Source organism: Panthera pardus, unplaced genomic scaffold, assembly GCF_024362965.1.
Source record: "Panthera pardus isolate Hobbes unplaced genomic scaffold, ASM2436296v1 HiC_scaffold_6, whole genome shotgun sequence".
NCBI classification, from domain to species: Eukaryota; Metazoa; Chordata; class Mammalia; order Carnivora; family Felidae; genus Panthera; species Panthera pardus.
This window is the reverse complement of record NW_026526991.1, coordinates 114,267,456-114,339,544: the sequence shown is the minus strand read 5'-3', so window position 1 is coordinate 114,339,544 and position 72,089 is coordinate 114,267,456. Positions and strand designations below refer to the sequence as shown.

Here is a 72,089-nt window from a genome sequence, read left to right as displayed (position 1 = left end):
AAAATATAGGCCTCAGTTCTATAATTTTTTTTTTGAGAAAGAGAGACAGCACACACACATGTGCATGCAAGCAGGGTAGGGGCAGAGGGAGAGAGAGAATTTTAAGCAGGCTCCCCACTGTCAGTGAAGAGCCTGACATGGGGCTTGATCCTATGACTCTGGGATCTCATGAGCCAAAATCAAGAGTCAGATGCTCAACCCACTGAGCCACCAGACGCCTTAATTCTATAGTCTTGTTAGACTTATCTGACTGTATACGTTTTATCAGACACAGGCATTGGAGGAGGAGAAGGAGCAGGTGTTGACTCCGGCTCCTCTGTCCCCAGAGTCTTACTTTAGAGTCACTTGTTGCCAACTTAGTTAGTTAGTAGCAGTAGAGGGTAGTAGATACAATGAATTAGGAAAATTGCACGAAAGAAAATTTTGAAATGAGAAAATCTTATTCGTTAGCTTACTTTTTCCCCTGGGACTTGGAAAGGTCGGCCACCAATTGATTGCAATTTGGCCACAATAAACCAGGTTCCTAGGCTGAGAATCATATCCTAGACAATCTCCAAGGTCCCCTCCAGCTCTAAGTGTCTAAGATTCTACAGTGACAGCTTCCTTGTCCTCCACAGACAGACCTGCGCAAGGCCAGACACTGAAGCCACCTGAAATACTACAGCATTGTCCCCTGGGGCCAGGCTGCTTCTCCAGAAGCTGAATGGCTTTATTTTATTTTAGTTAATGAATTCAATAAGCTATCTGTGCAGGGGCTTCAGACACGTGGCATATTTAAAACTGCCAGCCATGGGGCTCCTGGGTAGCTCAGGGGGGTCAAGCGTCTTACTCTTTCAGCTCAGGTCGTGATCTCACCTTTGCTGAGTTCGAGCCCCGCATCAGGCTCCGCGCTGACAAGGTGAGCCCTGCGTGGGATTGTCTCCCTCCCTCTCTCTCCCCCTCCTCTCTTCACTCTCTGTCTCTCTGGTGCGCTCAAAATAAATTAGTTAAAAAAATTTTTTTTAATTGCCATCCATGCTCCACCGTGAAGGTAAGGCAAGCTAAAGGAGAGTGTAGACAAGGAAAGGTGAAGAGAGTACCTCTCTCCTGATCGCCCCTTTTTCTCCTGCGAGCGACTTAGAGAGCCTCATGCGTGTAATTACCCTGTAGGCCTCTAGGTGGCAGTCAACCTCACAGTTACAATGCCAGTATTTACGCCTCACTTTATGCAATAAATGCCATTGTGCTAGGCGGCTCCAAAAGTCCCTCTAAATTCTCAAATTCCCTGAATATACTCCTGAAAACTGTAAGCAATTCAGTGTTTGCAACTTGATTCACATTTTCCGATGGATTGTAACACAGTCTTCATGTTGATTGTTCTGCTCTGCCCAGCAGTCCCTAACACTTAGGAACTAACGTCTGACACAAGAGCCGTGACATTTCCTCAATCCATTCCTTTGCAGGAAAACCTGTTTGAGTCTGGCTCTGTCCCCGGGCTGTAGCTGCTATGAACACTTGTCAGGGCCTTGTCTGGGGCCTGACACAGACTGGGTGTTCAGCCGGTGTTGCCGTGAACCGCGTTCACTGCGGTGAGGGACCTGTGTGTCATGGGCCCTTAAATGAGGCCGCGGATGTGCATGGATGGGCCCCTGGAGGCTCCGGAGGCAGAGGGTGTGAGAGCATCCCCGCGGCCCGGCAGCACGCAGCCTGCACCACCTGCATCCGCTGCCCCCCCGCAGAGGCCTGGAGTGCAGAACCCGGTGACGAGGCGCTAAGGCCACATGGCCCTTGCAACCGACATCCAAAGACAAGAAGGCACACCTCACGACCGAGGACAGCCAAACCGGAGGCAAGCCAGCAACCCAACCGCGGCGATGGGATCTGGCAAACACCTGGCCAAGTATCCAAGCGACAAACTTCCGGCTGAGACGGATGGATTTCTCCCTGGCGGTTTGCCCACGTAAAACCTTACTGAGACGCAGTTCAGGAAGAAGAAGAAAAAAAGTGTGCTTCACAGTCCAAAGTGTTTATTATCGAAACATCTTTTCTGAAAATATTAGGGATCTAGGCTCACGGGGTTGGCATGGACCCCAAGAAATCACCTTGTCTACTCCACATCTCCAGGGGGGGCATCTCTTAGGCAGTGCCAAGACACGCGGCCCCCGGCCCTTTTCACCGGGTTCCCAGAGCAGATTTGACCAGAATCTCCTGCCTCTTTCCCTTCACTGCTAGCACGTTTTTATTAATGCTCAACTGTGAATTGAGACAGACCTGGATTCAAAGGTAGGCTCCTCCCCTCACTGGCGATGGGATTGTAACCTTGCCTCTCCGAGGTGTACCTTCTGCATCTGAGAAATGAGTATTAGAATACACACCCATTAGCTTAAATAAAATATATGTAAACAACTATGCTTGTTGCTTGGCCATTATAGCTAATCAATAAATATCTGGCTCCTTCTCTTCCCTCCTCCCGGTGGGGGAATGGCTGGGTTATCATAATAACTGGGGAAGCACTATTGAAATGTAATGAATGGTCTGGGCGTCACCAACACAGCATTCCGGTCTCAGTCCACAGTGCAGTGGCTCGTTCCGGTGATTCCAAGCAGAGGGCCGTGGAAATCACCCATCCGTTATGTCACAAAGGCAGCACTGCGTGCATTTAAAAATAAACTTCGTGTGAAGAGGGGTGTAGCATCCATTCATTCCGGGGTAGACCGAGGAGAGTTAAAATAAGGTAGTACATTTATTACCAAATGGGCATTGGGTCCAATAGGCAGTTGCAAACCTGGAAAACCACAGCAGCTATAAAAGCTGGGTGTTCCCAGCCCCTCAAGGGCTATTCTTGGCTGCCTCCCCTGTGCACGGATGTGCAGGACCGGCCCCTTGCTAGGAGGAGCCCAGGGCTCTGGGGACCCCTTTCAACACACCCATGGTGTCAGGCCTGGATTCTTTCTCAAAGCAGCAGCCTGCTTTGAGTGAGGTCTGGACGTGTGGTGTTCCCCACTGATACCCAGGGGAACCCCCTAAAGTACCCCACTCACCTGAATTTTCTTTCCCTCCAGCTGCAGGCCCTGAAGGAAACCAGTCCTCTGTCTCCTGCTGCCTGTAGTAGAGAAAGAGAAAGAGAGAGAGATCAGTGGGCAGCCCAGGGCAGAGTTCCATGCTGCCTGGGACAGCCCCAGCTGGGGTGCTCACTTCCCTTTCATTTCCCTTTCATTTCCCTCCCCACAAGAGCTGTCAGAGCTAGAAGATTAACTCTGCAATGCTGGGGACATGCTTACACTAAACCACACAGTATTTGGGACATACTTATACCAAACCACACAGTATTTGAGACATACTTATGCCAAACCACACAGTATTTGAGACATACTTAGGTGAAACCACAGTATTTGGGACATACTTACCCTAAACCACACAGCATTGGGGACATACTTATACTAAACCACACAGTATTTGGGATATACTTATACTGAAAAAATGATGGGCTATTTATTTCAAATTGCAATTTAGTTAGAACCTTGTGTTTCATCTGGCCACCCTACTCCTGAAGTCTCCCCCAACCCCAGGTGAGAGGTGAGAAGAAAGTCAGGGAGGCCATGGAGGGGTGGTGGGAGCTCTGGCAGAGAACAGATCACCTGGCTCAGAATGAGGCCAAGACAGGAAAGGGCTGTCTTGGGGGCTGGCTACTCTTTTCATCCCCAGGCCCAAGCTTTCCTGAGGCCCCTCCCTCTGAGAGTTACGAGCTGTTATATCTTGAGTTAAGAAAATGTAAATATGTCTTTCTGTGCTGATGGTCTCCAGGGTCTTCCCATTTTTAGAGTGACAGAAACATAGTCGGGTGGGGGACAACCCTTCTGACCCCAAGATAATGGTTACATTAGGCCTCTTGGGTCCCCAATAACAACAGTGTTATTATAGAACCAGAGTTAACACAGGAGCTTAGAGGTCACCTGTGGGACCATCTCATGTTTCAGGTGGGCAAACCCAGGCCAGAGAAGCTGCTATCTGGCTCTTGACCCCCAGAGTGTTATTCTCTCCAGGCTGCTATAAAATTAGACAGTAGCAGAGGGGGGTCTAGGTTATAGTCACAGTGAGTGGGATAGTTGGCCCCTAAATTCCATAAGAACTCAGAGTCGGTATGACTCTGAGAAGGTATGAGTCGATGTATCACTAAGAACACTGCCTTTTGAGCAAGAATAAGTTATTGGCAAATCTTGATCTCTTAGAGGTGGAACCTGAGGTTATGACAATAGATAAAAGTCTTTTAATGACAGGTTTTCTTGAAGCCAAGGGTCTCGTGACCTGAAGGTGTGAGGCTTGTGTGAGATATTTATAAAATGGCATGCATTCCCTCTTGCGAAGTAATAGAAAATGTCTATATTGGCCTCTGCCCCCAGTGCCTGGCACAGAGCTCCTAAAACCCTTGTAATCTCCTAAGTGGTAAGAACCCAGGAGCATCTCTATTTCTACTGTTTGGTCCTTGACCCCGATTCCTGACACAGGGTTTCTAAATCCCTTGTAATTCCCTGGGTGGTAGCAGTGACTTTTGTTCTAATGAAGTGGCTCTCGATGGGCCCCTGGATGGGAGCTGGTCACCAATGGACCAAGCCATGATTAGCAGCTTGGAACTTTCAGCACCGCCCCCCCGCCCCAACCATTTTCCAGAAAAGGGAGAGGGGCCGGAAATGGAACTAATGATCAATCAGACTTATGTGACGAAACCTCCATAAAGTCCCCAAAGTACGGGGTTCAGAGAGCTTCTGGGTTGCTGAGCATGGGGAGCACGCTGCCTGGCAAGGACCCAGAAGCTCCCCGGCCCTTCCCACACAGCTCTCCCTAGGCACCTCTTCCATCTGGATGGTCATCTGTATCCTTCACTATATCCTTTGCGAATAAACAGGTGAATAGTAAGCAAACTGTTTTTCCTGAGCTCTGTGAGCCATTCTAGGAAATGACTGAAACCCAAGGAAGGTCAGAAGCACAGGTAACCACTTGGGTTTGCCACTGGCCTCTGAAGAGGGGAAGATAGGAGAGTCTTGTAGGACTGAGCCATCCTGCTCTGGGATCGGACCCTGTCTCTGGGTAAGTAGTGTCAGAATTGCTTTAACTGTGGGATACTCAGTTCGTGTGGCTTGGCGTGGGGGTAAACACCCGTGTGTGGGGTCAGAAGTGTTGAGTGTAACAGCGGTGTGAGAGTCAAGGGAAAAAAATGCAGGAGGAAGAGGGAGTTTTTTCTTACTCCCTTCTGCTAGCAATGGTCAGGGTCCCTTCCACCTTGTACTAGTCCCTAGAGGAGCTGAGTCTCTCCTGGTGGGTCACTAATAACACTGCATTTTCTAGAACCTAAGCAGGATCTCAGCATTCTCTGTTGTACGGGGCTGCCCTGCGCATCTGAGGATGTTTAACAGCGTCTCTACCTATTCGAAGCCACTGGCACCACCCCCGACCCAAGTTGTGACAGTCAAAAAACTCTCCGGGTATTGCCAGATGTCCCCTGGGGACCCAGTTGCCTCCCCACACCATGGAGGACCCCACATCCGTAGCACTGGTCCCCATTTTCCTTGTGCTGGTGGCCGCACCATTCCTACCGCGTGTCCTTTGAGTCACCCACTGAACACACTTGGTTGGATCCCACCAGGGAATGTGACACTGAATTCTTCAGTCAACACTCGAGCCCAAATATTCCAGTTGTCAGGACCAACAGCCAGAAGAGCAATACGATCTCGGTGGGTATGTCCACATACACTCTGCGCCCCCAAAACCTTTAAATCTGGCACACCCACGCACTCCCCGTCCCTGGCCCTAGAAAGCAAGTGTGAGCAGCAGGTGCCGTTTGAAGCAGTCAGCTCTGACCTCCTGTGGCCTTTCCATTTCTGTGGCCCCGGGACACCCGGCTCTGCACCCCACCTGTGTAACAGAGGGGTTTTGGAATGGTGGGGGCTCAGAGCTGGCGGCCAAGAAAGAACTCTTCTTCTTTTTTTTTTAATGTTTATTTTTGAGACAGAGACCGAGTTCCAGCAGTGGAGGAGCAGAGAGAGAGGGAGACACAGAATCCGAAACCGGCTCCGGGTTCTGAGCTGTCAGCACAGAGCCCGACGCGGGGCTCGAACCCACAAACTGCGAAATCATGACCTGAGCCGAAGTCGGATGCTTAACCGACTGAGACACCCAGGTGCCCCAACAAGCCCCAGAAAGAATTCTTGAGATGTCTTTGGTGCAAAGGTGATTTTATTAAAGCACAGGGACAGGACCCAGGGGCATATATACTATGGAGTTGGGGAGGGAGAGGCAAAGGTGGGGGGGGGGGAGGGGGCTCCAGAAGGACTTTGATATGGTAAAGAGGACTCATAAGATGCCAGGGGCCTTGCTATTTTCAAGCTAAGGTTGTTTTCCCCCTAGTAAGGCATTAACATTAGGTCGGTAGGGGGTTCCCAGAGAAGTGTTACCCTCTGTATTTGCCTCAAGTATTTGCCAGTGGGCTGAAGTTATAAACAAACTTAATTTTATCCGCCATTTCCTTTTTGCCTTGGTTCCCCACATCATTATGGAGGGGAGGCTGATGTCCGGGCTCCAGGAAACTGAGCCCCCAGGTTTCTGGAGATCAGGCTATTGATAAGATTGCCTTTTTCTTGTAATTCACTAAGATATTTGCAAACTGAAAGAGACTCATGACCTGTATGACTTTGATCTCTATCAGTGTAACCATTTGTGTTTCCCTTTCCTTTGTTCTTGGGCGGCCAGGAGCTGAGGAATGCCACACGTGTCCCACCTGGGGGTGGGTGGCAGGGGGTCAGCTTGCCTCATGCTCCCCCATCACAACTGCTCCTGAACCCTCTGTTCTGGTAACTCTCTGAACAATCCTTTTAGCTTCTAGATTCTTGCCTTCCTCCGGCTTCTGTTCCCCCTTTAGCTCGGGTGACAGACTCATGCTCCAGTCCCAACCAGCCCCTCACAGTTCCCCAGGGAGGCGGGGGTCCATGGGAACCGGGATAGTTTCAGGAGCTATCACAAGTACACCGGTTCACCCAGAAGTTTCCACTCACGATCCCCAGGTGAATCACCAGAAGAACCCTGCGAGCCTCTCTCTCAGCCAGTTCTCCCTCAGAGCCAAGGGAACAGGAAAGCAGCTAGAAGAGGAAGAATGGGGGGGGGGGGTGGAGAATAAAAGGAACCCGTTTTGGGTTGTGTTCCACAAAGACCCATTCGGGTGAGCAGTAACCCACGCTAACAGGCCTTAGTCATGAAAGCAGTACTTGCCCGAGGACAGGGACACTAAAAGAAAAATAAGCAGAGGTTTCCCCGGAAAGTCCGGAAAGTCCGTTGGGGAGAATAGATTACGTGGATGTGGGGCAAACTGGGTCCCAGGCCCTGGTTCTTTTTTCTGGGGTGGCGGTGGGAAGGTATGTGTTTGCAGAGTCAAGCCTTGTCCCTGCCGCAGGGAGAACAGCCTCCTTTGAGGCCTCTGAAGCAGAGGGTTGGGAAGGGGAAGGGCAGCGGCCCCCAGCTGGGAGGGCGGGGCAAATTCTAACCTTGCACTTGGCGAGATGGAATCTCATCTCCGGGCCTGAAACATTCTGGAGCCGTTTTTTTTGCAAAGCTGGTGGCCTTAATTGGCTGGGAGGGACAAAGGGCCTTTCTGATTCACACAAATGATGCCGGGGTTGGGTAAACTGATTGCTGAAAGAGATCGCAGCTAAGACAAATGATAAGGTTCCAAGAGTTAATCACTCACCAGGGCCCCCCAAGTGCCAGGTGGCCCGATGAGAGCACACACTGTCTTGCCCCGATGGCATGATTTGTCATAAAGCTTTGGAGCAAGAGCCGCGACAATCTGACGCGAGCCGGGAACAGTGAAGGAGCTTCCCACGTCAGCTGCCACCATCTCAGGACTTCAGACACGTGGCTGGGCTGTGGCCCGAGGGGTGCAATCTGTCTTGGTCTGTTTGGGCTGTAACAAAAGCACTGTGATCTGGGCGGTTTAAACGACACACGTTCATTTCTCACAACTGTGGAGGCTAGGAATTCTGAGATCCGGGCACCGGCAGACCCCGCGTCTGGGGAGAACGACTCCCTGGTTCACAGACGCTGTCTTCTCACTGTGTCCTCACCTCGTGGACCAGGGAAGGAGTTCTCTGGGGTCTCTTTCATAAAGACACCAGGCCCATCCATGAGGGCTCCAACCCTCCTGACCCAGTCACCTCCCAAAGGTCCCACATCTAAGCATCACCACCTTGGGGGTTAGGATGTTAACACTGAATTTGAGGGGATCATACGTTTTCAGTCCACGGTATTCAGAATATTACCTTTATTCCTGCACAGTCTTTGGAGCAGGGTAGGTCATGCTTTCCCCAGATAGCCCCAGGCTCACGCCCATAAATCTCTCCCATTTTGTTCACTGAGACCTCTGGGCACTCTTTCATTAGTCTCTCTCCCCTTCTGGAACGCAAGTTCTAGAAGGGAAGCGATTTTTGTCTCTCACAGTCACTAAGTAGGATCATGCCTAGTACATAGTAAGTGTAGTAAACATTTGTCATAGGGATAAATGTCCTGCTTTCATTCAATCGTTGTTCCTTTAGATGACAGGGTTCTGATAAAATTTCCTCCACCTACCTTCCCAAGGACACTGCTGTTTCTCAAGAAAGGAAACGGAGTTTCTCAGATGCAGGGGGGAATTTTCCCTAATTTTCTGCATGGTTATGGAGCCTTTTCTGTTTTTCGTATTTCCTCATCAATTCATTGGAGAACCAGAAAGTCCGTGCTTGAGGATATCATTTCACTCAGAAAAAGGGTCTTATCTTTGACCAAAATTCCTCTCCTGACTGTTCACATCTACGTAGAACTCAAACATAGCCTTTATATGGTTCCTGATATGCCAAGTATATGAGCAATCTACTAGCTGATTGATTCTGAGTTTCAGCCATTGCTTGTTAGAAGAGTAAAATCTACCTCCTTCAATATCTGATATCAAACACAGTAGGAGGAAGAGAGTGTGTGTAAGGACCAAACCCTGAGTTAAAACTGAAACAAATCCACAGTTAAATGTTCATCACATGATCTCTGAAACCATAGCTTTCTTACTAGGAAACACGAAATGTAACCGGTCAAGGAAGTCTTAAAAGTGAGATAGTTCTATAACATCACATGTTAGTACAAGGGAATCTTTGAAAAATAATTATTGTGTCACATTGAATAGTTATTTTTTTTTTCTTTTTGTCATGAAAACCACCTACCCACCTTCTTTCTACCGGAACAAAAAGGAACATGCCAGAGGGACAGCTAAGAGGGGAGAGGTCTCTTGACTAGCTTCCCAGCGTCCTCGAGTAAAAGGATCTGCTACCCAGTAATGACCGTGTCCCTGTGGACATTTCGTTTCAAATCCGTGGGCCTCAGTTTCCTCATTTGTAAAATCTGGGGACTGGGTCTCTAAGGTGCTCTTGAGCCTACAAGTTTTTATTCTGAACTTCTCTCTATAAGTGATACTAGCAAAACCTCCTCCCACCTCAACACACACACGCACACACACACGCACACGCGCACACACGTGCAACTTGCAACAAACGCTCCTGGTCCTGCCCCCCCACCCCCCAGGATCCCGAGTCACCCTGCAGAATGTGAGGACATCGCTGGCTCTGACGTGTTTAATGCACATCGGCGTCCCAGGTACGAACACCACCAGGCGTCCAGCTCTGCCTCAGCGGAGTAAATTTGTCACTACCGTTTATATAGTTTAAGTCCTTCTTCATATCGCACTAACATTCTCGTCCCAATTTGGCCGCAATCCAAATAGCCGTCCCCACCTTGGTAGGTACGGAGGTGCGAGCAGTGAAACTTGTCCCAGGAGGAGGGCCGTCAGGTTGTCCTCTCTGAGGGCCCAGGTGAGCGTGGCGTATACAGTGGCCAGTCAACACCGCAGGACTCCAGCCCAACCAGCTTCCGGCACCTTGGCAGGGACTCTGCTGGAGCCTCCTTGAGGGTGGGTCTCAATGTTTTAGGAGAAGGTGCCGGACTAGGCTTCTAGGGAAGCCACCTTGGAGACATGGCCTAAGATCTGCACCCCAAAGTGTATTCTAATCACAGAAGCAGGTGTCGTATGGCCTAAGATGCAAAGAACACCCTGGTGTAGGCCAAACTGGTGAGGCAGATCAGAGACATCCAGAGGAGACTTCCACTCCAAGGCTCAATGGAAGCGCATCTGAGAACCACCCTTGTATTTCCAGTTTTGCTCATTCCCAAATCAAGGCCAAGGGCAGGCAGCCCCGAGCAGGGCCACATTGGCATGATCATTATTTGGAGCTAAAAGCAATCAAGATGCGGGCGCCTGGGTGGCTCAGTCGGTTGAGCTTCCCACTTCGGCTCAGGTCACGATCTCGAGGTTTGTGAGTTCAAGCCCCGCGTCGGGCTCGTGGCTGTCAGTGCAGAGTCAGCTTCAGATCCTCTACCTTCCCCTGCTCTCATTTTCCTCTTTCTCTCTCTCTTTCAAAACAAAAACAAAACAAAAACATTGAAAAACAATCAAGACCCAGAAGATTCAGGAATAGCTCTTTACCTCCCCAACTGCCTGCTTATACCAAGAAGAACTATTAACACAGATTTTTCTTTACCTAAGAGACCTATTGGCACCATACGTAGGGCAAACTTTGTTTCCCAAACATCTCTTCTCACCTTCCGGCTAACGGTCTGTTTCTCCTTTGTATCCTTAGACTCAACCCCTCTCCTTAGCTCATATCAGCATCACATCACCTCATTACCTCATTGTCTTTGCAATTTCCGTGTCTGTGTGGATTCCTCGTACATACGCATTAAACGTGATTTCCTCCTGTTAATCTGTCTCATGGCAATTCGATTCTTAGTCCAGCTAAAAGGACCTTGCAGGGTAGAGGAAATTCTTCCTCCCCGACAACCTTAAAAATGCTTGGAAACCTAAAGTCATTCCTGTACCAACATAGCAACACTCTGACTAAAACTCACATAACATAAGAAACATAAACACTCAGTTACATTTTCCAGAACCGCTTATAGTCACATAACATTGAGGCAATTTCAGGAAGGGATACATTTTTCTCCTGTGGCAGTTATATGAATCCTAATCCCACAGGCCTTCACGAACAAGATTTTATTTGGTTTTGTAGGGATGTATTTCAGGAAAACAAACTGCCCGGCACCTTGTATACGCCCAAGCCACATCCATTCCCCGTTTACATCTGCAGCACCAGGTTGGGCTATTACAACTGGGTTTCTCCAACTTTAACTAGGTATCACCCGTGATCATGTTAAAATGTGGATTCTTTTCTTTTTTTTTAGTATTTATTTTTGAGAGAGAGAGAAAGTGTGGGGGAGGGGTAGAGAGCGCGGAGGTAGAGAGGATCTGAAGCAGACTCTGTGCTGCCAGCAAAGAGCCCGTCATGGGGCTCGAACTCACAGGCTGTGAGATCATGTCCTGAGCTGAAGTCGGACGCTCAACCGGCCGAATCGCCCAGGCGCCCCTTAAAATGTGGACTCTGATTCCACAGGCGTGGGGTACGGCCCGAGATCCTGCATTTCTACCAAGCTCCCAGGCGATGCTGATGCTCTTGGTCTGTGCACTGCCTGTAGAGTAACAAGGAGTCAGGTTGTGCGTGTGCAATTTGATGTGATTTTAGGTGCGAAAAGGAAACCACAGGCCCAAAATGGAATCACGTAGGCCAAGTCACCAAGGGCTTCATATGTAACAAAAGTGCAGTTGCAGCCTGTCCGGGAGATGTAGTCTCAGTTTTCTGATCAGGCACCAGTGAGACGATCGGCCATGTGGTACCCCCAGTCCCCATAGGAAGATGGAGCATGGGCTGATCTGTCTGATGAGTCCCCCTGAAGGAAGTGACCTTGCTTGAAACAATCTTTTCTTGCTTCTGCTACCAACTCCCTTGCCCCATCCTCCTTCCGATAAAAGCCTTTCATTTTGTACAGTTCCTCAGAGCTTCTTGTCTTGCAAGACAGGCTGCTGCCCCATTCTGGAATTGCTTATAAAAGCCAATCAGATCTTCAAATGTACTCAGCTGCATTTTGTTTTCTACCATTGGCCCTGCCCAGCTCCTGGTGGTTTCGCTTAAGATCTCAGCACTCAGCTTTCTTGCTTTGAGGGCTCCCCACTAACATAGTCTACTTGGCCAATTAGCTAGACATTGCTAATAGAGTCCTGTCATGGAGGTCTATCTTTCTAGTCGTGTGACTTTGTCCAAAATCCCAAGAGGAGAATAGGTTCAGCTCCAGCTGGGTGGGGCCACTTTGTTCACAGAGACGTTCTGTGGTTGGAAGTGGTGACGGAGGCCCCATCAGGAAGTACAGGATGAGACACACTTGACTTTCCCCAAATTCGTCCCTGATCCCCTCTCCAGCCCCTGATTTTTCCTGAGATTCGCAGTCCCCAAGAAAACACAGCTCTTTTACCCCCAACCCACAGTAGCCAGAATTCAGAAATCCCTCGGGAGCCTGAGATGTGTGGGTTTATTTGATACATTACGGGTTTTGAAAGTTAAAATAATTCCGAGTTCATTTCCCAGACAAGATGGGAACCTGGGCACACTCTGTGCCAGGAAGTAAAGAAAACTCAAGGAATGATGGGAATATCATCCAGTTTGGGGGTCCCTGTAATAACCCCATTTTCTAGTTTCTAGTTTTAATGCTTTGACATCTGGGGCCTTGTTGACCCTGGAGGAACTGTCCCTCAGGGGTACCTAATTCCTAAACATAGTCAGTGACTCATGTTTTCATACGCAGGCCAATCATTGCAGAGCCCACACTCCAACCTCTTCCTCTATCAGGCTTTCGTGCTCAGGGTCACTGTTCCCCTGCCCTAATCACCCCAGGCCCCAGTACTAAGCAACTAAGGACAGCCCCTTTGACCCAGAGCCTGCTGAAATTATTCGAACTAGCCACTCTTACCCCTGCCTACCTTGCCTGGCCCATTCTTGCCCATGGAAACTACAGGAAAGGCCTCCCCCATTTCCCCTCACTTCGTCTGCCTCCTTTACTGACACTGGTGCCTCCCCATGTGGCCCCATGCTGTGTCTCCTGTTTCGAGGGATCTGTGCGTATAAAAAAAATGTCTTCCTGCAAAACAGTCATTCTTGTGTGTGATGTTTTCATATCCCGATTAAAACAATCCTGAGTATCCTTAAAACACTCCCACTGGCCAAAGTGGGGACAGTTGGAACATCAGAGTAAGGAATGCCAGCAATGGCTTAAAACCCACTGCATAGACTTCCACTAGTTACTATTGATAATAATGAATAAAGGAACAAAGAAGTTGATGGGGAAAGAGGAAAGCTCTTCCTTACAGTAGAGTGCCAACCAGTGAATGTGGAGGGGACAAGGGAATCAGAAATACGTTAATACTAAATGCTGAAGCCAGTGGGTAAAGGTCTTAGGAACAGGGTATTGACATGGTCTCAAAGTATCTCCCCGGAAATTACTTGTTCATTTGAAAATAAAACTCGGTCACTTTACCGAAGAGAAACTGACAGACACCACCCTCACTCAGAAGGGAGGCTGTTCAACATGGTAGAGCCTGATAAAGCAAGTACGAGGCCACGAGAAGCTTAGAAAAATCTGTAAGAAAGTTTGCCTCAAGAAGGACTTTTAACCACACTTCTGAAAATATCAGAAAATCAAATAATGCAGAGGATCTTTTCCCCTGAAACTCTCACTGGTTGAATATTGCTGCTCTAGTGATAGGAACTCAGATACCCTGTCATTGGGGGTAATTCTGCCATTTCCAAAGTACTTTGCCAAATATTATCTCACTCGACGCTATTTTTCACAGTAATTCCGTGACGCGAGATATTGTTACCTCCTGTTTTACGCAGGAGCAAACTAAAGCCAGAGGCGAAGAGACTTGCCCAAGGTCACACAACGGAGCCACGACCTGACCTGACCCCGTGCTTTTGGCTCAGCGCCGGCGTCCCTCCCAGGCTGCACTGTCACCTGTAGTCACTAGCACCCTCTGTATCCTTTGAAAAACTCTGGGTGACTCCGCCTTACAAAGGAAAGTGTTCTTGACGGGGTAAGAAAAGCATTTTAATATTTCTCTTGAGTCTCATTTCATAAGTACACTTAACCTGGATCGCTGTGCTCCTTTTAGTAAAATTCCTGAACACATCAGAAAAAAAAAAACAAATATCAGAGAAGTAAATTACATTAACAGAGTTGTGTGTGTGTGTGTGTGTGTGTTAATGTTGGTCAAGTGAAATGTGAAAAACCCCACGGGGATGAATTTCCATCCATCCGGAAAAGCCAAGGAGACAAATATCACCATCCCCCACCTCTCAGCACCACTTTTGTCCTGACAGGCACACAAACCTCCATCAGTGTTGTTTTCCGCATCTTCTGGTACCTTGTACGTGGGAAGAGTTGGTGGGAAATCAGTCCCCAGAATGCTATCTTACTCTCTCCGGATTGCTATCACAGAATACCATAAAACTGGGTGCTTTCCAAACAACAGAAATTTGTTTCTCACAGTTATGGTGGTTGGAAAGTCCAAGACGAAGGCACCAGCAGATTTGGAAGGAGAGTCATTTGCTCATAAATGGCCATCTGCTTTGTGTCCTCACGCGGCAGAAGGGGTGAGGGAGCTCACTAAGATCTTTTTCATAAAGGCACTAATCCCACTTGAGAGGGCTTCACCCTCGTAACTTGATCACCTCCCAGAGGCTCCCACCTCCAAATACTATCACCTTGGGGATTAGGTTTCAACATATGAATTTGGGTGGGACACGGCCGTTCAATCCGTAGCAGATACTTTTCCTGGTTGTCCTCATGGTTCATGCCAATCACAGAGCAATCACTTGTTTTCCAGAATTAATGCCTTGACTTCTTCTCTTTCTTTCTTTCTACTTGTAATTTTGAGAAATTTACCAAATACCAAAAAAGTCAAAATAATCCAAATGTTAAATAATATTTAACAAATATCCTTATGCCTACTTACCCAGAACTGACTACTGTTAAATTGTTGATATTTCTTTCCATCTTCTTTTTTATTAAAAAAAAAAAAAGTAAAATAAAATAACAATACTATAGATAAAACAGAAGTTCTTTTTGTTGTTCTCCACCTAAATATATTCCCCATCCTCTACAAAAAGCAAATATGAAGGGTGCCGGTGTGGCTCAGTTGGTTAAGCATCTGACTTCAGCTCAGGTCATGATCTCACGGTTCATGAGTTCTAGCCCCGCGTTGGGCTCTGTGCTGACAGCTCAGAGCCTGAAACCTGCTTTGGATTCTGTGTCTCCTTCTCGCTCTGCCCTTCACCCGCTCACGCTCTGTGTCTCTCTCTCAAAATAAATAAACATTTTTAAAAATCTTTAAAAAAAAAAAAGCACAAACATTACAGGAATTTATTTATAAAATATTGTACATACATATGCTCAAACAGCCTATACTATTCTGTTTATTATCCAATACTTTACCACAGATTTTTTTCTTCGCAAGAGAAGATAAAGATGACTACATCCTTGCAGTTTTGAAGGCTTTCTGGCTAAAATCGAATCATCTTATTTCTTCCCAACACAAATAAAACTTCATGAGGTGAGTAATGATGATAATCACACGCGTGTTTATAGAAATTGTACGTTTATGTATGATGTGTATACATTTATATTTATTCGTATATAATATGTTATATGTTACATATTATAATAATACATTGTATTATATATTGTATATTATGTATATAAATTCAATACCCTTATTGGCTACTCATGTTTCCTGCTCCTGGGAGCACCATTTTCTCTTGTTGTCTCCATAGATCTTTGCACTCCAGGACTCCATGGCTACCTTTTGGAACTTTCCGTCCATTAAAGCAACTAGACTCCACTGCTCCTGACAGTTCAGTGCTGCAGCTGGCCTCTGCTGGTCACGGATCCTTTTTCCCTCTTGCTCTTGGAGACTCTAATTCTGTGACCATATCTCCTACCAGCATCTCTGACCCACGTCTCCCTCTGAGCAGCTCAGCAGTGCTGGTGCTCCCGTAGAAGTCTTCATAAATCAGTCTCCTCGTCCTGCTGAGGGAGAGGTGGGACAGAATCGCAGACCCATCTAACGCACTCGGTTCTTCAGGGTCTGCCTTGGGAACTTCGTATATGTGTGCTTATTTCAAGAGGGTAATCACTTTTGGCAAGCTACCAAGAGTCATATTAGAATTGGACCCAAGGAACATAGAAAAGATCTTTAAAAGGTTTCAGAGAGAGGGGTGCCTGGGTGGCTCAATCGGTTAAATGTCCGACTTCAGCTCAGGTCATGGTCTCGCTGTGAGCTCGAGCCCAGCATTGGGCTCTCTGTTGTCAGCACAGAACCCGCTTTGGATCGTTTGTCTCTCTCTCTCTCTCCTCCCTCTCTCTCTCTCAAAAATAAATAAACACATTTTTTTAAAAAGGTTTTTCAGACAGAAAAAACAGGCTATGTGCAGAACAGGAATCTGAATGACATCAGATTTTTCAACAGCCAAACTCTGAAAGTTAGATTACAAGCAATGCCTTTAAACTTATGAGGAAAAAAAACACATATTTTTTCAATATAGAATTCTAAACTCAGCAAAACCACCAGTTAAATGTGAAGATGGTTTCAGACATGGAAAATCCCAAAATTTGCCCCTTTTGAAGAAGCTACTACTATGAATTGAGTGTTAGTGTTCAACACCCAAAATTTATACGCGAAGCCCTAACTCCCCGATGCACCAGTACTTACTTAGAGGAGAGACCTTTGGGAGGTGATTAGGTTTAGACGAGATTATGAGGGTGGACTCCCCACAATGGGATCAGTGGAAGAAGAAGAAGAAGAAGAAGGCCAGAGTGCCCTCTCTCGCTTTTTCTCTGCCTCCTATGGAAGACACGGCAAGAAGGCAGCCATAGGCAAACCAAGAAGAGGACCCTCACCAAGAACCAAATTTGCCAGCCCCTTGATCTTGGACTTCCAACCTCCAGAATTGTGAGAAACGAATGTTTGTTGTTTAAGTCGCTCGGTCTGTGGTATTTTGTTACAGCAGCCTGAACTAAAACACGACCCTGGTATGTGCTCTACCATGATGAGAGACTCCCAAGAAGGAGGAAGATGTGTCATTCGCGAAACAAGGAATCCGCCCCAGGAAATGAGGCAAGGAGCTCCCAAAGAGCTTTGGCATCCTCCAGGAGGGACGTGTGCACAGGATCTGACTATGTGAGAGGACTGACCATGTAGAAACTGTTTTTGAGAAGCATTTTGTTGAACTGCTCAAGCATACAGTAAGACTTAACCAAGGAGCCAAAGAAACACACGCAATTTTTTTTAATCGACTCAATTATTAACTCCAAGAAAAACAAACACTACATAAAAGGTTCGCTTGACTCATACAAAATTGCCATTTCCATAGGTCAGAATGAACAGATATTGAAAGGCTTAACCTGACCTACTCAGAGGAGAATACTCAGCTAATCAGTGAGCAGGATTTACTTATTTAAAACTTGGGGGGAAAAATCAACATGTTGATTTAAACAAAAGTTGTGATATAAATGTGAAGGGGATAGAAGGGAATAGAAAAGGACTAAAATCTTCAACTATCATGATAGGAAGTCAAAGCAATGCATAATGTCTAAAATGTATGAATCAGGAAGGAAAGAGCAGAAAATAAATTCAGAGGACTCAACGTTTAAATACTATTTGACTTTTTTTTTTTAAGTTGATTTACTTATTTTGAAAGAGACAAAGACAGCACAAATTAGGGAAGGACAGAGAGAGAGGGAGATAGAGAATCCCAAGCAGGCTTCATTCTGCCAGCACAGAGCCCAATGTAGGGCTTGAAACCACAGAGCCATGAGATTAGGACCTGAACTGAAACCAAGAGTCAGACGCTTAACCAACTGAGCCACCCAGGTGTCCCTAATACTATTCGACTTTTTAACTACGTGCAGGTATTGCTGTGATAAAAATAGACTTTCTGAAAAGACATAATCATCTCATAGTTGGGCTAAGATAAACACATCAGTTACCTCCCACCACAGGACAAAGAGCTCGCATCCCATGAACCATGGGGCTCGTGCTGGAAGTTCAGAGCCGGGAAAGCACCCTGCAGCACCCCCACCCCACCCCGGGGCTCAATTCCACAACAAGGTTCGAGGCTCAGCAGCTCTGCTCCCCACGGGAGCCTGGACCCAGCAAAGTGGCTTTCTCTTGAACCGGGAGGGTTCCTCGGACACATCGGAAGGTTCGCGCAAGAGCAGCATCTAACGGCAGAGGCCAAGTGATACTTAACTTTAATTCCATCTCTGAATGAAAGATGCTTCCAGCCTTTGGGGGAGACAGTTTGCTGCGGTTCTAAAGATGGAAGAAGTTGATTAACACAGTAGATCCCACCCCCTGCTTGTTCATGATTTCACTTTCCGCTGTTTCAGTTCCTGGTGGTCAACCACGGTCTGGAAGAGACGATCCTCCTTCTGGGGTGTGGTCAGAAGGTCAGTGGCAGCCTAACGGCTACCTCTCCGTGCCTACGTGACTCCCCTCCCTGCACCTCATCACGTGGGCATTTTATCCGCTCGCTCCGTGGTGAGAAGGGAGGGTGTCATACAATAAGATATTTTGAGAGAGAGGGAGATGACGTTCACATGACATTTATTTCAGGATGTATTATAATTGCTCTATTTTAGAATTAGTTATGGCTGTTGATATCTGACTGTGACAAATTCATAAATTAAACTTGATCACGGGATATACGTATAGGTAAAAAAACTATCTACGGGGCTTAGTATTATCTTCAGTTTCAGACATCCACTGCGGGGGTCTTGGGATGTATCCCCCATAGATAACGCGGGACTTTGGTAATGAATGATCTTCCTTTAAATAATTCATGCAACAGGGGCGCCTGGGTGGCGCAGTCGGTTAAGCGTCCGACTTCAGCCAGGTCACGATCTCGCGGTCTGTGAGTTCGAGCCCCCCGTCAGGCTCTGGGCTGATGGCTCGGAGCCTGGAGCCTGTTTCCGATTCTGTGTCTCCCTCTCTCTCTGCCCCTCCCCCGTTCATGCTCTGTCTCTCTCTGTCCCAAAAATAAATAAAATAAATAAATAAATAAAATAAATAAATAAATAAATAAATAATTCATGCAACAGCTGCCAGAGGCTTTTACCCTTGTATAGGAAGCAAAGTTTCTGCTATTTCCTTCTGCTTCTTCTCTGAGCGTTTCACTCTCCTCGGGAGAGTTTGTAACACCACGGCTTCAGGCTTTAGATTTTACCAGCCCTGAGTTTAGTTAGACCTACGAGAGCGAATCCCGTCATCTCCTGGAGCCTCAGTTTCCTCTTTGGTAAAAGAGGATAAAGAAGTCGAGCTTCATTTGGTTATTTCTGTTGAGCGATGTAAGTACTGTATCCAGGAAGTGCTCCATAAACAGCAGCTGCTTTTCGTTAAAGTTTCTTCGCTTATTTTGAGAGAAAGAGAGAGACCGTGCGAGTGGGAAAGGGGCAGAGAGAGAAGGAGAGAGAGAGAATCCCACACAGGTTCTGCACTGTCAGTGCAGAGCCCGACGCGGGGCTCAAACTCACAAACTGAGATCAGGACCTGAGCCGAAACCAAGAGTCAGCCGCTTAACTGGCTGAGCCACCCGGGAGCCCCACGGCAGCGGCTTTTAAACAAGTCGTACTTTATAGAATGTTGAGGGTGAGAACAAACCTTAGGGAGGCCAACCTTCCTTTTGTAGATGAAGAAATTGAGGCCCAGAGGTTTAAATGATTATGGGCCCAGCACAGCTGGCCCAATGGCACCCAGGGCAGCCTCTGCTTCTCACCAGGCTTGCAGTGCTGCTCCTTCTCCGTGAAGAAGGCTCTATTCCCTTCATGTCACAGGAGCATCCCTCCACTGAAATCCGAGGGTACCGACTACACCGTCCCGAGTGACTGAATTATTCTTCGTGTACACGTACGCGTCTTCCCAGATGGATCCAAGGTCCTTAAGACTATGATACGGCATCACGTGCTCGTCTGATGTACTTTAGCATCCTCGCACAGTGCCTAGGTAAGGCTGGCAGTTAAAAGGAAATCAGTAAGTTCTTCCTGCTTCTGAGAAAGCAACACTGTGAAGTCACTCTCAAGTTGGCCCGAGGTCAAGTCTAGGCCAAGTTCTCTGTAACGGCGTGTGCCGTTTTGAAAGGTCTCTGTTCCCTCGGCACATGGAAGCAACGTGGAGAGAGTGCCTTTCTTTGGAAACTAATCTTGGTGGCTCTCTTACACGCTTTGTATTTACATTTTATGGAAGATACCTCCGCCGCCATGATTCCTGTGTCTTTCTTCTGGCAATCGCAGTGCCGGTTCTGATATTAAATCTTGCAGAGCTCGGTTTTTAGAAACTTACTGAATTCTAGTGCTACTTGTATGAACCTTCTGCACGGTCTCCTTATACCCACATCTTAAATTAAAAGAAGGTTAGAAGCCTCAATAGGCATTTCCACATCTGTGCAGGAAGATAAAGCTTCAAAGGTAGGTTTATGCCAAACACGTGCGGGCCCCATGAACAGAAACACTGTCATGGGATGCTAGATAAGCTGTAGGTAATAAGCACATGTATGCATTAGCTCCAGGTTTTACGTACTCTGTTAAAAGACAATTTTTCGGGGCACCTGGGTGGCTTGGTCGGTTAAGCGTCCGACTTCGGCTCAGGTCATGATCTCACGGTCCGTGAGTTCGAGCCCCGCGTCGGGCTCTGTGCTGACAGCTCAGAGCCTGGAGCCTGTTTCAGATTCTGTGTCTCCCTCTCTCTCTGCCCCTCCCCTGTTCATTCTCTGTCTCTCTCTGTCTCAAAAATAAATAAACGTTAAAAGAAAAAAGACAATTTTTCAATAAAAATATTGAACCATACAAAATATCCGTTCCCTTGATCCACACCTATAAATTTAGTCTAAAGAGAGCATTACAAAGAAAATAGTTGAATGCATAAAACTATTTCCAGCCTGAACATTTATAATCATGAAGAATTTGTAAGCAACACATAAACCCAACAATTGAAGAAGATTCAGGAAATTACAGAATATTATCCAATGGAATTGTATACAACCATGAAAATGATAAATATGAAGACTGCATAAAGGGTCACCTGGGTGGCTCAGTTGGTTAAGCATCCAACTCTTGATTTCTGTTCAGGTCATGATCTTATGGTCATAGGTTTGAGCCCGACGTTGGGCTCTGCACTGACAGCATGGAGCCTGTTTAGGATTCTCTCTCTCTCTCTCTCTCTCTCTCTCTCTCTCAAAATAAATAAATAAACTTAAAAAAAAAAGACTCCATATAAAATGCAATAGTTAGGATACAAGATCAAGATACAGAAATCAATTGTATTTCTATACACTTGCAATGAACAATCCAAAAATGAAACTTAAAAAAAGTAACTCCATTAGCAACAAAGAAAAAATGTCCCTTCTCACCACTCCTTTTCAACATCATATTGGAAGTCTGAGCTAAAGCAGTAAGATAAAAAAGAGAAATACAAGGTATACAGGTTAAGCAGGAAGAAATAAAACTTCGTTTGTAAATGACATGACAGTGTATATAGAAAATCCAGAAGAATCAATAGCCAAAACTCCTGAAACTCATAAATAATTATAGCAAGGTCGTAAGATATAAAAGTCAATTGCTTTCCTTTATACCAGCAATGAACAAATGGAATTTGAAATTTAAAACAATACCATTTACATTAGCTTCCTAAAAATGAAATAATGAGATATAAATCTAACAACATATATAAGATCTACTTATATATGTAGAAAACATATATTCTTATATATTCTTATATATTCTTATATATATGTATATATATATATACATATATATATATATACATATTCTTATATATCTAGAAAAACTAGATAACTCTGATTAAGGATGTCAAAGAATAATTAAATAAATGGAGAGATGTTCCAAGTTCACGAACAAGACTCAATATTGTCAACACGTCTATTCTTTCCAACTTGATCTATCGAGTCAGTGCCATCTCAGTCAAAATCTCAGTGAGTTATGTTGTGGATATTGATGAGCTGATTCTCACCTTTATATGGACAGGCAAAAGATTCAGAATAGCCGACACACAATACTGAAAGAGAACAAAGTTGGGAGATTGTCACTACCTGATTTCAAGGCTCACTATAAAGCTACAATAATCAAGAGAGTCTAGTATTGGTGAAGGAATAGAAAAATAGATCAAGGGAACAGAAGAGAGAACCAAGAAATAGATCCATATAAACATAGTCGACTGTTCTTTGACAAAGGAGTAAAGGCAACGCAATGGGGCAAGGATAGTCTTTTCAACAAATGATGCTGGACATTCAATGCAAAAAAAAAAAAAAAAAAAAGAGTCTAGATCTGTGACACATCCTCACACCCTTCACAAAAACTACCTCAAAATGGATCGTAGACCTAAACATAAAATGCAAACGTGTCACACTAGGAAAAAAATCTTAGATATGGTGATGACTTTTTAGATACAACAACAAAGGCCCAGTCCACGAAAGAAATAATTCATAAGATAGACCTCATCAAAATTAAAAACCTCTTCTCTGGGAAAGACACTGTTGAGAGAATAAAAAGACAATCCACAGACTGGGAGAAAATATCTGCAAAAGACATATATGACAAAGTATATGAAAAGGTGCCCAACACCATAAGTCATCAACAAATTGGACGTTCTAATAACAGTGAAACACACCTCTTAGAACAGCCAAAATTGAGAACACTAACACAGGATATTGACAAGGATATGGAGCAACAAGCAACAGCAACTCTCATTCGTCGCTGATAGAAATGCAAAACGGTGCAGACACTTTGGGAGACAGCTAGGCAATTTCTTACAAAATTAAACATACTCTTACCATACGATACAGCAGTTGAACTTCTTGGTATTCATCTAAAGGAGCTGCAAACGTATGTCTACACCAAAACCTTCACATGGATATTTATACCACCTTTATTCATAATTTCCAAAACTTGCAAGAAATCAAGATGTCCTTCAGTTGCTGAATAAATAAACTGTGGTATATCCAAACAATAGAATATTATTTAGCAGTAAAAAGAAGTGAACTATCAAGCCCCGAAAAAGCATAGAGGAACCTTAAATGTACATTACTAAGTGAAAGAAGCTAATCTGTAACAGCTACATACTGTATGATCCTAACTCTCTGACATTCTGGAAAAGGAAAAACTATGAAGACAGTAGAAATATCTATGGTTGCCAAGAAAGAGGGCTGGGGTGGGGGTGGGGGAATGCATAAGCAGAAAGAGGGCTGGGGGGCAGTGAAAATGCTCTGCATGATACTATAATGATGAATACAGGTCAGTATGTATCTGTCCAAACCCATAGAATGTGTAAGAGTGAGTCCTAATGTACTGGGCTTTGGATAATTGTGATGCATCAGTGTAGGTTCATAGATTGTGACAAATATACCACTCTGATGTGAAATGTTGTTAGTGGGGGAGGTTGTGCATATGGCGGAGTGTGGGGGGTATATTAGAACTCTCTCTATTTGTTGCTCAATTTTGTTGTGAACCTAAAAGTACTCTAAAATACAAAATCTATTCAAAACAATTTCTATTCACAATAGCATCACAAAGAATAAAATATTTAGGAATAAATCTAACAAAAGAAGTTAAAAACTTACACTCTGAAAACTGCAAAATGCCAGTGAAAGAAATTAAAGACAACCTAAATAAGTAGAAACACGTTCCATGTTCGTGGATTGGGAGACAATATTGTTAAGACAGCAATACTGACCAAATTCACGTATACATTCAATGCAATTCCCAGATGCCCCCACCCCACTTTTTTTTCAGAAACTGACAAAATGATTGATACGGAAATGGAAGGAACTCAAAAGAGCCAAAACAATTTTGAAAGAAAAGAACAAACTTGGAAGACTCACACTGCCCAATTTCAAAATTTACCACAAAGTTACAGTAATCAAGACAGCACAGGGGCGCCTGGGTGGCTCAGTCGGTTGAACGTCTGACTTCGGCTCAGGTCATGATCTCACGGTCTGTGGGTTCGAGCCCCGCGTCGGGCTTTGTGCTGAGGCTCAGAGCCTGTGCTCAGAGCCTGGAGCCTCCTTCGGATTCTGTGTCTCCCTCTCTCTCTGACCCTCCTCTGTTCATGCTCTGTCTCTCTCTGTCTCAAAAATAAATAAACATTAAAAAAAAAAAAAAAAAGCACAGTACTGGAATAAGGACAGATATATAGATGACTGGAATAGAATTGAAAGTACAGGAATAAACCCAAACATCTGTGGTCAACTGCTTTTTGATAAAAGCTCCAACACAATTCAATGGGGGAAGAAACAGTCTTTTAAACAAATAGCGCTTCAAACAAAAGAATGAAATCAGACTACTTCCTTATACCGTACCCAAATTTAACTCCAATCAAATCATAAGCCTGGATATGAGAGCTAGAACTCTGAGACTCTAAGAGAAAACATAGCAGCAAATCTTCATGACCTTCTATCAAACAATGATTTCTAAAATAACAACACCAAAGAGGGGAGCCTGAGTGGCTCAACGGTTAAACATCCAACTCTTGATGTTAGCTCAGGTCATGTTTTCACAGTTGTGAGAATGAGTCCCGTGTGGGACTCACGTTGGGCTCAGGTAGGCTCAGGATGGGTTTGTGTTGGGCTCCATGATGAAGCCTGCTTAAGATCCTCTCCGTCTCTCTCCCTTTGCCTCTCCTCCACTTGCCTGTGCTTACTTATACATGCATGTGCACTTGCTTTCTTTCTCTCGTTCTCTCTCTCACTCTCTCTCTGTCTCTCAAAAAAAAAAAGAAACGATACAGCACCAAAGAAAAAAATAGATAGATTAGACTTCATCAAAATTGAAAAATTTTGTGTTTCAAGGGATACCATCAAGAAAGTGCTAGGATAACCCAGAGAATGGGAGAAAATATTTGCAAATCCTACATCTGCTAAGGGACTTGTATCCAGAGCACTGGAAGAACTCTTAGAGCTCAATTACAAAAAAAGATAAGCCTAATAAAAAATGAACATTGGGGCGCCTGGGTGGCTCAGCTGGTTAAGCATCCGACTTTGGCTCAGGTCATGATCTCACAGTTCCTGGGTTCGAGCCCCGCATCAGCTCTGTGCTGACAGCTTAGAGCCTGGAGCCTCCTTTGGATTCTGTGTCTCCCTCTCTCTCTCTGCCCCTCCCCCACTTGCACTCTGTCTCTCTCTCTCTCTCTCAAAAATAAATGAACATAAAAAAATTTTTTTAAATGAACAAAGACTCCAAACAGACATTTCTCCAAAGAAGATACACAAATGGCCAATAAGAACATAAAAAGAGACTCAACATCAGTAGCCATCAGGTAAATGCAAATCAAAACTACAGTGAAGTACCATTGCACACAGCTGGGCTGACTAGACTCAAAAAGATAAGTAGTGGGGCGCCTGGGTGGCTCAGTCGGTTGAGCGTCCAACTTCAGCTCAGGTCACGATCTCACGGTTCGTGAGTTCGAGCCCCACGTCAGGCTCTGGGCTGATGGCTCAGAGCCTGGAGCCTGCTTCCGATTCTGTGTCTCCCTCTCTCTCTGCCCCTCCCCTATTCATGCTCTGTCTCTCTCTGTCTCAAAAATAAATAAACATTAAAAAAAAAAAAAGATAAGTAGTAACATGTGTTGGCAAAGATGTGGAGAAAGTGGGCCCCTCATACACTGCTGGTAGGGATAAAAATGGTGCAGTGGCTTTGGAAAACAGATTAAAAAGAGTTACTACGTGGCCCAGCAATTACATCACTAGGTGCGTACCCAAGAGGAATGAAAACACACGTTCATATAAAAACGTGTGGGCCAATATTCAGAAAGACGTTATTCATATTAGCCAAAAAGCGTGACGAACCCAAATGTCCATCAACTGATGAATGGACAATAAATTGTGGTATATCCATGCAGTGGAATAGTATTCAACACTAACAAGAAATGAAGCACTGATACATGCTCCAACATGGATGAGGCTTACAAACTGATGCTAGGTGAAAGAAGCCAGGCACAAAAGGCCATGGCGTGTATGACTCCATTTGTATGAAATGTCCAGAAGAGGCAAATCTATAAGGACAGAAAGTAGATTCATCGTCACCTAGACCTGGAGGAACAGGGGAAAGTGGGAATGAATGCTAACGTAATGTGTACGGGGTTTCTTTTGGAGTGATGAAAATACTCTAAAATTGATTGTGGTGATGGCTGCACAACTCTGACGGTACAAAGAAACATTTAAAGTGTACATTTAAAACCACGTGAAATGGAAATGTACACCAGTAAAGCTGTTGTTAAACGAGCTGTATCACAAGTTCAAAAAATATATAAATTATACCAACAATACAACAATTATGTATAAATTCAGCCAAGCATGTAAGATAGATAAAGAATGGAACTCATGGTCAAATCTGACCATTTTATATTATTCAAGGGGAAGATTATGGGTGTAGTTACTTTCAAGACGTTGTAGGGTTTTTTGTGGGTTTTTTTAAGGTTTATTTATTTTTGAGAGAGAGACAGAGCGCAAGTGGGGGAGGAGCCGAGAGAGAGCGGGGACAGAGGATCCGAAGCAGACTCCACGCTGAAGTAGCGAGTCTGATGCGGGGCTCGAACTCACAAACCGAGAGATCATGACCTGAGCTGGTCAGAAGCTCAACAGACTGGGCCACCCAGGCGCCCCAAGATGTTGTAGTTTTTTTTAATAAATGCTATCTTCAGATGGTCAAGGGCTGGGGGGAGAAGGGATAATATTTCTTACTTTCTTTTTATTGGTCCAGTAAAAATGGGGAGCACCGGGGAGGCAGAAAAAGGGCCACCTGCTGACCCACTTTCTGATTACTCCTTCCCGGTCCTCATAACCCACCTGGGACATCTGTATACCAGACCTTGCCCAAGTGGGCCTTCCTTCTTCCTTCGCTCCTTCTTCACTCTTTTCTTTCTGGCTGCCTGCCTGCCCTCCTTCAAAAAGCAATTATTGAGCCTCTGCCACTAGGCGGGCCCGGTGGAGTTGGACATTCCCAGACCCACACCCTCTACATGAACCCACAGCCAAATGCTACAACTACGCAGAGTCATAACATGATCTCATTTGTGTGCTTTGGGTATGCCAGTGTCTTCGCTTGGGATACACTTTTTTTCCTTTCTCAGTCTACCAAAGTCTTTCAAGGCATGGCTTACAACTCACCTCTTCCATGAAGTCTGCCCTGATTTCCCCGATCAAAATTACATCTTCCTGTGTTTACATTCCTCAGTCATGTTGCTGGTATCATTTGCTCTATCATTTTATTTTATTTTTTTGATGAATATGTGTTCACAAAACTTTATTAAATCACATATATTTAGGTCCTAATTTTTCTGGTTTTGATTTTACCATGGTACGCGTACCAAATACCTTAAGCGATGTACAATGTTTTGAGACCTAGTTATCAGTTTGCTGTGACATATCCAAGTTTATTTTCTCAATTTGAGTGCAGAGTTTCTATGACCCAGAATATTGTCTATCTTGGTGAGTATTCCATATACACCTTCATCTGGTTTTTATCATTTATTTTATTCTGCTTGGTATCATAATTGGTCATTGTGCAAATGCCATTGACTCTCATTAAGTATTAAGTTCCTTGAGAGCAGTTACCTCATTTAATTCATTTATTTCCCAAAACCTAGCATAGGGCCAGACACACAGGAGCTGCCCAATAAATGTTTGTAGAATCGCCCTGCTGTTTAATCCTTAATACTTTTTGCGTGATTATTAAACATGCCTAGTGTCAGCATATTTATGCCTGTTAAAAGCTATATGAACTGTGCTCTTAGTTTTCAACTTTTCTAAAAAGTTGAGGGGTGTCTGGGTGTCTGGGTGGCTCAGTCGGTTGAGCATCTGACTCTTGATTTCAGCTGGGGTCATGATGCCAGGGCCATGGGATCAAGCCCCGTGTAGGGCTCCACACTCAGCACGGAGCCTGCTTCAGATCCTCTCTCTCTCTCTTCCCCTCAGCCCCCTCTGCCGCTAGCAATCTCTCTCTTTCTTTCTCTCTAAAAAAAAAAAACAAAAACAAAAAGAACTTGACAAATTAAAATGCCAAAAGGAAATTCTGATTTCTCAAAATTGTCTGCCACATGAAAAAGAGTTATTTTCTTTAGCTCGGTAAACAATTGACAAAGACGTGTGTTTGGGAATTAGGGGGAGGGGAAGATATTTGAATAATTACGATGAAGAAACAACCTAAGATAAATGAAAATACCCTCCAAGAATTTCTTGCAGGTAATTTCAGTGTATCCTTAGCCAGGTATCCTAGTCTATAGTGAAGCATTATTACCAATTGGTTCTGATTTCCCCAGGGGAAGGAAAAAGAGCCGGAACATAGCTTTCCGTTTGGTCTTTGGACAAGTCGTTCAGCACCAGAGTGACAGAATTCTCTCTCTCCCTAGCGGCGGGCAGTCCTGGGCTAGGTCACTGGTCCCATAGATCTCCTGGGTGGCTCAGTACCCCATCACAGGTCCTCAGGGTGAAATCAGGGAAGTCCAAAGCTCCCGCTGAGTGAGCACACCGCCACCTCCCGGTCGGAAGAGATAATGCAGCCATCTGGCCCTGACCAAGTTCGCCAGGAAGAAATGCCAGAGCCCCAGGTGACTGCCTGTGGGTTAGGCCTCTTTCCAGGGCACACAGCCAGCAACCAACCAGGAAGCCTGGGTATGCAGCTCTGAGGGGAGTCTTACTAGCCACCCTTTGTGTGCTCTGAGGCACCATTCGAGACCCCGAGACTTAGCAGGGAACCAACCAGACCAAGTTTCCTGCCCCCAAGGAGCTTAAAGTGTAATGGGAAGACGGACAGCAGACAAAATATATGCAAAATATTTATAGGGAAGAAGGTACTAGTGCTTAGGGCAAAACAAAACCCGAGAAGGGGTAACAGGGGACGCTGGAGGTGCAGCAAGGAGGGCTGCAATTTTAGCAAGAGGTCAAAGGCCTCCCTGCAGCCTGCAGGAAGGTGTCCCCATCAGAGGTGCTGTGAAGAAAAGACCCTGCAGAAGAGCAAGGCCCGTGGGTGGCGTCCTCAGAGAACAGCCAGGAGCTTGGGGGGGTGGGGGGCAGGGGGCTGGGGGTGGGGGGAGGGGCGGCACGGGGGAGACTTGGCTAGGTGAGATCCGCCTGGCATTACTGTAAGGATTTTTTACCTGGCTGAGTGAGTTGGGCCTCACTCAGTTGGAGGGTCTCCTCGAGAGGGGCACGGTCTGACCTGCATTCTAAAGATTCACTCTGTGCGCTGAAAATAAACTCTGGAGGGAATTAAGAGTGCAAGCGGGAGGCGACTCTGGTAACACAGAGAAGGCATCATGGCGGCTTGGGCCTGGGTGCAGCAGCGGGTCAGGAGGAGGCCTGGAGGGTCGGGGAGCTGGTCCTCCAAGGCAGCCCCGGCTGTCTCGCGGAGCTCCAGAAAGCCGTGAGCAGGGGAATCAGGACCCAGTTTAAGGCAGCAGTCCCCCAGACCGGGACAAGAGGCCCCGCTCGTGTTCTGACAAGCACATAATCTAGGCAAGTACGGGGCCTCTCTAAGCTTCATTTTCTTTATCCTCAAAAAGGGATCAGAGTTCCCATCACCATGGTGTTTTTAAGATAAGTAGGTTAAATAAAAACACATGGATCCGTGCTTAGTAAATCATAGCTTTCTTTCGAGTGAAATCTCTATTGACCAAGCATGCCCTCATCACGTTCTCTCTCCTTCTTCCAGGGAAGGCAGGTGAAGGCCACCTCTAGGATTCAAATCTTCAGATCGATGGGGACTCCAGAAACATCGGTTCACAGCCTTCCAGCTGCACAAGCTCGCAAGCCAGTTCCACCCGGGGAAACTTCTGTGAAGGAAAGAGCCTACTAAATCAAACATCCGTGCCAACCAGAAGCAGAAAGGATGCTGAGCTCTGGCTGGTGGGTGATCACACGAGATGTCGTGTGTGACTTGTGTTTGGGGCTCGGTCTTCCCGAGTCACACTCGGGGCCCACGCTTGTGGCCTGGCGGTCTGCTACACGTTCCCCACACTTACTTCAAATCGAGTTTCGCTAACTTGAGTCTACTTTCTATTACGCGTTCTACAGACACTGACATAATTTCCTACCTCAGAGACATCGATTTTACACAGCTGGTGGCAACATTGGACTTCTTCTGTTCTGTGCTCCCTCGCACGTACCGAGCGGTATTGTGACAAGCCACTGTGCCCAACCTCCTTCAGCAGACTACTCAAATCCAGTTCAAAAGGCTCCTCTCAAGCAAGGGGTACTCTAGGTCTCACGTTTGCATTGGTAAGACATTCTGATGTCTCTTTCCTAAACAAAAAGACTCCCGCGTGGGTTTTGCTACCGTCCTCTTCACAGAAAGTTACAATGAGTTCTCACACTGAAATCGGAACTGCTGTCTCCCTGTTCGGCTGCTCCGTTACAGGAACAGGAGGCTGCATTATCTGATAATTTGGGGGAGAAAGATCCACTCCAGGTGAATCTCCTTTAACACGAGATCAAAATGTCTCAGTGGCTCAGTCGGTTGAGCATCCAAGTCTTGACTTCAGCTCATGTCATGATCCCAGGGTTGTGGGATCAAGCCCCGCATCGGGCTCTACACTGATCGTGGAGCCTGCTTAAGATTCTCTCACTCTCTCCTGCTCCTCTCCCCAGATCATGCACTCTGTCTCTGTCTCTCTCTCTCCCTCAAAAAAAAAAAAAAAAAAAAAAAAAAAAGTCCTGATAAAAATGGAGTAAAGCACGACAAGAGATCACTAGATCACTTAAAAAGGAATAAAACCTCAGTAGTCATTTCTTGAGGCTTCTAGGGAACGAACTCACTTTTATTTAACTATGAATAAAGGGGAATAATTGAGTATTTATTTTGTAGTCATCTATACTGTCCCCCGAGGTGACCAAACTGTTGATGAGGGAAGTTTCTCTTTCTAGAAGTGTTGTGTCTATGTATGAATAAGCAATGACAACACACTGTCACATTGCAAACCCGTAATGACTCTAATGGATCTAAACACTCAGTATCCATGGCTCACGAGAGTCAACCAGGCAGACGTGCTCACGAGGGTCTCACTCCACCTATGAAGTGTTCTTGCCGAAATATCAAACCTGAGTCTGATCAGACTTCTGGATCTGTCAATTTACAGAATACACGGGAGACAAAAAGATGTGATAACCATGTCCCCAGCAAGCAGGGAGGAAAATCAGACTCTGAGGAGTTCTGCAGGACAAATCCGATTCCTTCATCCACGGCAAGATTGCAGTGAGGGAGAGAGGGGAGGAGGAGGAGGAGTAGAAGGAGGAGGAGGAGGGCGAGGAGGTTTCCGGGGGCAGGCCGGGGGACAGGCAAAGACAGAAAGGGAGAGAGGAGAGAACGTACAGATTAAAAGAAGTTTAAGGATTCCTGTTATTTAGATCATGATTCAAACAACCTGCAAAATTTTAAACTTGTAAAACAGAGAAAGGTATGCATCAAGATATTTGCTACACTCAGGCCCTATAGCTAATTTTTAAAGTGTGATTATGGCATTATTGTTATTTTTTTCATCTCTATCTTGTAGACTTACATTCTGAAATATTTTCAGATGCAATGATAGGCTATAGAGTTGAGGGAAGGGTGGGCATGGAGAAAACAGGCTGTGTGCGTCTAGTACGTGACGTTAAAAGCCAGGACGGTCACTACTTTGGGGAAAAATAGTGGCCGCAAGGGAGCTGGTGACACGGTATCTCTTGACCCCTATGCTGACTAAATTGAATGTTTTATTTTATTTTAGTTTATTTTTTTAGCTTATTTTTTTGAGAGAGAGAGAGAGAGAGAGAGAGAGAGCAGGGAGGAGCAGAGAGAGAGGGAGAGAGAGAATCCCAGGCAGGCTTCACACCGGCAGTGTAAAATCCAATGAGGGGCTCGAAATCCACAAACCTCGAGATCGTGACCTCAGCTGCAAACAGGAGTGGGACACTTAACCGACTGAGCCACCCAAGTGCCCCCAATTGATTTTTTAAATTTGAGAAAATTTACAGGCCGTACGTCTTATGACTTATGCACTCTCCTATATATGTTTCTGTGTTTATTCAAAAAAGCTTGGCCAAAGTTAAAAAAAAAAAAGTTGGCCAAAAACTGACCCCAAAAATTGGCCATGAGTTAAGAAATTGTTCAAGCCTGGTAACAGATACAGAGGCGTTGATCAAAGAATTACCTCTGTGTATGTTTTGGATTTCCCATCATAAACCAAAATCGTCATAGTCAAGAGTCCAAACATAAGATTCAACTCAAGCTTTGTCTTGCGAAACCACACTAAGCAAGCCAAAGACAAGTTTGTCCGAAGTTTGACAGGATGCAGGTTAAAACTGTATCCACGCGCCAATTCTTAGAAGGAACAAAGTGAATCCTGGGCAATGACATCTTTTGCAGCACTGAGTTTCACAATGAATCCATTAAAGTGGGTGGTGTTTTGCTCCATGACACTGCTTCTGCCATTTCCCCGGAGACCTCCCCTAGTCAGTCCTTCGATGGCAAAATCACACCCTGATCGAGCGTGTGGCATCATTCTCGACGAGTTTCTCTCCTCGCGTGGACTGCTTGAGTCCTGTCAGATCCTCACCCGTCCGTGACTCTGCAGATGTTCTGAGCCATTCTCAAGCACCTATTTCAACACTTGCATGAAATCCCAACTCTTTTGCAAGATCTGAAACTCACTGCTCAGTAATATGCAGTCTTGTTTGGGCTGTGGCTATTCAGAGGCCTACAGGTCAGTCAACACAGACAGGGTGACCGAGAAAACAATGGCCGGAGACCAATTCTGCTTCTTTGTGTCCCCCCCACCCCCCCGCCCCCTGCCCACGAAAGCGAGTGAGAGTGAGGGAGGGGCAGAGGTAGAGAGAGAATCTTAAGCAGACTCCACATCAGTGTGGCTTGATCTCATGACCTTGAGATCATGGCCTGAGCCGAAATCAGGAGTCGGACGCTCAACCGACTGAGATACCCCAAGGCACCCCTTCATTTTAGATAAAGAGAAAAAGTCTACTTAAAACACAATACATAATATACTATAATTTAGGAGGAGGAAATAGAGATGATTTAGCACTGGCTGAGTTTGCATGTGGTCGGTGCATTCATGAATGTTTTCCTGACAGTTGGCTTGGGCTTCCCTCAATTGGTTCCCTCAATAAATTCCTTCCTCAAATAAATAAATTCCCTCAATAAAACTGAAGGCAAGTGGGGGCTATCAGATAAGGAGTAGTCCGCCAGCAAGGACTTCTATGGCTAACGGGTGAGAATCTATCACTCCTGACATTAGTGAGTGTTGAAAAATGTCCTGACAGTTTCTGAAGCATGCCAGAAGACGCTTACCTCCATCACATACCCCCTCATTAAACAGAGTAAGAGGTCCTTCCCAGACCCTGCAGCCCCGAGAGTTATTATCACCACCCTGTCCCTCATGCCATGTCCGCCTCTCTTGATCCCCTCCCCCATCCCCGGTTTGGCATCTCACCTCTCCCCCAAATGAAACTCAAAACCCTCTCCCCTCTTTTATATAGGGGGGTTCAGCTTGGCCCCAGCCCTGGTCTTCAAACTGCCTTCCCATTTCTCACAACTCAAAGCACAAGAGGACTTCACAGCCACTGACGTGTCTCTCCTTCGAGGGTCATTCAGCAGACTAGACTTTTTATCTGAGTTTATCTTCTGGGGTCTCCACTGACCAAACATCCGTACATTCCTTCCAGACGCAGAGAGTGCTCTGCTCATGACAGACTCTGGCCAATACTGTTCTCTTCACCCTGGATGTAAGGAGAGAAAACGGAAAAGCTATTTTAACATGAGTTCTCTCAGAATGGCGTCATTGTGAGACCCTTGTACTTTATTCTCTTTTTGCTTATCTGTATTGTTAAGTGATCTGTAGTATAAACATCTATTTAAAACATTTCACCTTTTGTAAAAGATTGTATCGAGCATGAAAGGTTATCATGTGTGTAATGTCAGTGAAACTGACTTTTTACCTAAAAGTTATAGCTTATAGAGAAAGACGTATACTTTTTCTCTTTATCTCAAAGGGAAGAAGCATAAATGGTTTGATATTTATTTTGTTTTTCCCTATCAACTATTGTGGCTCCATTGTTTGATTTTCTCACGTCATTTATGGGAAAATGTGATTGAACAAGAATTCTGGTAAATGTAGCAGGATTGGCCAAGGGGCAGTTTGTAATCAGCCCATTGCTTATATAATCAGCAGGGTTTTAACCACTCAGGAAGGAACTTCCTGCCCTTTGTTTAATTAAAACAAGTTCTCTTGAAAAAAAAATTCCCTTTCCTGACTAGTATTTACATGAAGAATTGCCCACATTAAAAGCGGCCGCAGTCTATGAAGAGGCATCATTAAGCCAGCTATGAGTTTTCACAGTGCCAATGACCACTGTCAACAGGGGGCATGAGAGATATCTTAACCTTGAAAAAAATAGAAAAGCCTGTCTTGGCTACGATGATAAGGAAGTGAGGCTTAGATCTCCCCACAGTGTGATAACAGCTTCTGGGAAATTTACTCTGGGCTGTGTATCTATCGCTTGTTCCCGATCCACACATTTGCAAACAATCGTGTCACATTGCTGCTGTACCCAGCAAGGTTTGATTCTCTTCCTCATCCTCCAGCCCAAATCCTCACCTGGCACAAAGGGTTAAGAGGATAGGGCAAAGAAGGCAAGTTCTCATGAGATTAATTTCACCAGTCATAGGGGCACCTAGATGGCTCAGTGAGTTAAGCGTCCAGCTTCGGCTCAGGTCGTGATCTCGTGGTCCGTGAGTTCGAGCCCTGCACGGGGCTCTGTGCTGACAGCTCAGAGCCTGGTTCCTGTTTTGGATTCTGTGTCTCCCTCTCTCTCTGTCCCTCCCCCACCCACACTCAGTTTCTCTCTGTCTCTCAAAATGAATAAACATTAAAAAAAATTTTTTTTTAAGTTTAACCAGTCATCTGTCCAGCAAACCTAGCCAAGGACTAATGGTTCTACTAACGGAAGTCCCTTCTACTGCTGGTGGTTACCTGTGTCGCTTCCTGAGCCCCAGCGTCAGGGCTCCACCAACCACTCTCTCATCAAACCAGATGCCCAGAAGTTACCCTTAACTCTTTCTCCTTTACCTCCCACACCCAATTAATTTTAAGTCCTGCCAGCTTAGCCCTCTAAACTTTTCTTAGGTGGTCTCTTCCTCTTGTCCTTGCCCCTTGGACATTACAACGCTTCTCCTTTCTTTATTGCACACCTCCAAACACACTCACAGGCCTATGAATCCCTATATGGCCTATGTGTGTCTACTATTATACTTAGCATATTGAATTCATATTATTCTTCAGTCCTCATGCTTTTCCTTATGGGGTATTTAGTGATTAAGTTCACAAGGGTCGAAGAAGAGCCACAGTGGTGTTAAAGTTTTGGCCAACAGGTTCAAGATCTTTCAGGTAGAAAAGATGAATCAAGGAGACACTTCAAGACGGCAGCGTAGGGAGATCCTAAACTTACCTCCTCCCAAGACAAATCTACGGCCACATACGGAATAGTTTCCTCTGAAGCAGTCCTGAAAATTAGATGAACAGTGCCTCCACAACAAAGAATAAAGAGTCACACTGAGATGACTAAAAGGAGCAAAAATGGTCTCCTCTGTACGGTGACCCACAATTGGAGGTATCCTGAAACTATGAAGCTTTTCCCTAAGGAGCAAGGAGTTTGTGCCCCACATCAGGCACCCTAGCCTTGAGCCACCAAGATGGGCCCCCAAAATGTAAAACCAATGAGGATTAGGTCCAGAGGAACCGTAGAACTGTAGGGAACAGAGAACCCGTCCTGAAAGGGCTCGAGCACAGACTCAGAGCACTGCCCTGGGACCCAAGTTTGGAAAGCACGCAGACCATTTGTGAAGAAGGCTCACTTACTAATTACGGTGATTGCCAGAGAGGCAGGAACCTGCTAGGACTCCCTGCAGAGAAGGAAGTGTTACGAAGAGCCCCTTTTGCGATCTCACTCTACCCTGCTAATGTTGGGGATGGTAGGTGTCACTTGGAAATCTTCCTCTAACCTGCTAGTGCGGGTGGGCGTGCCTCCCTTCTCCCACAGCCTGTGGTCACAGCCACAGCCGCACCACAGCCAGCCAGGCACGCGCCTCCCCTCCAATGCACTACAGTCGCGCCACAGCCCGGCAATCGGCCTGTTCCTACACACACACACCACAGCTCTGGACCCACCACAGGCAGCAGGCATGTCCAGCCCACACGGGGGACACCTTTGCAGTGCCTGGTGGCCAGGGGATTGTGACTCTGAGCCCCATGGGTCATTTTCTATACAAGGCCACTCTTTCAATCCAGGGAGAGGTAGCTGTTTCACTTAACACAGAGACTCGGGCAAAATGAGGACACAGTGGAATATGTTCCTAACTAAAGATTAAGACAAAAACCTCAGAAAAAGACCTTAAGGGAATCGAGATAAGTAATCTACTTCATAGAGAGTTCAAAGTAATAATGCCGAGCTATGGAGAAGAGTGAAGGAAAACACAGTAAGAACTCCAAGAAAAGGATAGAAAACATAAGAAAGTGCCCGACAGAAGTCACAGAGCTGAAGAATACAATCACTGAACTAAAAAATACACTAGAGGCTTTCAACAGCAGAATGGACGAAGCAGAAGAACAGACCAATAAGCTGGAAAACAAAGCAAGGGAACTCATCCAAGGAGAGCAGAAAAAATAAAAAAATTTTAAAAAAAAGAAAGATTTTAAAGTGCAGCTATCTTAAGGGACTTGTAGGACAGCATCAAGCTGAATACCATCCGCATTGTGGGGGCTGCAGAAGAAGAGAGAAAGAAGAGGCCGGAAAACTTATTTGAAGAAATAATGGTTGAACACCTCCCTCATCTGGGCAAGGAAACAGACAAGCAGATCGAGGAATCCCAAAACACTCCAAACAAGATGAACCAAAAGGGACTCTCACCAACACACATTATAATTAAAATGTCAAAAGCTACAGACAGAATCTTAAAAGCAGCAAGAAAACAACCTGGTACGTACAAAGGAAGCCCCATAAGGCTATCAGCAGATTTTTTGGCAGAAACTTTGTAGGCCAGAGGGAGTGGCATGGTGCATTCAAAGTGCTGAAAGGAAAAAAAAAAAAAACAAAAAAAACTTCCAACCAAGAACATTCTCCCCAGCAACATGAGCACTCAAAATAGGAGAGATTAAAAAAATTTTTTTTTGGATAAGCCAAAGCTAACGGACTTTATCACAACACTGACCTTACAAAAAAATGTTAAAGGGGCTCCTTTAAGCTGAAAAGAAATGGCTGTAATTAATGATGAGAAAACAGGGGCGCCTGGTTGGCTCAGTCAGTTAAGCGTCTGACTCTTGGTTTCCACTCAGGTCATAATCTCAAGGTTCATGAGTTCAAGCCCCACATGGGACTCTGCACTGATAGTGCACAGCCTGCTTGGGATTCTGCCCCTCCCACACACTCTCTCTCAAAATAAATAAATAAACTTAAGAAAATGATGAGAACATATGCATTAGTAAAAAAAAATCTCACTGGGAAAGGTAAATATATGGTACAGTTCATGGATGAATCACTTATAAAGCTAGTATAAAGATTAAAAGACAAAAGTAATAAAATTAAAACTGCAATAATCTGTTAAAAGAGACATAAAATAAAAAGATGTAAAATGTGACATCAAAAACCTAAAACATGGCAGAGGATTAATTTTTTAAAAAAAAAGAAAAGTTGAATCTTCACTGAGGGATCCATTCTTATGATGACATTTAAAGGCTAATCAGGGGTTCCTGGGTCCTCAGTAGGTTAAGTGTCTGACTCTTGATTTCAGCTCAGGTCACGCTTTCACGGTTCATGGGATCGAGCCCCATGTCAGGCTGTATGTTGACAGCATGGAGGCTGCTTGGGATTCTCTCTCTCTCTCCCTCTACCCCTCCCCTACTTGTGCTCTCTCTCTGTCTCTCTCTCTGTCTCTCTCTCTCTATCAAAGAAAAGGCTAATCAATGAGCAAGTTATAGCTAGCAAATTTTCCTATCAGACACTTCTGTTTTTTTTTTTTTCATATTGCCAATTCCTGTTATACAGAAGACAGGGATCGATACAGAGATTTATATAAATGGTATTTATAATTTCAGACAATTATGATACATATTATATATTTAATTCTTGGGAGGAAATCGGGATAAATATTAAGAAATCTAGAGAAGGTTCTTTCCTAATTAAGGGATATCTTTAAGAAATTAAAAAGAAGAAGTCATAGAGATACATATGGAAGAACTACAAGAGTGTCCACAAAGCAAAGGAAATTTCAACATTCTGGTATTACCCCACGTGAAGAGAAGAAATTGTGCAGAGTTAAAATATCTAAGAAGTAGAAGTCACTGAAAGAGGAGCTAAAAAGAAGAGAAGGGACAAAATGGAAGGACAAGAAATGTTGGAAACCACACTGGAGGGACTAAAGTCCAAGCTCATCCAGTTTTATAAAAAAACAAATCCATGTGTTCAAACAGGATATTAGCATCTGCTCTGTTGAGTCTTTGAACGTTCTGAGTGGATGGGGGGTTGGTTCTGATTCTACTGCTGATTTCTTCCACACGGGCACCAACTGTGATCTTCTCAACAGCAAGTTGCCCCATTAGTCGTATCATGTATCTAGTGTCATGCAACAAAATACCCCAGAACTTAGTCGGTTATTGTCCGAGATTCTCTGGTTGTCAGTTTGGGCTGGGCTCAACGAGGCAGGTCTTCTGTTGGTCCCACATGGGGTCACGCGTGAGAGAGAATCCCAGGCGGGTTCCATGCTGTCCGTGCAGAGCCTGACTCAGGGCTCCAACTCAGGAACCGTGAGATCATGACCTGAGCCGAAATCAAGAGCTGGTCACTTAACTGACTGAGCCACCCAGGTGCCCCAAGTGGGTGTATTATTAAAAGTACCGATTACACTTAGATCATAAGGTCGTCCCAGGTAGGTGGATGCAATATTCACCATCGTACAGGGAATGCACAGCTTAGCGTCTAGATAAAGTACAAAATTGTTGAGTGAATGAATGTAGCTGTAGTTTCCAGTGCAGGTCTTCAGGAAAATCATAACAGCTCCTCCTTTGGCTGTGTTCCCAGTCAATGCTCTTCTAGACTATCCTGAGTCACCCTGTGGAGTGATCACGGAAGGGGTGAAACTACCATTTCTGCATGATGGCAAAATTATAGCCGACACCTTTTCTTCATGCTTTTTCATATCCAACAGACCCTAAAGATCTAGAAGAGAAGGGGAACTCTGTAATAGCCACACCATGGTTCAGTAGTGAGCCTGAGACCAGAGAGCCACTTGAATTGTGCTCATTCCCCCATCAAAAAAGAAGCAAAAATGGGGCACCTAGGTGGATCTGTCAGTTAGGCGTCCAACTCTTGGTTTCAACTCAGGTCACGATCTCACAGTTCCATGGGTTCAAGCCCCGCATTGTGCTCTGCGCTGACGGTGGGAGCCCGCCTGGAATTCTCTCTCTCTACCTCTCTCCCTGCCCCTCCCCTGCTCACGCGGTCTCTGTCTCTCTCAAAATGAATAAATACTTAAAAAAAATTTTTTTTAAAGAAGCAAAAATATGTACCTTCACTGATCTTGGATGAGACCTTGCAACAGAAGAGACATCGGGTAAAAACTAGGAACATATGAATGAAGCACAACCTTTAACGAATAATAATGTGTCAATGTTCATTCATTAATTATAACAAATGTACCATATTAATGTAGGATGCTCACAACAGGGAAGATTTTGTACAGGGTGTATGGGAACTCTCGGTACTACCCTCTCAATTTTTCTGTAAATCTAAGACTGTTCTAAAGAATAAAGTGTAGAGGTGTCTCGTTGGTTAAGCGTCAGACTCTTGGTTTTGGCTCAGGTCATGATCTCGCGATTGTGAAATCAAGTCCCACATCTGGCTGACATTAGGGAACCTGCTTGGGATTCTCTCTCTCCCTCTCTCTCTGCCCCTCCCCCACTCCCATTCTATTTCTCTCTCTCAAAATAAATAAATAAACACTAAAATATTGTTATGTTTATTTATTTTTGAAAGAGAGAGAGAGAGAGACAGAACACGAGGGAGGAGGGGCAGAGAGAGAGGGAGACACAGGATCCGAAGCAACTCCAGACTCTGAGCTGTCAGCACAGAGCCTGACACGGAGCTGGAACTCACAAGCCGTGAGGTCATGACCTGAGCTGAAATCGGACACTTAACTCCCTGAGCCACCCAGACGCCCCTCAAAATAAATAAATAAATAAACTTAAAAAAATAAGGAATAAAGTCTATCTTTAAAAATGTATTGGGGCGCCTGGGTGGCTCAGTCGGTTAAGCGTCCGACTTCGGCTCAGGTCATGATCTCACAGCTTGTGGGTTCAAGCCCCACGTCGGGCTCTGTGCTGACAGCTCAGCGCCTGGAGCCTGTTTCAGATTCTGTGTCTCCCTCTCTCTCTGCCCCTCCCCTGTTCATGCTCCGTCTCTCTCTGTCTCAAAAATAAAATAAACGTTAAAAAAAAAAAATTAAAAATGTATTGAGGCGCCTGGGTGGCTCAGTCGACTGAACGTCTGACTTCGGCTCAGGTCATGATCTCACGGTTCGTGAGTTCGAGCCCCGCATCGGGCTCTGTGCCGACAGCCCAGAGCCTGGAGCCTGCTTCGGATTCTGTGTCTCCTTCTCTCTCTGCCCCTCTCCCCCCTCAAAAATAAATAAATGTTACAACTATCTTTTAATAGAAATTCTAAAAATGTATTACAAACACGCAGAATGGCGCATAATTAATATGCAGTCTAATGTGTGGACTAAGGTCACATCTCTTTTAGTACTCAAATTCAGTGACTCCTAGTGTCCGTGGGGTTAGCACAAAATGATCTTTTCCTTCCTTCTCTTCTCCTCCTAGAAAGAAACACTGGCAAAATCTGAGCAGCTCAGAGGGCCACGTCAGCTGAAGGGTCCTGCCGCAGCCACACGGGATCTTTGCTGGCGGGGGCTGGTGCCACGGCCCAGTGCCCTAAGCAATGTTATCCTGGGCACCACCACCAGCAGCCCGGTGTGTGTGGATGTTACGGTTCCTGGGCTGCCTTCCTTGTGTGTGAAGAGGTTGTGGTGCAGCCGAGTAACGTTGGTAACGACAGTAATGATCATTGCTAACATGTCTTCAGTGCCAGGCACTGTTTTAAGCACTTTGTGTATATTAACTCACTTAATCCTCACAACCCTCCCGAGTAAAGTCCCGTTTTACTGCATGCCTGTTATGACGTTTGGCAGTTTCTAATAACATTAAACCTACACCATTGGACCCGGCAATCCTGCTCCGACTTGTTTCCCCAAGGGAAATGAACATTTACGTTGACATCGAAACACGTACGTGGATGCTTAAAACAGAATTATCCATCCTAGTGAGAAACCGGAGACAACCAAATTTCCTTCCAATTGGACAAATGGAAGGACATCACACAACGGAATACGCTCGGCAATACAGAGAAACCAACGAGATTTCACGTACCGTTTGCCCGCGATGTTGTTTCACGTGCTCCTCCGTGCCCCGTGTTTCCCAGAAACAGGTACTTCAATTAGTTGTTGAGACTTCGAAGAGATTCAAGTTCACTTTTTTAACAAGACTACTTCAGAAGTTCTTCTGTTAGGAACATAACGTCCAGTGGTCTCTCTTTTGTGAGGTTAACGCCATCGACGATCGTTGCTTAGATATATTAATTCACTAAGGATTTGCAAAATGAGGAGATTCTAATTCTGTCATCCCTTCTGGCAGCCTTCTGCAAAGAGAAACTTCCCGTCATCCATGTCTGATTAACCACAGGCGTCTAACCTCCTCCAAAGGTAATTGACAAAAAAATGTTTCGTGTGGCTATGAACTTGTAAATGGGAATATAGTTGCTGTGTTTCGGTGCCCTGCTATTGGTATTCTCACTGATGCTCAAATCGTGTGGTATTTGACCACAGGGAACCTCCTCGAGCTCTTTCCAAGGTCACTGTGACATGCCCATTGTGTGTGTGTGTGTGTGTGTGTGTGTGTGTGTTTCATTAAGAAATAATTGGTGTATAACCTCATGTTGGTTTCAGGTGTACAATATAATGATTTGATATTTGGAGATTTTGTAAAATGATCACCACAATCAGTCTGGTTCCAGCGGTTTTCACGGCCTCCTTCCCTCAGTTAGAACAAGATGTCCCAGATTCATCGTGTGGATTTCCTGTTCCAGACTTGGGTTCCCTCATTTCTCCAAGGAGCTGTTATTCCTTTTAGTGGGAAAGAATATTCAGAGACCACAATCTGGGTGCTAAAAGTCATGTTTTATTTCTTAATATGACAGGGGTCTCAAAAAACTGATGTGGCCTGGGCCTCTCAGTGCATTTAAGAGACCCTCTGCTGAGTGCTATACGCATGCGCACACACACACACACACACACACACACACACACACACCACAGAATAGAGATCTAGGGCCTGCAGTTTGGGGAAAAATTCTTTCTCTCATCCACTCAAGGCCTGTACTATTTTGTCTTACCCTGTCATAAGAATATTATGCAATCACACACACAAATTGCTTTTGAGAAAATTGAAGAGCAAACTGTATATGGTGTAATCCCATTAACATAATATATAAATATGTGTGTGTGATTAAGTGAATATACAGAATACAAGACTAAAAATATGTTACCATTTGAAACTCTGAACTTTAGTCCTATGAAGCCACATGTTGTCCACCTTCTCCCCACCATTCCACTTTCATTTTCCTCATTTTCTTCTCTCTTGCCTGAGAACCTTGAGGCACGAAGACTTTCTTCCGGTTCCCAGAATGCACTATGTCTCCATGCTTTGGTCTCCCTTCCTGGATGCTGCTTCTCCTTCCGGCCTAATCCTTCCAGTTCCTGCTCCTGTGCCGTGTCCCTCCCAGTGATGCCCTGAGAAGGTAGGTGGTTCTTTTCTGCCAAAGCACCTTGTTTCTTCGTAGAGCTCAACATTTTGTAATTATGTATTTGTTCATCTATTTATCACCTGATTCCCCCATTAATCCCTTAGCTTCTTGAGGGCAGAGGCCATGCTTCCCTCACTATTCTATACTCTGCAAGTATTTTTTGATACATGAAATAGTGAATATATATATATATATATATATAGTATATACATAGTGTATTGTATCTAGATAGTGACTATATCTAGATATATATATATATATATATATATAGTGAATAGTGAATATATATATATATATATATATATATATAGTATATACATAGTGTATTATATCTAGAAAGAGCTATCAAACTAGTAGTAGTAATTCTGTCTGAACTGGGATAACATTTGTCTTCTGTTTGCTTTCTAGTACTTTTCAAAATAAATTTGAGCGCAAATATACATTGCTTTCGTAGTAAGAGGAACAACGCATATTTTTTTGACTTTTGCTTTTTGAGAGAGAGAGCGAGCGCGCACGTGCGTGCACTCAAGTTGGGGAGGGGCAGAGGGAGAGGGAGAGAGAGAATCTCAAGCGGATTCCACATCCAGCGCCGAGCCGAAATGTAACACCGTGAGATCGTGACCTTGGTACCAGTGGCCGTGAGATCATGACCTGAGCTGAAATCGAGAGTGGGACGCTTAACCAACTAACTCATTCAGGAGCCCTAATAAATGCATATATGTTTAAACCCTGAAGGCAGAAATGACACTTCAATACTTTCTTGAAGGTAAGGCCTTACGCCAGACTGGGTATCCCAGCCTCCACCCTGGGCCCCTAGCATGATGTGAACTGCTACATCACCAGGCCGGGTCTCCAGGCTGACACGTGTGACAAAGTGCCTCATTGTTTATGATGGACGCTTGGTCCCATTTGCGGTCCAGGGGGGAGTATCAGGCAGGGCTGCTCAAGGCACGACATTCAGCCGCCATCATCCCTGCTGTCCCTCCCAAGCCCCCGATCATTAAAAGCCTGTGGACTTCTCCACCAGGCTCCCGATCTTTTTCAGAGGACCAAGCTCTCCTCCCTGTCCCAGAAGCCTGACCACCTGGAGGCTTACTGTTTCTGGAGCCACACGTCTGAATAAAGGAGGAGTAATTCTGTAGGTGGTCCCACTTCCACGAGTAGGACGTGGCAGTTGAGATTCTTTTCCACAGAAGGAACAGAGAAGAGGCTGGTGAGTTTTCCAGACGTCCATGCTGGTCACAGCAGGCTTGCACCAGGAGGGTCACTAAATTCCGGTGCTCATTCTGGGAGCTGGGGCATGCTGCTTCCTGCCCACGCAGAGCTGGCAACAAACTCAGGAAAGGGCCCACACTCGTGAAGCTTCGTAAAACCCCCAACTAGGGCTCTATGAGGTGATGTGTTTTCCCAAACAGTCCATGAGAGACACCCAGAAGTGGAGAGGAGAGCCATCCCTGGGAAGGACTACAAAGAGTTTCATTCTGAGTTCCAGTTGGAAGACTCAAAAGGCAATGAAGTCACCCGTGAAACTCCTGGGATTTTTTTCTAGAACTGGAGACACGGATGTTTCACCTGAAACTATCTGTGTGTTTTCCTTAGTTCACAATTTCAAAATGCCTTGGAGAACTCAAAGGGGAAGTTCCTGCAGCTCTCTGGGTCAGAAATGGAAATGTGCTAGGGGTGACTAATAACTCTCCGTGGCCTGACCTCTGGGACACGAAAATGTCTAAAAATTGTGGAAAGGCAGCAACAGGGAAAGTGTCCGTAGGCTGACTGCAGTCTAGGGCAAAGGCCACAGCTCGCTCCAAAACTGCACCAAGGGAACATTCATGTTGGCTTGCCAGAGAGAAGGCAGTGACTCACCAGCTTTTCAGATGAGCACAGACACTTCCTAAGCTGATGCAGTTCGAACTTACTCACCAGGCTGACCCTAGCAGTCCATGCCGTGGCATCTGACGTAATACTCAAGACATGGAGAAGCACAGAACTGCAGAGAGCCGACAGAGCATCGCTTCTGTCTGGGGCTGTTTGTTCAGCTGGCAATGGGTACATACAATGACCGACGTCACGGGTGGGTCAGGTAGCAAGCAAACGAAAAAGCAATGAAATGACTGTGGCAGAACATGAGGATGTCGTGTACAGCGAGGCCTGGTAAACACACACCAAAAGGTGGGAATGGAGAGGAACAGTATATTTTTGTGCGTGTGGTTTGGACCTGAACTGGTCCTAGGACAACCAGAACTAGATTCTCTTTGTGTCCAAAGGAAAATGAGCGGTAGGCCAGGGCTTGAAATGCCAAGAAGGATGAGACCAATGTTCAGTCTGGAGAAAAGAAGACTGAGAAAGACAGAAGTCCTCAAGTGTTTGAAGAGCCATCGCGAGAAAGAGAATTTGACCGTGCTCAGAGGAGGGAGCAGGGACCACTGTGAAATGAGGCAGGGAGATTTTAGCTCCCTAAATTTTCTAATAATTAGATCTCTCTGAAGTGGAAGGAGCTGCCTGGAGAATAGAGCTTTTCTGCCAGTGGGTGTGTGTAGCAGAAGTTGCACGCATGTTACGATGACTGCAAAGGCCCCCATTCAACCCCATCTGAAGTCTGGATCGAGAATTCGGCCTCGTGCCTTCCTCGATGCCAGATGTCAGACTAAGGCCTTTGGTTACATAAATGGAACCCTCACAGAGCAGGTGTCATCATTCCCCCCATATTACAGATGAAGAAACCGAGGTTCAGAGAGGCAGAATAGTCTGCCTAAAGTTGCCCAGCTATTACTCAAATATCGCATGCTCCCCATCACACTAAATGAGCCATTCGTCTCTAGGCCCTTAAGGCAGAAAAGGTATTCTTTTTAAATGTTACCAAAATCCTACATTCCTAAAGTCATAAATGAAATTCTCTCAAGTGTAGAACCTAATGATTCCCCAAGCGTCTGATGGCATGCCAATGGACCCCTCTGCTGGAAGTCCTCTGGTTTTGTAATTAACAAGAAGAAATAGAATGAACAGGCCCCTTCTGAAACTTCTACTAGGAATCTCAGAAATTAAGTTTGTGTTCTTCATACCATAAAATCAATGCAACACTATTTCTTAAACTGGTGGTTCATATGTTTTTGTTATTACCATGCTTGTTTTGTCTTGTGACTGCGGGGGCTCTACGTCAGTCGTTTTCGAAGTGTGGTCTAGGGACCGTTGGGGGTCCTCAAGATCCTTTTAGAGGGTCCACAAGCTCAAAGCTATTTTCAAACAAATGTAAGTACATTGTTTACCCTTTTTGACTCTCGTTCTTTTCTCTCCGTGATGGTGTTTGCAGAGGTTATGTGACCTAAGACACCACAACAGATTGCATAGAGAAGCAGATATGAAAATCCACGTGTCTTCAATGAAGCCAGATATTAAAGAGATTTGCAAAATCATAAAGCAATACCATTTTATGCAGTAGTTTTTTTGTTTTGGAAAATAGTTATTTTCCGAAAAGTTACTTATGCTAACATGCAATTGTTTTATTATTTTAAATAAGTTAATAATTTTTTTTTTAATTTCTCAGTTTTAAGTTCTAATATCATGAGTATCAATAGACACAACGGCCATACACAAGAGCTTTCTGTGATCCTCAACAAGTTTTTAAGAGCATAAATGTATATGTGACATGGTTTATAAACTAAGAATTAGTTTAATTAATAGCAATTTGACTTACTTTGCTTTGAATTTCACACACCATAAAAGGTGTTTACCTGGCCTCCATTTCTAACTATTGATATCCACCCTATCATCATGCCTCTAGTGGCTTCCAGGAATCTGAACTCTCCCTGTCTCTTGCCAGATAGGCTCAGCCAAGGCACCCCAACAGAATGACAAACCTAAGGTCTGGTGGTCTAGTAACTGTACTTGTACTTCTGTTTTACAGATGATGCTAACATTTGAAGGTTGTAAGGTTGTAAGGTTGTAAGTTTATTACTTGAGAATGTATCCATTTCATCTCATTGGTGCCTCCCTCTGACTTAACTTCTTGGCCATCTGAAAAATATGTCATTTGAATCACCATGTCACTGAGTCCCTGATGTTTCTTGTTATTCTACATGCTATATTCAAGAACTTGAACACTTTGAGATTTTACCCTATTTGCAAACTAACAATTTCGTATGACCCAATTTCATGGATACTGACAGAAGACATGAAACTCCTGAATCAGAAACAAATGACTTTATTACTCACAGTAATAGCAATAGTCTTAGTGTCACCATTTGGGCAACTTCTCCACGTCCAAATTCCCACAAGGCAATGAAAAAAGGCCAGGTGATGCCTGCACACACACTGAGTTGAGATACAGGAGAGGAACACTGAGCTGAAGGAACCCAAATCTTTTATAATGGGCAGTAAACCAGGCTGATTTTTGTCCCAGAAAAAGACATTATCTTTATTATACTGGATACACCCTCAATCATCTGACACTGTTTACTATATAAACATCCTTGAATAGATAATATAAAACAGAAGCCGTTAGTACCTCTGCAGATAAGACATAGAGAAACACATGAGGAAGTGGAGAATTGTCTCTAACAACCACTGCTTCCATTAACACACAGTGACCAGTTCTGAGCCCAAATTTGCATCATTTTCATTTTTATTTTTTTCTTTTCCCCAGTCTTATGAACAGGCCATAAGTCCTTCTTCCCCTGTACTTATTCAGGTATAATTATCCTTCTGAAGAGTTTTCTGGGGTTTTTTTTTTTTTTTCCATTTCCAACCAATTCAAGGTAGATATTTGGACACCTTCTCCATGCCCACAACAAAATTCAGAAACAAATCTATAGAGATATCAAAATAAGAACTAAAAAGGGGAGGGGAGATTGCAAAGTAAACACCAAATGAGAAACTCATTCTAGAGGGGCTTGGAAGGATGTGGATAAAATGATTCCCTGCCCTTTTGAAAATGGGCATTCTTAATTTTGTGTAAAGAAACTTTCTCCTACACCAAAAAAATACGATGTTCACTCCAACATTCACCTTTTAAAATCTGCTTACATTTCTGGTAGCATGCCCAAGGAACTGTCAATAACAACTTCTTCTGGAAAGAACAACTCCGGACCGAGAAGGAGAGAGCACTTTCACTTTATTGCATTCTACTCTGTTGACTTATATGATAATAATTTAACATTTTTATTTGGCGTTTGCTTTATTGACCCCATTGCATAGGCTATCTGGCCATGGGCTTCCCAAACTGAAGCTGTTCTTTCTGTGCATCTTGACCCAGCAACCTGTTTCACATCTTCTACCTAGCTTAGCAATAAGCAAAGGAGATATCATAAATGTTTAATATGAAGAACCCTAACACAACAAATCCATTGGAGCAAGCCTGCTACTCAAAGTAAGCTGAGAATTGTTTCAAACCAATTTGTCCTGGATACTTTTCTTAAACCGTCTCAAAAATGCAGACAGACCTCACCAAGACCAGGGGAATGGAAGGTGACAACACTGGACAAAAGTCTCTGTATTCAAGACAGAAATACTATGAACTTCACATTACCTCTTAGAACAAAGACAACAGGTACTCTAACAATCCTTGAAAGTTTAAGGAGACACTTCTCATGAAAGTCAAGACTTATCTATCTTTGTTATCTCCTGGAAATTAGCAATACATTATCATGGAAAGAAGCTAAAGTGGGGGACCATTAACAGCTGGATTTGCAACCCCAATTCACCGTTAATCAGTTGTGTAACCATGAGCAAGTTACCTGAACTCTCTGAGTTTCTATTTCTGTTCTGCAAAAATGGGAATAAACACTTCCACCTTTAGATAAAGAGCTTGGCACAGAGCCTGGCACACAGTGGGCGTTCAGTAAGGTGTTGTTGTGTTGACTGGCGAGGATTACAACTCATTTGTTCTCCACAGTGTCAGTCACATTGTGAGTCATCAGCTCATGTTTGCTGACGACAGTTTGTGCCCTGAATCAGAGCTCAGTGTCCACTTAGAACAGGAAGCAAAGTTGGGTGTTAAGAATGTAGATTCTGAAAAAAAACAAAAAAACAAAAAAAGAATGTGGATTCTGCAGTCACGCCGCCCAGGGTCAAATCCCAAGTCCACCATTTCCTAGTTGATAATCCTGAACACATCCGTGACTTCTCTCTGCTTTAGTTTCCTTGTCTGTGAAGTAGGGGAAAACCAGCCTCACACAGTAAAATGTTGGCTTGCTTGCTACTCAGACAACACTAAATAATAATACAAAATAACACTACTAATTTGTATTATTAGAAGGGCAAGTCCAGGAGTGAAGCCGAATCATTCCCCAAACCTGAAATTCAAAATGAATCAGGAAATGCAGAGGTCACTTTTGGAAACAGAAGGGTCTCGATGACTCGGGTATTTAGAACTTTCTGAGAAGAGGCAGCTGCCGGAACGGAAGGGTTGAACTCCAAAAATTTCCTGTGTTCTTTTTGTGTGTGTGGGAAAAGAAACTGATTATCTTTACAGTACGTTTTCTAATAGTCCCGCATATGAGCCTCACATTTATATAGCAGGTCCTAAACAATCAAATTTGTTGATCTGCTTTTCGAAACGCAGCACGAGAAGAGTTTAAACCATTACCTGCTAATGCGAAGAAGCCCTTGGAAGACCTCAGTAACTTCAATTGAATCTTTCATAAAAATACTCCAGGACACCCTTGCCATTCATGAGTAATGTAAGACCCACAAATCCTCAAACCGTTAACAACACAAACGACACTGGAGCAGACGATGAGCTTTTTCATGCATCACGTTTCTTTGAGGGTCACGTTTTCTTTGCAGATCCCCAAACCACTTGTTAACTGTAATTTAACTTGAAGTAAGTCTTGCCACATTCAGTGGAGATTTTTCACAAAGAAACACATCCTTTTTCAACTCATAGAGCTACTGAATGCACCGTGAACCTGCAGCCACGCTCCCCGCGTTCAATTCCTGCTCATACCTCTGCCGGAGGGACTGTGGGCATGCCACTCAGAGTCTCAGGACCTCAGGTCCCACATCCCACCACAAAATAACAGCCCCTACTTCTCACGCTGGTTGTGGGATCAAAGCACATAGACCTGTGGTCACAGCCCCACCTGTGTAAAACCTGAGCCTTGGACTTAGTTTACTACATGATGTGAATCTTCTGTCAGCTCATAAAAATAAAAAGGTATCGTAAATCTGCAAATGTCATGGTCTAACCAATAGCTAGTGGAGTAGCTCATATGTTCCAGGTGCTATGTTATTAGTTCTAATCTCTGCAGCGCTGCCCTAAGATTATTACCTTCATGTCACAGAAAAGGCAATTGAGGTGCAGAAAGATTAATTACCTGCAAAAGGTCGCCCAACCAGAAACAGCTGAAGCAGTGCCACCCCACTTCTGCAGCCTGATGCCCTTTGGTTAGACCAGGTGGTCTTTCCATTAACCCTCATTCCGCAACCTGCATGGAATACCTACTTTGTAAGCAGACCCCGGTACCACACAGCTGCACAGACCCGGGCCCTGACCCGAAGGAGCCCCGTCCCCTCGGTCACCGTTTACTTCTCTTTCCTAATAATTCACGGAGGGCACAGGTGACAGAGTTTTTCATACCCTTGATTCGTATGCTCTACAATTTGTTTGCCTCGTTCGCTGTTGCCATGCAAGATACGTCGCCACCCGCCAGGATGAATTCACAATGGCGTAGGGTGTCTGATAAGGAATAAGCTTTATTGGGGAAAGGGAAAATTAAATAGGTCAAGGGTCAACAAGAGAGAAGGCATGAGAGTTTGCTTCAAGAAATAGGCACCAAACAAAAATAGAACAAATGCAAGCAGATTTCACAGAGAATATAAGAAAGCCAAGGGTTTTGGACGTTGGGAGTTCCAAGAGCATGTTAAACAATACAGATTATTAAATCCAGTCACCTCCACATCAAGTCTCTTCCCCAGAAGTGCTCCAAATCAGTGATTTTTACCAAGGGATCCAAGAACAAACAATTCACACTGGCAGGGTTTGATATTTGCAAAACAATCAACATGACACGTCACATCAATACGAGAAAGGACAAGAACATAAGATCATTCCAACAGATGCAGAAAAGCATCTGACAAGGTACAACATTCATTCATGATAAAAAAAAACCCTCTGCAAAGTAGGTCTAGAGGGAGCACTCCTGAAGATAGTGGAAGCCTTCTATAAAAAACCCACAGCCAGCATCATCCTCAATGGGGAAAAGCTGAGAACTTTCTCCCTCAGGTCAGGACCATGACAGGAATGACCACTCTCACCACTCTTATTCAACATAGTATTGGAAGTCCGGGACACAACAATCAGACAACAAAAAGAAATAGAAGGCATCCAAATCAGTAAGACATCGGGCTCTGTGCGGACAGTGACGAGTCTGCTTGGGACTCTCTCTCTCCCTCTCTCTCTGCCCCTCCCCTGCTTGTGCTCTGCCTTTCTCTCTCTCACTCTCACAAATAAACAAGTCAAAGAGAAGGCAAATTTCACCTCTACGTGGATCAAAACTGGGCTTTGGGGGCAAATTCTTTTTTGTTTCATCCGGTACAGTAAAAATGAAGAAATAAAACTCGATGTTGGTCTTCCACTCTCCATTACCTTCCCATTCGCCCACTTCCCCAAAAGAGTTTTGGGTGGAGAATTAGGATACTCAAGGCTAATAATCACAACATTCACCCATCTCAAAACAGAGTATATCGACCAACTTGTTAAGGTGCCAAGTGGAACACAAAACAAATTAAGACTTCCAAGTAAAACTATCACGGATGCTCTGTGCGTGGGTTGGTTACGATGCGCTCAGGCCATGAGACAGAGGGGAGTGCGCCGCATGGCTTCTTCAGAAGCTTCTGGTTCTATGAGGTTCTGTAGCACAAGTTCTGCCTGGCCAGGGTGGTTCCTTATATTCCTAGCCTTTCCAGGATTGTGTTGGAGAGAAAGACCTGGAAAGTCTGACAGTGAGCCTGAATTTTGAACACTCAGCACTAGATGGCACCAAATATTTGTCGAGGACCTGGTTTTTCTATGTAACTCCTCTCTAACTAGCAAAATGCCATTGAACTTTTTGGCGCAATATTTTTTTTAACTCGTTGGTATCCCATCGTGACTTTTTTTAAGGGTAATTCTATCATCGGCACCATCTAAGCCTGAAGCGGATGCAGGAGAAGGCTGTGAGAGCCCAGTGTGGAAATATGATCTCCAGGTATGTGACCTGGCTGAGGAGCGGCTCTCCGTAAACCCTGGTTATCAAATGTATAAATAACCCAGTTTCATACTTCAGACTTCAAAGGCCAAGAGCAGAAGGATGTATACAAGTAAAAGAAGCAGCACAATTCAGTTCAGAGTAACACCGTTCTGTGTTCAGAATTTGTGAAATTTCCAAGGTTGAGTCTACGCCTTTCTGACGATAGAAGAAAGTCAGGTTTTAACTGGATCGCAATGTGATGCACGGGTTATTGCTTCTCTTGTGTTTTCTCCTCCTCCTCCCCAAAGACCTTTTCTGAACGGCCAGTTACAAGGGCATGAGTCAAGCCAAACACATGGGTCCCTGGCGGCCAACGAAACTTGGCCTCTTTCATTTACTTTGGGTGCTAAGAATGACACTCGCCAAATAAGTGCGCGGCCAAAACTATCTATAACTCTCCAAGTCTCTTGCCTGAGCCCAAATGCCCTCCACGCGAAAAATAGTAACAGCTAACATTTCCTGAACACCTTACTGCATGCCGGGTGATGTGTTAAGTCCTCTGAACGCACACTTCATCCTATAAGAAGCCTTTGAAGAAGGTAATATCACACCCATTTTATGGTAAGTGAAGAGAGGCTTATTTACATAACTTTCCCAGACTCACACAGCCAGGACATAGAGGGTCTGGGTTCAAATCCAGGTTTAATGACCGCCCCCCCCCCCCCACAGACCAATAAACTGCCAAGAATTTTTTTAAATTCTTCATGGAATTTTCCAGCAACACAGCAAGTGAGGTTAATAAGGGCTAATGCGCAGGGCTGATCTTGGACTTTTTCTATAGTCTGTCTGCTCTGTGGCCTCCAAGGGGCCCGATCATGTGGCCCTTTATAAAGACCGTTATAGTACCTTAGATAAGCTGTATCCCAGAGAGCTGGGAAATGGAATATTTGCTGTTGGGATGTGGGGCCCCTTCCACATGCGTGTGCATCACGTGAAGCCTATGTGAGCATCATGATTCCTATGTGAGAAAGTAGACTTGAGTAATGGAGTGCCTTAGTAACTGAAACGGTTTCGAATTTGCTCTTTGAATTTGCGTGTTGCAAGGGGAGTCTGGCAAGATGGTGAAACCTGTGCTCCGGTTGGAGTCTCCCCCACAGGCCTGCCCCCTGCTGGCTCCTTGCCTCCAGGTCCTTGGCTGCCACTTCTCCCTGCTGTCCCAGCACCCCCCAACCCCACCTCCACCCCCACCCACCACCCCCCCACCACCCCCCCCCCGCTGCCGGCCACCCCCCCCTCCACGGTGGAGGCCTGGCAGGGGCATAGGCGTAAGATATACATGATTTATGTGCCTAGTCACACAGCGGGGCCCTGGGCGTCTGGGAGGGCCTGTGTTCACCCTGCAAGTATCCAGTGCCTGAGGGAATGAGATATTAAAGAGAAAATAAAAAGCACCATGACAGGTTGAGAGAAAGACTACAGAAGGAAGGAAACCGTCCCCCCCCCCCCACATTCATTTTGTAATGTTTATTTATTTTTGAGAGGCGGGCGGTTAGAGGCAGAAAGAGAGGGAGACACAGAATCCCAAGCAGGCTCCAGGCTCTGAGCTGTCAGCACAGAGCCCAACGCGGGGCTCGAACTCACGAACCATGAGATCATGACCTGAGTTGAAGTTGGATGCTTAACCGACTGAGCCACCCAGGCGCCCCTCCCCTCCCTGCTCTTAGGCCAAGAGGCCCCGCATTTTCATTTTGCACCTCACCCCGCCTCCTTGAGTTGCTCAAGTTTCCAAAAGCAACGCAGAGCCAGATGGGCCTTTGAACGGGGCCATTGCACCAGGCCAGGAAAGAGCTGTTGTCTTACAAAAGAATTCAGTCAGGCTTCCTCAAGCAACAGCCTCCCTTGGGGCATTTAGGAACAGGGTCTGGTTAAGAAACACGTTTGTGCCCATCTAGAAGGAACGTTTCTCATGACCGGGATCTTAGCCTCTTTTAGTCACTGCTGTATCCCCAGTGCCCACAGCAGTGCCTGGCACATAGTTGGTGCTCAAAAAAATACTTGTGGAAGAAATGAATGAATGACTGCTCAGGAATCGCTCTATGGGGAGGTGTTCTTCCAGAAGGCATGGCCCGTATCTTTGTTCCTATTCCCCTTCGAGCTGAGCGCTTGGCCGAGCACCGGGGAGGGAATCAGGTTCGTCCTCGCTGGTGGCTCAGTTGGCCCTCTGATCAAACAGGCAAAAGTCAGCCATCTTTTCACCCAGGGAAGTCTCACGCACTGGGTCTTTATGGGCACCCCCTGCACATCCGATGGGTGCAGAGGGCCCCACACAGTGCTGTGATTGTCGTGCAGATGCTCACTGATGAATGACCAGGAAATAAGTTGTGGGGGCGGGGGGGGGGGGGGGGGTGGGGGGGGGGTGGGGGGAGCCTCCTCCAGAAGGAAGGAGAATTGCTGGCTCTTCCCTCCGCCTCTGTGTGGCCAAGTTCCTATTCGCCCTGGGGGGAGGAGTTGGGGGGCCAGGCACGCCCAGCCACGTGAGGCCTCCAAGAAGAGCAGCCAGGGGCAGGAAGGGAGGAAGTTACAGCGGTGAGCCACAGGAGTCACAGATTTCACAGAACATGGACGCAGCTCTCGTCAAGGGCTGACCACAGAGCCGTAGGGGCTTGTGCTCTTTGCCCAGGTTACCTGAAATGTTGTGCCCAGAGGGCAGTGACGCACAGAGGAGTTTCAGCAAGCGTGTCTGGGGGGGCCAGCCACCTGTCGGACTAATCCATTTCTATTGGAATAACGTTCAGTTACCTAGAACTGTCAGAACAAAGCCTTAATTGTGCCACCCCCCAACTTCATACAGAACTAGATTTCCCTACCGCTGGGGGGATGAGGTCGCCTGCTCTGGAAGACAGATAGTAAGGCCCCGTGCTAATGCCATTTAGTGTCTACAAACTTAATCATTTTCCAAATGAGAACATGCCCATCAATTGTTCTCCATATTCACTGGGGGGCAAAACAGAAGGAAATAGGTTAACAATTTTGAAAAGAGACCTTGAGTAGATTGAGCAGGTGCTTTTTTAACGTAAAGATGACTAATACACGGAACAGGTTTCCAAGAAAATTACAAAACCCCCCTCACGAGACAGACAAGGCAAGGCGCTTGTCTATTCATTCAACAAGCCCCTAACAAGTGCATAGCGCGAAGCTAGGTGCTAGGGCAGACATAAAGGAATGTGAAACAGGGACAAAAGGAGAGATGGAATTCATAGGCGACACAGTGGAAAAAGCAATCACGCCTTTACTCAACGTACGTGTAAGTGCATGCCATGCAAAATATACATGCAAGGCTCGAGAGCAGGTTATGAAATTGAGTAAGAGTCCTGCTTCTAGGTGGACTAGAAGTCCTGAAACCCTTGTGCTACAAAACCTAAAAATTTTTAGATAAAATATAAAGTCTAAAATTTTAAATGAGTGGATAAGCTCGTAAGAAAACTAAGGGAGCTCACACAAGAACAAGATAGGAGAAGCACAAGTTCAAGGAGGCAAGACGACAATGCCGCTGGCTAATCCAGCCTAACCTCTTAACAGTCTCGTTTCGGGACGCAGGAGACAAGCCTTGTGCACCACTGAAAAGGAGTCAAATCAATGAACACCCCCCACCCAAACGCGAACACACGCATGCACGCACACACACACACAGCCCACACCCAGGGAAAGGCCGGATCCTCAGGAAAGGGTGAAGTGAGAAAAAAGGAAATCTACCTCCCAGAAGCACAAAGCAAAGACTAGGTCGATCTCTGCACTGGTTCTAGGGTAAGGTTTTAAAATTCTCCCTGGGTACTCATAGCCACTGATAAGCCTTCAGGTCAGAAGGATTTGCACAGCCTGGAAAAGCCACAGATGGAGACTTTTTTTAATTGAAGGACAGTTGGCACGCAATCTCGTATTAGTTTCAGGTGCACAGCATAGCGATTGGGCAACTCCATTCATTACTCAATGCTCGTCACGGTAAGTGTAGTCACCATCTGTCACCATACAACATAATTACAATATTGTTGACCATATTCCCTATGCTTTTCATCTCTGTGACTTATTTATTTTATCACTGGAAGTTTGTACCCCTTAAGCCCCTTCACCTATGTCGCCCATCCTCCCCCCCCCCCCACCCACTCTCTGGCAACAATCAATTCTCTGTATTTAAGATTCTTTGTTTTGTTTTTTAGATTTCGCATATAAGTGAAATGATATGGTATCTGTCTTTGATTGATGTATTTCGCTTAGCATAACAACCTCTAGGCCCATCCATGTTGTCAAAAATGGTGAGAGACTTCTGATTTATTTTATTTTATACTGTTTATTTATTTTTGAGAGAGAGAGAGAGTGCAAGCTGGGGAGGGGCAGAGAGAGAGAGGAGACACAGAATTCGAAGCAGGCTCCAGATTCTGAGCTGTCAGCACAGAGCCCTATGTGGGGCTTGAACTCATGAACCTCGAGATCATGACCTGAGCCCAAGTTGGATGCTCAACTGACTGAGCTACCCAGGGGCCCCAAGACTTCTGATTTTAAGTGGACATAGTTTGAAAAAGTCTTCAGTGCCAGGAAGATACAAACACAAATCCTTTCTGATAATGAACTTATTCAAATTAATTAGGCATTAAGTAACTCCCATAGTGCAATGACAAATATCATGGGCTCACACTCAAAAATGATGACATACATGAGGACACAAGACACCATGAGTAAGAATGAGCAGAAAGAAGAACAGAACATCTCCAAAAGCACTTTAACATTGCAGTTAACTAAAAATACTAATTGCCATAATGAAAAATTGAACAGCAAACACCAGACTAGACACAAATAAACTGGAAGATAGTTCTAAATAAAATACCCACCATATACCTTAGAGGGACAAAAAATGAAAAATGAAAAATATTAAAAAAAAGACTAAGTGACATAGCAGAGCGAAAGGGCAGTCTGTAGAATCAGGATTTAGAAAGCAAAATGAAGAAAAGAAAGAGAAAAGAAAAGAAAAGAAAAGAAAAGAAAAGAAAAGAAAAGAAAAGAAAAAAGAAAAGAGAAAGAAAAAGAAAAAAAAAGCAAAAATAAAGAAAGTAGGAGTGAGGCAATCTTGGAAAAGTTAAGTCTGAGAATTTCAAAAATTGATATCACATATTCAATAAATCCAGCAAATCCCAAGCAGAATAATTTTTAAATGCATGCCTGTAGAGATTTTATGCTAAACAAAACGAAAACGAAAAGGCCTTAGAAGAAGCCAGAGAGAAAAGACAGATAATGTACAAGGGAATGAAAATAAAATGAATAGCTGTTTCTCAACAGCAAAAGTAGAAGCCAGAAAACTGTACGTTAATATCCTCAGTATTAATGCTGAAAAAAGTGAATATCAACTGAGAATTGCCTGCCCAGTGAAACGATCTTTCAAGAAAAAGAGTAAAAAAAAAAAAAAAAAAACAAATGGAGACATTTTCAGAAAAAAACAAAACAAAAAAAACACACCTGAGAATGATTACCATTAACAGATCCTCAAAACCAGCTCTTAAATAGACTTTAAGAAAAAAGGTATGATTACAGAGAGAAGGCCTGAGATACAAAATTTTTGTGAGTAAATAAAGTGTAGGGAAATTAAGTGGGGAAATGTTACACAAGCATAGACTATATGAACCAATACGATATTTAATATGCGAAGTCCAAAATGACTGAATAGCTTTAGCATATGAACTAGGAGTAAATAGATTGATGTTAAAGCATGCTAAGGTTCTTTGATTTGGGAGGAGAACAAAGTTGGTTAACTAACTTTGGGTTCTGTAAAGTATTCATGTTAAATCATCAAAGGCAACCAATAAAAGCAAAGATAACTTACCAATGGAGGGGAGAAATGAATGAAAAAATGCCCTACTCCACACGGACGAGTCTCAAAAACATAATTCTGCACCAAACCAAGCTCATACAGAAGAAGCTGATTTATATAAAGTTAAAAAAATAAAGTAATACATTTCTTGTTTAGGGATACATGAAAATTGGGAAAATTACAAAGAGAGGCAAAGAAGTGGTTAACAAAAATTAGGATTATAGTTAGCTCTGGGAAAGGAATGTAGAAAGATATTTGGTAATGTTTATTTCTTAACTTGGGGTAATACATGCATGTTCCTTGTTTTATGTATTCGTAGTATTATTTAAACTGTACATAGGCATTCTAGATCTGGTTCTAAAATTCAAAATGTGTTCCCATTTCAATGAGCTTGCCAACTGCTGAAAGCCACACCACACCAAAACTCAATGGTTTTAAACAAAAATCATTTCTAATTGCTCTCATGCATCTGCAGATTCTAGGGGCTCAGCTAATCCCTTGGGTTTGACGAGGGACAGAGAAATACGCCCTGTTGCTTGGGAGGAACTGTAAAGTCAGATGACAAAAGTTATTAATAAAGATGGAAGTGAAAACTTGAGGTCAATAACGCACCGTATCACAGCTCTTAAGAAATTAAGAAGTTCAATAACTCAACACATTTATGTCCTTCTTTACTGTGGTAAAATACACATAAAATTACCACCGTTCACCATTTTTAAGTGTGCGGTTCAGCGTATTAAGCGCACTTACACTGTTGTGTGGCCATCACCACCAACCATCTCCAGGAGTCCTTCCAACTTGAAAAACGGAAACTCTCTACCCATCATACACGAATTCCTCATTCGTCCAGCCCTCGGTCCCTGGAGACCACCATTCCACTTTCTGTCTTCACCAACTGGATTACACTAGCAAGGCACGTCCTATAAGCGGGATCATACGTTTGTGTGAGTTTTTTGTCTTTTTGTGACTGGCTCACTTCACTTAGCATAATGTCTTCCAGATTGATCTACGTTGGAGAGTGTGTTGGCATTTACTTCATTTTTTAGGCCCACATTTCATTCTATTCACCTGTCAGTGGACATTTAGGTTGCTTCTACCTTTTGGCTACAATGCTGCTCTGAATGAGGATGTACAAATATTTCTTCAAATCCCTAATTCTATTTCTTGGGGGTATATACCCAGAAGTGGAACTGCTGGATCAGAGAGTACTTCCATTTTTAATTTTTGGAGGAATCCCCATTTTGTTTCCCATTGTAGCTACACCATTTTACATTCCAACCAAGGGTGCACAAAGGTTCCAATTTCTCCCCATGCTCACCAACACCTGTTAACTCTTTGTTTGTTTATTGGTGGTGATGTTTTTATAGTTGCCATATAATGAGTGTGAGGTAATATCTCACCGTGGCTTTAGTTTTCCCATATCCAGTGATTAGTGATTTTGAGCATTTTTTTATTTTTTTCTTGGACATTTGTATATTTTCTTTGGAGAAATGGCTATTCACGTCCTTTGTGCATTTTTAAATCAGGCGTGGGGCTTTTTGTTGTTGAATGGTAAGAGTTCTTTATATATTCTGGATATTAGTCCCTTATCAAATAAATGATTTCCAAATATTGCCTCCCATTTTGTGGGTTGCCTTTTCATTGTGTTGTGTTCTTTGATGCACAGAAGTTCTTAGTTATGTGGTTAACTTGTCAAAATTATTGCCGAATCTAATGCTGTGAAGATTTTCCACTATTTTCTTCTAGGAGTTTTATAGTTTTAATTCTTACATTCAGGTCTTACATTTAGGTTTTTATTTTTTGTATATGGCATAAAGATCCAATTTTATTCTTTTGAATGTTGATATCCAGTTTTCCCAACATCATTTGTTGAAAAGACTGTCCTTTCACCCCTTGAATGGTCTTGGCATCCTTGTCAAAAGTAATTTGACCGTATGTAAGGGTTTATTTCTAGGATCTCTATTCCATTCCATTGATCTATATAACTTTCTGTAAGCCAATGCCAAACTTTAAACGTTCTGATTCCTGTATTTTTATAGTCAGTTTTCAAATCAGGAAGTGTAGGCCTCAAACTCTGTTTTGTTTCTTTTTTTTTCCCAAGCCTGTTTTGGCTATTCAGGGATTAGCCAAAATCTCTCTTGAGATTCCATATGAAGTTTAGGATAGTTTTTTTTCTTTTTCTGCAAAAATGTCGTTAGAGTTTTGATAGAGATTGCATTGAATAAGTAGGTCTCTTTGGGTACTATTGAACTCTTAACAATATTTTGTCTTCTGATTCATGAATATAGCATGTCTTTCCATATACTGGTATCTTTCATTTCTTTCAGCAATATTTTGTAGTTTTTAGTGTACAAGCATTTCGCCTCCTTGGTTAAGTTAATTCCTAAGTATTTATCTTTTTTGATGCTGTTGTAAATGAAACTGTTTTCTTAACTTCCTTTTTGGTTTGTTCATTGATACGTTTACTTCCTTTTTTTTTTTAAGCATGGTGACTTAAACATATGCCCAAGTGGGTCATTCATCCGTGTACCAATTATTTCTTAAGTAAAAACAAAATGTTAATATTGAAAGTAGATATATTGCATAGTTATACAGCCCTTGAAGAAAAATAATCTATAATTAGGTATCTTAACCACAATGAAAATTCAGGCCCCCAAATTTTACAGGCACGTTTTACCAATTATTCAATTATTCAAGGATTCAAAAGGTTGAATATACCAATTGTTTCAGAGAATATAAAATCAGGAAAACTCCCTAACATATTCTATGAGTTTAGTATAACCTCATCATTACCAAATCACACATAAGAAAGAAAATATGACTCCTGAACACAGATGCAAATTTGTATGCAAAATATGTGCAAAATGAATTCAAGAGCATATTTTTTTTGAGAGAGAGAGAGAGGGAGAGAGAGAAGGGAGAGGGGAGGGGCAGAGGAAGAGAGAATAGTAAGTAGATTCCACACCCAGTGGGGAGCCCAACGAGGGGCTCAATTCCACAGCCACGGGATCATGAACTGAGCCCAAATCAAGAGTCAGACACTTAACTGACTGAGCCATGCAGGTGCCCATAATATATTTTTAAAACATACCATGACCACTGAGTTTATTCCAGGAATGCAGCAAGATGGCTTAATTTTTAGAAAACATTCATATATTTCACTACTAAATACATTAAAGGAAAAAATTGTATGTTTATCTCATAAAAAGCCTTTGATCTTATAAAAACGTTTGATAAAATTCACCAGCAATTCATTAAAAAAAAAAAGGTCTTAGCAAATATATTAGGATCCCTGCACACTCAAATGGGGTAATTTGAGAAAAATTTAATGACTTGTAATGGCGAGGGCATAATAAAGAAAAATCAGTTGAGATATTGTATCTTTTTTTAAGTGTATTTATTCTGAGAGAGAGAAAGAGAGCGTGGAGGAGGGGCAGAGAGAGAGGGGGAGAGAGAGAATCCCAAGCAGGCTCCACGCTGTTAGCACAGAGCCTGATGCAGGGCTCAATCTCACAAACCATGAGATCATGACCTGAGCTGAAGTCAAGAGTCGGATGCTGAACCAACTGAGCCACCCAGGTTCCCCGAGATACTGTATCTTTTAGGTCAAGTTCCCTTAAAAGGCTTGAGACAGGGGTTCAGGTACATGTATTTACTGAGAGTGTCCTCAGGATAAAAGGAGCGAGGGAAGCAAGGAAAGAAGGTAGAAAAGATGTGATTTACCTAGACTCTGGCTTCAGTCTGATCCCGTAAGAAGTTCTGCAGCATCAATTGCACTGCAGTTGGTCCCACCTTTAGGCAGCCCAGGGAGTCAGATTTTTGTGCCCCTGTTTTACTCGATCTTTGGCTATAGGCTGCTCCAGCAGGGGGAGGTGGGAGTGAGAGTTTATTACATCTCTGGCAAGGCAGTTTTTCTTAGGCCAAAAGTAATTCTACCTGTTGAGGACATAAGAGTCATTGGTTGAAGGTATGTCACGCATCCTGCAGCGTAGTAATCTAGCCTCACAGAGGTCCACTCCAAGTTGGAACCTTAGCTACAGCTTCAAGAGGATGGGGTGCCTGGGTGGCTCAGTCGGTTGAGCATCCGACTTCGGCTCAGGTCATGATCTCACAGTCTGTGAGTTCGAGCCCCACATTGGGGTCTGTGCTGATGGCTCAGAGCCTGGAGCCTGCTTCCGATTCTGTGTCTCCCTCTCTCTCTGCCCCTCCCCTACTCATGCTGTCTCTCTCTGTCTCAAAAATAAATAAAAACATTAAGGAAAAAAAATTTTTTTAATTAAAAAAAAGAGGCCATTCCATCACCCTTTTGGGCTAGCCACTTCTGAATGGTACAGAATACAGTAGGACCTAAAGTCATGTGCCCATGATCTGTGCCCGTCATCACACCTACTTTGTTATCAAATGAATCCCTTAGTCCAAGACAATATCAAAAAGAATCCCATATCTATAGACAAGACATTCTGTGAAATATTGGATAATGGTTCTGTTCAAAGTTCTATAGACAAGGAAGGCAACCCGATGCCCCCGAAACATGACGCTCTCAGTCAGGGAGAATTATTGTCCTTTCTGGGATTAAAGGGGGTTGATTAATCAACTTGCCACCAGGGATTGGTGGTCTCTCCAAAGGCTGTTAGTATATGAGAGGCTCAGCACTGGTCTCTGTCTCTGTGAATGGCAGATCAGACACTCACCAGTGGTAGTGGCTGGGTCATCCTTGGTGACAGGGAGTCTAGGATGCTGTACTAACGTGTAGCCTACATCTGTCTACCAGCTGTACTCTGAGCCTATTTCACCACATCATTATATTGAGGACAGGAACTAGTTGGCATTTACTGGCCAGGCAATTCTGTTCACTTGGTAATTTAGTGCCTCTTCTATGGTGAATGCTCTTTTGAGACCATTAACAAATGATGCAAAGATTCTCACATTTGGTGCCCCCGACCACACATTCATCCACATTCCTCCTCTCCAGACCTGCATATCTTCAGTCTTATAACCATGCTTCTCCAAAGCCCCTGACCAATCGGCAAAGCGCTTCAGTTCATGTACATCGTTTCCTCTTCGTTTTGCTCTCCTCACAGAATAGATGCCCGGGTGGACTGCTTGAAGCTCTGTCTATTCAGAGGATTTTTCTTCACCATTCTTCAGCTCCACTCCTGAGTGCTACTCCAGAACAGCAGCGGCCCACTCTCCGAGTGCCCCATCCTACTGTGCCAATCCATCTATGAACTGAACCTAAGCCTTTTACTATAAGTTGAGCACAGGGAACGTCCACCCTGTGGACCACTCCCAGTGAATGCCACAGGTGTGAGCTGAGAAGACGGTGTTTGGACCAGCCCTTAGAAAGAATGAGTATCTTTCAATTGCAATGATTAATAATAAACATGTTTCCTATAAAAAAATTTTTGAGTGGTAGATGACATGAAACTTACATGTGCCTCTGGACTTTCTCCACCTCAATACAAAGGATTCCTGCTGGCCTATCTGACGTTAAGACTTGGTGGGTCTGACTATGCCCAACTCGGGATGGAAAGTTTTGGCTTCACGATCATTTGGGGTCACATTGTTGGACTCTGTCTTTACCAGGACCCAGAAGCACATCAGGGAGCCCCTTTTCAAATAAGTAGAAATGTCCTCTGCTCTAGATAGCGCGTGCTTGCTGCAGAATCTTAGGAATCTCTAACCTCCTTCTAAGACTTGTTAAAGGCTCCAAAAGATATCTTTATCAGTGACAAAGACTTCTGGCATACTGAAGATCTTCTGAGTCATATGTCCTAAATTTCAGGGCTGCTTCTAATGCATCCTAGACCTGCTACGGATTGCTTTTTGAATCTGGACTCTATTCGAAACCAGCAACATCCCACATCATGTGGGTCAGAACAGTTTTCTCAAACGTGGAAGATGCTGACTCTAAAATTGAAGAGAACTACCAAGCACCGTGCTTCGTCTCAGTGGTAGGAAGCACAAGGCACAACAGCCTGTCCTGTCATGTTCTGGACCACAGAACCACTGAAAACTGCACCAATGTGGCCGGTCCTTGAATTTTTTGTAGGATTTTTCTTCCACCCTCTGGAGCCCATATGCCTTACCAAAGCACCCTGATTATCTACCACTCCTTGGTCATCTGATTAGCATGATGTCATCGAAGAAATGAACCAGTGAGGTTTTCTGTGCGATGTCCAAATGGTCCGGTTTCCTTGGGACAGAAAGCAGAGAAATTGATGTAGCCCTAAGACAAGACCATGAATGAATGTATCCTGTTGTCCATTCTTAAGTGGATGCAAAGTATTTCTGATCCTATTTTCCAACAAATATCAGGAAGGATGCATTTGCCAGATCAATAGCTGGTATACCAGAATCTGTCCATCTGGTTTAATAGATTCCACATCTGGCCCAACAACTGCAGCTGGGATTTAAACTCGGTGACGTTTGCATTAGGTCACCGTCATCCGTGCTAACCCAACTATCTTTGTAGGGACTAGAGTGGCAAAGGAGAGGATATGATGAGGATCACTATTCCTGCATTCTCTGTATCTGAGGATGGCAGGGATCGTCATTCCCCTCATGATTTTAGGGGATACTAATTAGCTTTTTCGGCTACAATAACTCTTCCTCTAAAATTCAAGAGACAAGTGTGAGTTCCAAATACTAGCAGGTGCTTCGTTCCTATCATACATTCAGGAATCCAGGACGTAACCGCTAGGTGAGTCTGTGCACTTTGTGGACCCACTGTGAGATGGACCTAAACTGGGACTCCATTTATCACCTAATCTCAATGTGCCCCTACTCTAACACAGGTCCAGGAAGGCAGGAAACAACTCAACTCGGTCTTGTCTCCAATAGTCTCCCAAAGAGGTGAGTGTGCCACTTTCCTCAGCATACGATTACCCAAGCAAATGCTTTAAGGGAAGGACTAGGCAAATCATTACTTTATTCAGATACCATGATGTTTCGGGATCCTTTAAGGAAACGTGGCCTCCCTGTCAGCTGATATTTTTTTAAGTCTAAGGGCATTTCAAGTCCAGAAACAGAGAAAGGGGCTCTGACTTTCCATTGTGGCAACTGACCTCGGCCTTCTTTTCACTTATTGTTGAGGTCCTTTGATTTTATATATTGAATAACATCTATCTCTCTTGTCCTAGGACCAACATCCTCTATTAAACATCTTTATAGACCTCTGTGGATGAAGGCCATTCCAACTCTGCTCCCTTCTGGTCATTACATTCACCTGGCTTTGGAGAGTTAAATGTTGCCAACTGGCATCACTTTGGCTCCTAGGGACCCCTATTCTAGAACAACATCTCCTCCCATCAGCCCTGGCCCAAGAAGATAACCTTCACTGAGCTTCTCAGCCATGTCTGTGCTCCCCTAACCAGCACATTCCTTATTATCTTGGTAAACAGGGTCTCCTACAGGGCCCCTCAAGAAACAGCATCAGCTGGTGGTTTCCCTGTCTTAGCAAATCTCAGCAGGAGGGCCCATCTCTCCAGGCCTTTTGGTCCCCTTCCTTCATAGTCTCTATTTCAGTTATCATGACCCAACACTTTTCCTGAGCAAAGTCATCCAGGCAAGTCTTTGCTTTTGGGCCCTCAGCAGTGTTTTCACTCCTATATAACAGGAGAGTGTCTTCATATTGGCAAACACTCCCTTTTCCAGTCTTACACTGATCCACCTTGACCCTGCACCCTCAAGAACTCTTCCACAGGTGCACCGAGAAACATGAAAAGACATAAAAGCAAAAAGACCAGAGGCAACCCAACTGTCCCTGAATGGGGGAATAGATAATGAAATGACAGTCTTTTCTTTTTCTTTTTTTTTTAAAGACAGTATTTTCTTATAATGAACTGCTTACCCATTACCAAGACCAATAAGGAAAATGAACAGGGGCGCCTGGGTGGCTCAGTCAGTTAGGTGTCCGACTTCCGCCCAGGTCACGATCTCGCGGTCCGTGAATTCGAGCCCCGCGTCGGGCTCTGGGCTGATGGCTCAGAGCCCGGAGCCTGCTTCCGATTCTGTGTCTCCCTCTCTCTCTGCCCCTCCCCCGTTCATGCTCTGTCTCTCTCTGTCTCAAAAAAAATAAACATTAAAAAAAAAAAAAAAGAAAATGAACGAAGTGCAGATACGTCAGTATGAATGAATCCTCAAAGCTTTAAAAGCAAATCGCTGAAGAATACATACAGTATGACCTTGTTTTTATAAAGTTCAAAATCAAGCAAAAGAAACAATGCTTACAGTTTGATGTAAACATGATAAAATCTAGAAGGAAGCAAGGAAATTCAGGAAGATAACGCTGGTAGAGGGAAGGACATGGGGTCAGAGAGGAGCCTCATTAATAATATCAACCTCATTAGGGGCACCTGGGTGGCTCAATAGGTTGAGCATCCGGCTTCGGTTCGGGTCATGATCTCACGGTTTGTGAGTTCGAGTCCCGCATCGGGCTCTGTGCTGACGTCTCAGAGCCTGCAGCCTGCTTCGAATTCTGTGTCTCCCCTTCTCTCTGTCCCGCCCCCACTCATACTCTGCCTCTCTCTGTCTCTCAAAAATAATTAAATGTTAAAAAAAAATTTAAATAATAATATCAACCTCATTAATAACATGTGTATTAGATTTTTTCTACATATATATTAGTTCATAATTTTGAAATAAAAAATAAGACTTATTAGACACAATCATTTGCCTCAAGCTGCTCACAGTCTCGGAAGAGAAGTCAGACTTATAAAAACAAACCCTAATACAAAATATAGAAGAAAATTGCATCAGGGAAAAAAAAGTAACTAATTATAACTGGGAAGATCAGGAGAAACTGGCGGCATTTGAAGTAAGCTTTGAGTACATTTCTAAGGAGTAGAGGGAGAGAAGAAAGTTCTCTCCGAGGTATGAGCATATGAGGATAACCTGCAGAGAATGCTGGGAAATGAGGGACATGGTCCACGTTTCCATCTATTTGCTATTCCTTCCACCTTCACCCCTTAGAATAACTTCTACAACCCCCAGGGTGTACTCATTTTCTCCAGTGAAACAGAAAAAGCACAACTTTGAGCACAGAGAAAGGTGGTTTGAATTACCTTCCCACCATTCACCAACTCTTGGACGCTCCCCCGTTCTCCTGTGCAAAATGGAGACATAGTTACCAAAGAGTTATCTCGAGGGATGAAAAACGTAAGGAAAGGTTGGCTCCTATTCTCAAGACACATTTCTGTCAGCGGCTTGATTTCTATCATTAGCTGGATTTTATCTTTCAATTCTATGCAGAACAGACATTGTTTCCCTGACCTCAGAGAGAAGGTGGCCTCAAAGCCCACCCAGCCATGACGTATAGCACCGGAGGAGAGTTTATTTGACCTCCCTGAGCCTCGGTCTCCTTCCTTGAAAAGCAGGAGGAAAACTGAACCAGGGGTAGATAAATCGATTTCATCCCACTCAGGGGTAGATAAAGCGATCACGTCTCACTTGCCATCGGTAGGCGGTGGCTCTCTGGTCTGAGCGAGGAAGGCTTCTGAATCTGCCTTTAGCTTCTGTGAAAGAGAAAGTCGCGGCCAATTCGCGTCTGATCAACGGGCCTTGAGCAAGAAGGACAGCAAGTCTGCCCTCCTTCTAAATTGCTGTGGAGTCAGACGCAAAGTGAAACCGCTAGTCAGCTGGCCAGACAGTCCGAGTGATAAAGGTTATGATGAATTCCCTGCTCCCCCGGCATTTCTCGAATCTAAGTAAACAAGTCAATTTATGGTGTAGGCTGATTTCATCCCCAAAATGAGTGTCACAAAAAAGCTGAGTGTATTTTTAGGAAACGGCCCCTTTTTAGAGAGTTCCTATCTAAGGTGATGTCATGCCGAGGCTTCCAGATGAAGAGGAATCTTTTCTGGAGGAAACTTCTGACCTTTAACCAGGGGTATTCGATAGCCGATCCTCATTTCAACCGGGGCCTCTGGGTTCCAGCTTTGATAATCAATGCCCATAACAGTTCGATGTGAAACTCTGATTTGGTATATGAGTCACCATAGGCCAGTGTGGGACAGGGGAATACCCTGTCCACTAGAAAGAAAAGTCACTGCGGCACGGGGGGGCGGGGGGTGTGGGGTGAGTCAGACCACAGCTACTCTTGAGAACCTTCATGCTGATAATTCACCCACTTATCTCAAGGAACCGAGGGGCTTTTTCCTTTAAAACAAAACAAAACAAGAAAAGTTGCCAACACCCCAACTGGGATTTCAGAAGCTAATTTCCAATTTGCTCCATTCCACATTACTTTGAGGGAATCTTTGGTTTCTTGGTATTAACATCTTGTTACGGGACAGTTTTAAGTGCTATGGAATCAGAGGGAATAAGAACACAAACTGCCTGTACTGATCCCTCAGCTTTGGCCGTTTTGAATCCATGGACGGTCTGGCTTTATCTCTTCCCCCACCTGCTGCCCACCCCATCCTCTGGGTTCTTTCGAAGTAAATCCAGCATATATCATTTTATCGGTAAATTCAGTGGGGTTTTTATACTTGTGCTTCGCAAGTTGAAAAAGCTCTACCAAAACTTATCCCCCATCTGTTACCACACCCTCTTACAGACCTGGCTGCAACCTGTCCCAGGTCACAGGGATAGTAAGTGACAGAGCCAGAGGTTAAACCCGGGAAGCTCCAGCTCAGACCAGCAGATAAATTATTTAAACTCAGAGCCCTCATCTAATTACAAGCGACTCTTTAATAAAAAATACTGAGGGGCGCCTGGGTGGCTCAGTCGGTCGAGCTTCTGACGACGGCTCGTGTCATGATCTCGCAGTTCATGAGTTCAAGCCCCGCGTGGGGCTCTGTGCCGACAGCTCGGAGCCCTGAACCTCCTTCGGATTCTGTGTCTCCCTCTCTCTCTGCCCCTGCCCCGCTCTCTCTCTCTCTCAAAAATAAATAAAACATTTAAAAAAACAAACAGTGAATGTGGAGAGTAGCTGCTAGCTTGCATAATACAGTCAACCAATATTTCTAAGCACCTACTATGTTCACAATAAACACTTATATATAAATAGTGTTTTGCAATGTACAAAGCCATTTATTTTTTTAATGTTTATTTTTGAGAGAGAGAGAGACAGAGAGACAGAGCGGATGCATGAGTGGGGGAGGGGCAGAGAGAGAGGGAGACACAGGATCTGAAGCAGGCTCCAGGCTCCGAGCCATCAACACAGAATCCAATCCGGGGCTCGAACTCATGACCCATGAGATCATGACCTGAGCCAAAGCTGGACGCTTAACCAACTAAGCCATCCCGGCGCCCCCGTTAAAAGCCCTTCAAACTTCCAGATGGCCCCTGAGAACTATTACAGTGTGTATCTTATGAGGTAATAAAGTTCTGAACAGTCAGCTCAAGCTCTCTAAGTTTTGCTGGTAAGCGGTCTCAAACTCTGACTTCAAGGGCAACTCCCCTTCCAATATATAGGTCATGTGTTGCTGTCAGCAAAAGTAAAGCCTGGAAAAGCAAAAAGCATTGTACAAATGTAAGTGACGTGCCTCCTTCGCTACCAACAACGATCTACTGAACAGAATACGTGAACAGCGAGCAGTGTTTCCCAAAGGAGGGCAAACAGAGTATCAGCTCCTGAACTCACTACAAATTATTTGTGAGTATCTATCTGAAGGCCTCATCTTGTGGCTGACTACACCAGCAATTCAGACTGTGGTAACACGCTGAAGTCTGAAAAGACGAGATGTGCTCTAGCGAAAATGAGAGCCCCCACAGGAAATTCTGCTTTACTGAAAACCACTCATCTCCAGCGTGGCTCTGCCCCCCACCCCAAGCCCCACGGCCTGGTCCCTCCCCTGGGAGGAATGGGTTGATTGGGAAGTTAGACATTACACCAAGCCACACGGACAAAGCCTGTCTGAGAAGCAGCCTCAAGAGGGAAGAAAAAAATGCATTAGATAAAGGAAACTCAAGAGGCCACAGGAAAAAAAAAAAAAAAATACGAGCACTGAAATGGCATTTCCTGTAGTTTCAGGGAAACATGCACTGTCGTCATTCTGTGAAACCTCATCCACTATTCTGCTTGCGGGCAGGGAATACGAGGAGAAGCCTGCCGGTGTTTCCTGCCTCCTCCACTCCTGCGAGCTCACAAAACCACCCATCAGAATCTTCTACCATGAGGCCTCTTGACCCAAACATTCAAGCTACTCTTTCAACAGAGTGCTCTTTCTGCACACCAAAAAACAATGCGTGGGTTAGTTGTTCAGTGGACCCAAAGGAAAAAAATGTTTGCTTCACTGATGTACTTGAGACGTGTTGCCTTGAATTACTTTTGCATGGAATACTTAAAATATATTTCCAAACGGTCAAACGTCAACCATGCGCACATTTTCAAGCAATTTAGGGTGTAGTATGTTCTAGTGAACGAATTCCTATCTTGCAGATTTAACCAAAAAGAGCCCTTTGAAAAGTCTTAGTTATTTTTTCAAATAAGAGCTAAATAGTCAGTCCACTTGGTAAGTATCTTTGGCTGTGATTTTTAATTTTTTTTTTTTATTTTGACCTAATTTTCCCCCAGATACAAGCCAGAAAAATCTGCTTACATGAAGATAGTTTTAAGGCGACAGTAAAATTACCAATTCCAATGAGGCAGATAGGACATCGTGTCTCCTACGAGAAGGGTCTAAGTTATGATATGTATCTTCCAGGAAGAGACCATGAGGTGGACGGGGTGATCAAAGCAAAAGACATTGCCGGAAAGTCTACACTGATAATGAATCTTGTTTATGAGTGGCATGACCTTGTTTGCATCATTGATTTTTGCTTCCAGTCCTTAGTGGTCATTTCCTGCTGGTTTCTTAAAATGAAATGACCAAACCATCCCAACCTCATTCCTGCCCCCCAAAAACTAACAGCCTCAATTCAGTTTTGTGGTTACTGTTATCCCATAGGTTCTAATCAGACATTTTTTCCCCCTCACCTGAGCTTAGCAAACTTGCTCATTCCTGAGCTGTGGAACCAGCTGGGGACCTCTTACCTCATGGATACATGAAGGACCAATAAACATTTAATGAGTATTTGGAGTTTAGGCTCTATCCTGAAGTTGATTTTTTTTTTTTATGGTGGAAAAAAAATGTATATTTAGATTTAGCCAGCTGGACTCCATCTCAATGAAGCCAATTTTGTTGGCGGAATCCAAAGTGTCATAGTCGGGACTCAGCCGAACGTATGCCTTCTTCTCTCCGTTGGGCCCGACCCGGGTGTTGACCTTGGCCACGTCAATGTCATAGAGCTTCTGCACAGCCTGTCTGATCAGGTGTTTGCTGGCCTTGGCATTGGCAATGGATACAAGTGTGTTGTTGTCTTCTATTTTCTTCAGGGCTGACTCGGTGGTCACAGAGAACTCGACGATGGCACAGGGCAACTTGTTTCTCTGGAGGCACTCTTTTAAGGATATTTGGGCTGCCTTTGGAGACGCCATCAGAATGGCCATCAGAATGGCCATCAGAATGTAGGTGATAGGCTGCTCTTCCTTTTTTGTGACTGTGGATGCCGTTCAACACCACTTTCTTGGCCTTCAAAGCCTTTGCTTTGGCTTCGGCTTTGGGAGGGGTAGGGGCTTCCTTCTTTGCCTTCGGCGTCATCTTTGCGAAAGGTATCCTGAAGTTTAAACGCTGCTGACCACAAATTTATTTTTTAAATGCACTCTTCAGTAACAATCTAGATCTTGTTTGTTTTGAAGAACAGAGCTCTAGTGACTAAACAAAAATACATATACCAGATGCGCTTCTCTGTTCCAAAGGAACCAGAATGAATTTTCCAACCACATCTCCTTAAATCTCCAAACAAGGGAATGAGTGGATGACCTGGTATGTTCATTTTCTTTCCATGTAAGAGTCTGATGATCCAAGTTGGCTCAGAGAGTTCAGTCAATTTCTGAAGCCACATCTATCCCTTTATAAAACCTGGCTCTTAACCAAAATGTAGATGGCTACACACTTACACTGAGTTTGTGTACTTTATGCATTTGGGTAACTTAACATCATGCACATAGAATCTGATACTGACATTTGTCCCATATACACTTACAAATAAAAACAAGAACAGACAGCATACGATGAAGAAGGAATATGGAACTTTTGCTTTTTCACAGCCATTAAGAAGGATTCCAGGCTGCGGATTAAA

General features: G+C 44.4%; 1 pseudogene; it reads right to left on the bottom strand.

Annotated features, from left to right (window-relative positions):
- Positions 1–43,870: 43,870 nt before the first annotated feature.
- LOC128775010 (60S ribosomal protein L23a-like) lies at positions 43,871–71,548 on the bottom strand (annotated as a pseudogene).
- Between the last annotated feature and the right edge of the window lie 541 nt (positions 71,549–72,089).